The sequence below is a fragment of the Ipomoea nil genome, unplaced genomic scaffold, assembly GCF_001879475.1.
Source record: "Ipomoea nil cultivar Tokyo-kokei standard unplaced genomic scaffold, Asagao_1.1 scaffold1833, whole genome shotgun sequence".
Classification (NCBI taxonomy): Eukaryota; Viridiplantae; Streptophyta; class Magnoliopsida; order Solanales; family Convolvulaceae; genus Ipomoea; species Ipomoea nil.
The window spans coordinates 498746-570834 of NW_017618261.1; the positions used below are offsets into that span (position 1 = coordinate 498746).

The 72089-nt window shown below is 34.6% G+C and overlaps 2 protein-coding genes and 1 long non-coding RNA gene across 6 annotated transcripts; 2 read left to right on the forward strand and 1 right to left on the reverse strand.

Annotated features, from left to right (window-relative positions):
- The first annotated feature begins 12106 nt into the window (after window positions 1-12106).
- Window positions 12107-32123, forward strand: LOC109192729 (DNA-directed RNA polymerase I subunit 1-like). 2 transcript variants are annotated; one of them, XM_019343427.1, is made up of 22 exons: window positions 12107-12342; window positions 12491-12660; window positions 13508-13667; window positions 13748-14092; window positions 15129-15380; window positions 15491-15670; window positions 17389-17551; window positions 18578-18768; window positions 20945-21208; window positions 22627-22715; window positions 22806-22953; window positions 23100-23318; window positions 23405-23680; window positions 23776-23914; window positions 24664-24869; window positions 26189-26391; window positions 26912-27110; window positions 28514-28842; window positions 29232-29372; window positions 29974-30751; window positions 31209-31844; window positions 31913-32123. In XM_019343427.1, exons 1-21 carry the CDS (start codon window positions 12325-12327, stop codon window positions 31827-31829), a joined length of 5091 nt encoding a protein of 1696 aa, XP_019198972.1. In that variant the 5' UTR covers window positions 12107-12324; the 3' UTR covers window positions 31830-31844; window positions 31913-32123. The 2 variants fall into 2 exon arrangements, with proteins under 2 accessions (XP_019198972.1, XP_019198973.1); XM_019343428.1 differs by lacking the exon at window positions 31913-32123 and having other exon boundaries at window positions 29974-30534; window positions 30565-30751; window positions 31209-31905.
- A 5422-nt stretch (window positions 32124-37545) lies between these two features.
- LOC109192733 lies at window positions 37546-56975 on the forward strand. Its single transcript, XR_002056146.1, has 4 exons — window positions 37546-37617; window positions 44722-44727; window positions 50021-50027; window positions 56964-56975. It is a non-coding gene; the product is annotated as an uncharacterized LOC109192733 (long non-coding RNA).
- On the reverse strand, window positions 51401-57665 carry LOC109192731 (CTP synthase-like). Of its 3 annotated transcripts, none has more exons than XM_019343431.1 (22): window positions 57402-57665; window positions 57125-57256; window positions 56168-56247; window positions 55787-55873; window positions 55631-55681; window positions 55426-55543; window positions 55284-55340; window positions 55113-55177; window positions 54952-55035; window positions 54796-54846; window positions 54633-54695; window positions 54496-54542; window positions 54281-54350; window positions 54135-54197; window positions 53829-53918; window positions 53699-53737; window positions 53197-53424; window positions 53014-53099; window positions 52865-52913; window positions 52667-52747; window positions 52473-52566; window positions 51401-52080 (listed from the first exon to the last, which is right to left on the reverse strand). In XM_019343431.1, the coding sequence occupies exons 2-22, from the start codon at window positions 57240-57242 to the stop codon at window positions 51902-51904; spliced, it is 1800 nt and encodes a 599-aa protein (XP_019198976.1). In that variant the 5' UTR covers window positions 57243-57256; window positions 57402-57665; the 3' UTR covers window positions 51401-51901. The 3 variants fall into 3 exon arrangements, with proteins under 3 accessions (XP_019198976.1, XP_019198975.1, XP_019198977.1); XM_019343430.1 differs by having other exon boundaries at window positions 57125-57273; XM_019343432.1 differs by lacking the exon at window positions 57125-57256 and having other exon boundaries at window positions 57402-57664.
- Window positions 57666-72089: the final 14424 nt, after the last annotated feature.

Here is a 72089-nt window from a genome sequence, read left to right on the forward strand (position 1 = left end):
AGTTGTTCTCGTCAGGTACCTTGTTTCTCGGTTTGCTAGTTGCTTGTTGTTTGCTTCGTGTGTTCGTTCTTGTTTGTTAGTTTTGTGGAGTAGTTAGCTTGTGGGTTGTGTTAGGAGTTAGTGGTTTAGATCTTTGGTGTTGGTTAGACGCTTGATGGTTGTTTGGCTTAGAGTTTGTTATGCTCAATGTTCTCCGTTGGTTATTTCTTTCAATCCTTTCAATGATATGGTTTCTTGCTTGTTTTGGTACCCTTTGAATCCTTTAAATTTTGACCAAGATGATATTCTTGACACTCTTGTCACATTGTTGTTTCACTCTACCGTTTTGCTTTGATTCGTCGTACCCAAGCTTTGGGGACGAAACTTCTTTTAAGGGGGAGAGGATGTGACACCCCGCAAATCAAAATTCTATTTAGGGATTAATTAAGTAATTAATCCTAATCTAATTGGTGATTTATTCTTTTAATTTCTGAAATTCAATAGTCGGGGACTAGTAATTGACTAGTCAACCCAAGTCAAGATGTTGTACCTAAAGCTTTGAGAATAGTTCTCTTGTTCCCTTACACTTCTTCATCTTAGTAAGGGTAATGAAGACATTTCACCTCATGATTGTATTCCAAGCTAACCTAGAAGACACCTTTCATTCTTTCCCTTACACTTTCAAAACATAAGCTCTTCCTTCTCTCTAGAAATTTAGCTAGCTTTTCCTCCAAGCTAAGTTGGGACTTTCTAAGATCTTCAAAGTTTGTCTCCAAGATTCCACCTTTCCTACTCTTAAGCATCTAGGAGGGTAAGATCTATGTTCCTTTTGTGTTTTTAGTGCTTTCTAAGGTATCTTTTTCTAAAGATGAAATATTTATGATCTTTTGGTGTGTTCTTGAAGTGGGTGTTGAAGGTGAACCTTGTTAGGGGCTTTGAGAGGTGTTATAAGTGAAGGTTTAGTCTTCAAGAGGTAACCCATGCTTTACAAAATCTATTTTCATTACCTATATGATGATTTCTTGGATTCTACATGTGATTTTGCTATGAAATGTGAGTGTTGATGCATTGTCCTGTGAAAATGCATATCTAGAGCTTGTTATTATGGTTCTTGTATGCCATTGCTTGACTATTCCTTTGATTCAAGTCATATTGTTGTATTTGGTGAGATTTTGGATGTTTTGGACTTGAATTTGAGCTTGGTGTTGAAAATCCCCGAAGGGATTATTTTGTTCAGGGTATTGTACCCGCGAGCGGAATGACGGGTAGGGGTCCACCCGCCGCCCCACCTGCGGGGTACAGGTGTGTTGGACGTTGGTTCTCGCGGGCGGAACCACAGGTGGGGGTCCACCCGTGGCCCCACCCGCTGGTACATATATGGTGATTATTGAGGATTTGTTCCCTGTGATTCTTTTGACTCGGTATTCGATGTTTTGACTTCCCGATGTTCTTTTGTGGAACTATTTGAGTGTCTTTTTGATATTTCGTATGTCTAAAACTATATGGTAGGATTCCATGTAGGTTTTGGTGTCTTGAATCATGCTAAGTGTTCAACCTTGTGATTCGTTGAACCATGATGAGTCTTGGGTGTTCTTCGGAACGATGTTTAGTTTACCCGTTTGATAAGCATGCTAGTTCGGTGTTTAAATGCTAGCGTGTGTGGTTTGTTTTTTCCTATTGTGGATGATGACTTGTGTTGATCATCATTGTTGTCGGATTGTGATCCTTTCCTTGTTGAGTATGGTTTCATATCTTCGTTGTGATCCGTTGATTGATTCCTATGATGGTGTTGTGCGTGTGGCTGTACCTGGATTGTACGATTAATGGAATGGGACATTAGTCACCAAGGTACGGCAGTGGTCCTCGTGGTGGCCAATGGCCATGTCGTGATTATGGAGTTTGTAACCTGTGTGTCGGGTTTACGTATTTCTTGGGAGGCATGTGTTGCCAAAGTGTGTGATTGGTACCCTCGTGTACTATGAATTGGTGGAAATTGTTGACGGTTGTCGGCAGATGGGGACGACGGTCCTCGGAGGGATAAGGTTAGACTTGGCTGTACAGGGGTCCTGGAGGTAATAGTTGGAACTAGCTATAAGGTTGGGGGTAGCCATAAGGTTGGAACCGGGCATAAGGAAGGATTATTGTATTTGTGACATGTGTTGTCACGAAGGCATGTGTTGCTGATGTGTGTTTCCTTATCCGTGACGAGTGATGTCACGAAGGCATGCGTTGCCAATGTGTGTCTTTATTCTCTTGTGTCGAGCATGTCGGGTGATATTCTACTAAGTGATAGTAGAATATACCTTGAGCCTTACTTGTGTTGTCGTTGTTACTTCTTGATGTCTTGAGATGTGTTCCCCTTAATCTTGTTGAGAGTGATATAAAGTATTTGTGGTTGACTTTTATCTTTGGCTTTGAACTTATATATATACAGTATTCCGTTTCGAAAATGATTTTGTATATACTATCTATGTATGATACTTAACATGTATTGGTTGGTTACCAGCATTATTCGCTGACCGAGCGTCGTCCCATTTATTTATGTGCTTTTCAGGTCCCGAGTAGTGGCGAGCGCGATATAGAAAGATGGCTAGTGTAGTTTCCCTCAGACTCTGTTAGTTTTGTTATGGGCCTGTGTGCCTCTTTGGTTAGATACAATAGATTGTTGTTGGTTTGACCTTGTCTCATGTTAGACTTCTAGACTGTGATGTGATGATGTTCTTGCCTGTGCGTTCACCTTAGTGTGGACGTGGCATAACACTCTTCGTTTTCCAGTTTTATATAATTAGACTTCCGCTGTGTTTTGCTTATAATGTGGTTAGATTATCTTGCATAATTAAGTTTAAAATGGCCTGGAAATCGGGGGTGTTACAGTTGTATAGTCAGCCTTAGTGGATTGATGAGTTGTAAGGAAATTTTATTCAATTTTGCCATGTAGACAAGCCACCTCAGCGTAACCGGGAGAATGGATAGGCAATGGGCTGGTAACTTGAGAAAAAGGCTATTAGAACAAATTTGGATGGTTAATGTGGCTAATTAGACTTTATTTTGGTTCGTGGGGGGAATTGAGCACTTCGCGATAGTAGATGAGACCATTTGACACTTCTGCTTAAAATAAATTCCATGCTCTAAACGCGCCCACTGCGTGCACTGCACGCGCCCGACTGGGCGCAAATGTGCAGCCCACGCACACCTTGCTGCTTTCTTCTTTTCTTTGTGGGTCCCACACAAACGGACATAGAACCCTAACCTCCTGCAAGTTTGCGACACCCTCACACACTCTTCCCTCTCTTTCCTCGATCTCACCTAAAATTTCTTAAAATCTAGTCCAAAAACCCTTTGGGATGCTCTTCGACCATCTCAAAGAAAGACGGTTAAACACTAAAATGGTGAAGCATTCGGCGCATTCTTCTAATCTTCTCCCAAGAAGGCACCAAATGCTGCACAATTTTGACATTGATGAACAATGATGCGCCATTGTTCATCAACACCAAAATGGTGAATAATTTTGTTATATTTTGTCATTACTTTTCTTTGTTAATTCATTTTGCATTCTTATTTTGTTTTATGTATTTACATATAGTGTCAAACACTTATATTTAAAAATTATATTATTAAAAATAAATTATACCTTTTGAAATATTTCATTAATATAATTAAAACAAGATTAATATTAAATATAGATTAATTAAAAATTAAATTAAATAAAACATAACTTCAACAAAATTAAATTGAGTATATTATATTTATTATTAAAATAGTTAAAGTAAAAGAAATAAAAATTTTTAATTTATGAGAATGCGTATTATTTTAGTGTATGAATAAAATTTAGTGTAAATGAGTTAGAAATGAGTAAAACAAGGATAAAATATGATTAAAATAAAACTAATATTGAATATAAATTAATTACCAATTAAATTACCTAAAACATAACTTCAACAAAATTAAATTGGATAAATTATATTTGATAAATAAGGGTCAAATTAGCCATCCAACTACACAACAAACTATAATTGGACTATTAAACTAAAAAAAAAACTACAATTAGATTATCGAACAATGCAAAATAATGCAATTGAATCTAAAATGACCTGTTAACCTGTAGTGGCAGTTACTAAATTTAAATTAAATAATTATTTATAATATAAAAAGAAACTGATCCCCACCTTCTCTGATGAGAATGCGAGGTTGCCTTCTCACCATAAAAGGCAACTGGGTTGCCTTCTATAGTGAGAAAGCGAGGTTCCTTCTCACTGGAGATGGTGTTTTTTTTTTTTTTAAATTAATTTTTTTTTAAATTTAATAAAATATTTTTTTTTAAAAAAAATATTTTAAATTTGGTAACTGCCACACCAGCATGCTACTAGGTCAACAAGTCAATTTAGGTTGAATTATATTATTTTGTATCACTAGTATTTGCGCCCGTGCGATGCACGGAATAGATTTGTTGTAATATATTAAGAATATTTGGATCGGTATATAATTATTTAAGTTAGAACATCAAATATTATATAGTTCAATTGAATATATGGGTTGGATCATTTATGTGTTTTTATATTATCATTGTATGAATTTAAGCAAATAATTGCTCAAATTAATAGCTAATGTGTAGATGTATGCATGTAGTGTTATAACTTTGGAGATTTTTTTATCATTGTTTAGTATTTTTTTTTTATAAATTATACAAATGTGTTCGTTTTCTAGCAACTCAGTTATATGAATGAATTGTTATCTTAATTCATTTGTATGGAGGATATTTTTTGTGTCTATACATATAGCAATTTTGTCATTTAAAAAATATAATATCAACGATTTTATTTACACATTGTTGAAACCCCTTTGTAGACGACATTGGTAGTAACAACACAATCTTGTCCATCATCGTCTAGAGCTAACACCTTCAATTGATCAGGATGGGTGACTCGGTGAAAATATATAATGGTATAATATTAGTCAATTAGCGATCCTTTTATATTTTAAATAAATTAGTAATATCATATTCATTTTCAGTCAATTATTTTTTTGTATTTTTAGTCAATTAGAATATTACATGGAGTGATATTTTTACCTAATTTGTGTTCCATTTTTAATTGAGGATGCATAATATTATTATTGAAATATTTCTGTTCCATTTGTAATTTACCTTTACTATTGTTTAAAATATGCATTTACTATTTATGATGTAGAATATTATTATTGAAATATTGGCGTTCAATTTTAGTTTTCCTTCCATTTTAATTAAAATGCAATGATCTAACCATTTATTTTTTTCATATTAGTCAATTATGAATAATTTTTTATTTGCAGTCAATTATTAATATTCATTTCCTTTTAAATTTTCAATCCATTAGTAATATCATATTTATTTTCATCAAATTACTTCTCTTTTATTTTTAGTCAATTAATCAATTAGCAACTAAAATATCAAATGCAATGATATTTTTACCAAATTTTCGTTTCATTTTTAATTGATGATTTAGAATATTATTATTGAAATATTTTCATTTCATTTTTAATTTTCGCTACATTTTTAATTTACCTTTACTATTGTTTAAAATATGTCTTTAGTATTGATAATGTAGAATATTATTATTGAAGTATTTCCTTTTCATTTTTAATTTACCTTTACTTGATAGTGTAGAATATTATTATTGAAATATTTCCATTCTATTGTTTAAAATTGTGTAAAATTTATGACATACTTGTGATTTGATGTATTATACTGTGTAATATTATTGTGAAAAATTAAAATGCAATGATCTGACCATTTTTTTTTCTATTTTAGTCAATTATGAATTTTTTCTTATTTTCAAACAATTGTTAATATTCATTTCCTTTTTCAATTAACCTAATGTTTGTTGCCAAGCACCTTGTGCTCAGATGGCATGTAGTGACCTCTCTTATGTGGGAAGTCATGAGATTGAGCCTTAGTGAAGGTGTTGGTTGAGAAAATATGTTTGAACAGATACTTATTTATTTACCTAATTTTCATTCCATTTTTAATTGATAATATAGAATATTATTGTGAAATATTTTAGTTCTTTTTTTTCATCCTTTTTTTTTTTAATTTACCTTTACTATTTACTATTGTTTGGGCGATAAATCAAGTAAATAGAATTTTGTTTTTAATTATATTATAATTTTTTTTTCTTTTTCTATTGTTTGGGTGTGAAAGTAAGGAAGAAGGATTTTCTTTTTAATAATGGTATAGATTCAGAATCTTTTTATATTTTCCTATTTAACTTATTATTATTAGTATTAATCAGTGACTTTCGTTTCTTTTTCTATTTTTAGTGAATTAAAGATCCTTTTATATTTTTCTATTTTAATGTTAACTTTTAATTTTACTGATTATTATTAGTATTAATTATTCAGTGAATTTCATTTCATTTTCTATTTTTCGTAAATTATGAATCTTTTTTTTTTTCAATTTTTTTTTGTAGGATTGCTTTTACTGTTATTTTTATTATGACCCCTTTTTAAAAAAAATTCTTTCATTTTCATTGAATTAAGAATCCTTTTTTATTTTCAATTTTACTGATTATTATTAGTATTAGTCAGTAAATTTCGTTTATTTTTCCATTTTTAGTGAAGTAAGGATCTTTTTTTTTTCTTCATATTTTACTGCTAATTTTCTGACTGATTATTATTACTATTAATTAATTAGTGAATTCTATTTCCTTTTCTATTTCTCGTGAATTAAGAAACTTTTTCTATTATTCTTATTTTTGGTAGAATTTTCTTTTTTTTACTGTTATTCTTATTATGACCCCTTTTTTTTTTCACACCCTTACGTTTCTTTTTTCCATTTTCATTGAATTAAGACTCATTTTTTATTTTCCTATTTTACCAATTATTATTAGTCATAATCAGTAAATTTTGTTTATATTTTCATTTTTAGTGAATTAAGCATCTTTTTTTACTGATTATTGTTAGTTTTAATTAATTAGTGAATCCCGTTTCCTTTTCTATTTTTTGTGAATTAAGGATCTTTTTTCTATTTTACTACTAACTTTTTTACTAATTATTATTAGTATTATTAATTGGTAATTTTTTTTTTATTGTTTGGGCGGGTAAGTAAGAAATGGGGGTTTTGTTTTTAAGAATAATATAGAATTTTAGTGAGTTAAGGATCCTTTTTATAGAATTCTCTTTCAATATTTAAATACATTAGCATAGTAATTACACGAAAGAAGGAAAGAAAAATTATTAGAATAATAGTGTTTTCACCCGTTCGATGCATAAAATGAATTTGTTGTAATATATTAAGAATATTTGGATCAATATATAATTATTTAAATTAGAACATCAAATATTATATAGTGCAATTGAACATATGGTTTGGATTATCTATGTGTTTTGATGTTATCAATGCTTAAATTTGAGCAAATGATTGCTCAAATTAATAGCTAATGTGTAGATGTACGCATGCGGTGCTGTAATTTTGGAAATTTTATTTATCATTGTTTAGTATTTTTTTTTTATAAATTAGTCAAATGTGCTCATTCTCAAGCAACTCAGTTATAGGAATGAATTACTATCTTAATTCATTTGTATGGAAGATATATATTTTTTTGTCTAGATATATAGCAAATTTGTCATTTTAAAAAAATATCAACGATTGTATGTACAAATTATTGAAACATCTTTCGACATTGGTAGTAGCAACACAATCTTGTCCATCATCGTCTATAGCTAACACCTTCAGCCCATCATGATGGGTGACTCGAGTCAAAATATATAATGGTAGAATATTAGTCAATTAGGGATTTTTTTATATTTTACGTTAGTTTGTAATATCATATTCATTTTCAGCCAATTATTCTTTTTTATTTTTAATCAATTAGTCAATTAGAATATCATATGCAATGATATTTTTACATAATTTTCGTTCGAGTTTTAATTGATTATGTATAATATTATTATTGAAATATTTCCGTTGCATTTTTAATTTAATTTTATTATTGTTTAAAATATGCCTTTATTATCTATGATGTAGAATATTATTGTTGAAATATTTCCGTCAAATTTTAATTTCCATCAATTTTTAATTAAAATGCAATGATCTAACCATTTATTTTTTTTCATATTAGTTAATTATAGATCATTTTTTATTTGCAGTCAACTATTAATATTCATTTTATTTTATATTTTCAGTTAATTAATAATATCATATTCATTTTCAGCCAATTATTATTTTTTATTTTCAGTCAATTGGTCAATTAGAATATCAGATGTAGTGATATTTTACCCAATTTTCGTTCCATTTTTAATTGATGATGTAGAATATTATTATTAAAATATTTCCGTTTCATTTTTAATTTTCATTGCATTTTTAATTTAACTTTATTATTGATTAGAATATGCCTTTATTATTGATGATGTAGAATATTGTTATTTAAATATTTCCTTTTCATTTTTAATTTACGTTTACTTGATGATGTAAAATATTATTATTGAAATATTTCTGTTCCATTTTTAAATTTGTAAAAGATTTATGACATAATTATGGTTTGATGTACTATATTGTGTAATATTATTGTAAAAAATTAAAATGTAATAATTTGACCATTTCCCTTTTCCATTTTAGTCAATTATGGATCATTTTTTATTTTTAGTCAATTATAAATATTTATTTCCTTTTTCAATTAACCTAATTTATGTTCCTTTTTTCATTTTAAATTTTCAGTCAATTATTAATATTAAGTTATTTTTTCAATTTACCTAATTTCCATTCTATTTTTAAAGGATGATGTAGAATATTATTGTGAAATATTTATGTTCTTTTTTTCAATTTTTTTTTAAAAAATTTACCTTTACTATTTACTATTGTTTGGGTGGGAAATCAAGTAAATAGGATTTTGTTTTTAATTATCGTATAGATTGTCTCATTTACGAATTGGTTCAATAAATCATAAATATTACCAATTGTTTGGTCACAAAATAAGCTTTATCTAATTATATCTATATTAAATTATATATATATATATATATATATATATATATATATATATATATATATATATATATTATTTAATAAATTAGAAATTATAAAAATAAAAAATGATTAAATTGTGTAAAGTATATCAGGGAATATTACGGATTATTTGCTTAAGTGGAATTACTTACTGAAAAAAATGTAGTGAATTATTTTATTAAAAGCAGTAAAAAATTGTGTATATAAATTAATAAATTAGTTGTATAAATTAAAAATGAAAAAACAGGAAATACATACTTAAAATTAGATTTCTAACTTATTTAATTTTCAGAATTTCGGAATAAATTTGTAATTTTATATAGTAAGGTAAGAATAATTTTTATGCAATATACGATTTGACAACTCAATTAATATTAAGATTTCGTGCAATGAACATGTATATCATCTTATGTACTCATTTGAACGGTAATTTATTTTTATACAGTAATTATGCATAATAAATTAATATTATGCTAATTAATAACTAATAAAATTTATTATTAATTTGACCATTATAATTAGTCTGGATGATAAAAAACATATATGAATTGGTTCAATAAATCGTAAATATTATCAATTGTTTGGTTAGAAAATAATCATTATCAAATTAAAATTGATTAATTTGACAAATTATACTTAAGATAAATATTACAGATTATTTACTTATATAAAACTTTAATTGAATTATTATTTTATATTTTATAATAAGGAGTGAAAAATTTATATATATATATATATATATATATATATATATATATATATATATATATATATATATATATATATTACCATATTGGTTATTGGTTATATACCATATTATGGATTTACGTACCATATTATGGATTTACGTCCATATGAGAATATGAAAAGAATAAATGTACAACCTAATTAATACTACGTATTACATAATATCATACCTAATATTACTATACATAATACCATACGTAATTATTATTTTTAATACCATGCATACAATTACCACACATACTTGAATTGGTTATCAATATAGATTTCTTAAATTGGTTATAAATCATATTATGGTATTACGTCCATATGAAATAATATTAACATACATAAAATTACCATACATACTTGTTAATATTTAGATTTATTAAATTGGTTACAATTCATATTATGGTAAAATAATTCTTATGCAATATACGATTTGGAAACTCAATGAATATTAAGATTCCGTGCAATGAACATATATTCCATCATGTGTACTCATTTGACAAAAAATATGAAGGTTGGTTCAATAAATCGTAAATATTACTAATTGTTTGGTTAGAGAATAATCTTTATCAATAAAAATTAAAATAATTAAATCTCTATCATATTCATATGCTGTTGCTTTAGGCTTTTGTCAAGGAGCACTACTCATGATCCTCAACACATTGCCATGGCTCCAAATCCTTGTGTTACTCCTATTGGTGTTGGAAGGACTGTCACATCAGGAAAAAAAATATTAATAGTCCAAACTCATTCAATGATGTCCCCTCTCATGCAAATGACCTGCAGATCTAGTTGCTCAGAGTCCACTAATAATCAGATGGTCTGTTTTTTTTTCTATCACTATGAATAGTGCATTATTTAATCTTGCCCAGAGTCCAATAATAAACAACTTTTAATAGATTGAGATAGGGTATTAGAGAAATACCTTTTAATGGGTTGAGCAAACTCGTCCAGATTAATGATGAGGAAGATGATATATATGATCAATATAATCATAGTTTATATAATATATGTAGATAGATTTTAAATTTCACCAATGGTATATATGATTTTCTATTCTTTATTAAAAAAAAAAAAGAGTAGAAAAAGGATACAGAGATTTACCAAATGTGTAGGTGTAGTGCAACAGCTCTTCTGGATACGCAGAGAATATGGGTCTTGTTCCTCCTCTTCTTGAAGGTCCCTGTTCTCTACACCATTGCTATGCAGTTGCAGAGAATATTCCCTTAGGTTCTTCGTAACTTGGTACTGTTTGTATTGAAGAGAATGTGATGTATATATAGGTGTTTAGATATGATTAAGGGTAACATTTATGGTTTTTATTATATTACCAATTACCAATTACCAATTACCATTTACCAATTAAAATTAGAGTTACAATTTTACATTTGCTTACCAAAAAATTATATATAGATACTTAATTTATATTTGAAGAATATATTTACCTAATTTACTTTATATACAGTAATAAGTATGTCTACACATAAATGAATAATATATAATATATAATTTCAATATTTTGATAATTAATTAAATTAGAAAATTAGGATATTATATAAATGCCGCTAAGTTTTGGGAAAAAATTTATATGGTTTTTTATATTATTATTATTATTATTATTATTATTATTATTATTATTATTATTTTATTATGCTTACATTATTTCATAAGATTTTTATTATACTTGAACAATAATATTTTCAATTATATTATAGAATATAATACCATACATAATATTACCAATTATGTAATATAACAATTAATAGATTTTATTTAATTTCCATTTGACATTTACTTACCAAATAAACTTTACTACAAAAGTTTTGGGGGAAAAATTTGTTAGGAGGATTTTACTTTTATATATATATAGATTATAGAATATAATACCATACATAATATTACCAATTATGTAATATAACAATTAATAGATTTTATTTAATTTCCATTTGACATTTACTTACCAAATAAACTTTACTACAAAAGTTTTGGGGGGAAAATTTGTTAGGAGGATTTTACTTTTATATATATATAGATTTGAGAACTTAATTGTAGTTTTTTTTTTTTGAGTTTGATGACCCAATTTGCAATATGTTGTGTAGTTGAATGGCCAATTTAACACCTTATTCTTATATTTTATATTAAAATAGGTAAAGTACTTATTTATTTATTTATTAATTTATGAGAATATAAATTATTTTAGTATATGAATAAAATTTGATATAAATCAACTAGAGATGAATAATATTTAGCGTAAGAATATACTAGCAATATTCATGGTTCAAAATTTGATATTTTGAGTTGAGTTTAGACATAAGATCTTAATTTTGAGTACTAATTAACAATTTTTTTTTAGAAAGTCTAAATCATGAAGAGAAAGCCGTTTGCCACGTCCAAAAGGCCAAAGGGCACTATTGCTCAATGCTCATTAAACCCTAAACCCCTATATCGTGCTCTCGCCTAGTCCATTTTACCTCACAACATTCCCCACATAAAATCGCGTCTCTCTGCCACCGATCCTCCCTGCGGCGGCGTCCGGCGGCCGACCTCTTAATCTCCTACTATATATATATATATATATATATATATATCCGCATAAACGCAGCGTGATACATATCTGTAAGGTCACATTCGGAATCATGCTTCAAGCAGTTGAGGTAAACTATTCTATTTCTCTCCCTCACAAAACTGTGGTTTATTGGTCAAGTATGTTAGAACAGGTGCCTATCTGTTTCAGTTTGTTGCATTGGTTGCGACGTATCTGTATTTTTATTTATTTGTTTGTTTTTGGAATTCTATGATCAGGGTGCGTCTGAGGCCGTTGAGGCCGTTACTTTCAGTTTCATGACGGCCAAAGAGGTACGGCGCCACAGCGTAGTGAAGGTTACCAATCCGAATCTTCTTGATTTAGTGGGGGGTCCAACTCCAGGGGGTTTATACGACCCAGCCTTGGGTCCTTCTAATGAGGGTGCTGAGTAAGTTTACCTAACTTACATCTTCTTTTAAATATACACAGTCTATACCATTTTTGTAGCTCTGTTGGACCGCAACATATTGATTTTTATTATGCTTGATTATGGGGGTAACATAGCTCATAGTGATGCTGTTTGGTTGTACTTCTCATTGCCTTGTAAAGTTTTACCAATCCAAGAACTACATGAATATATGATTGTGGTTTGATTGTGGATGTTTACCTCTGCCATTCCATCTCTTTACTTGTGCCAATTATTCTGTATGACATGGGTAACTGCCCAGAAGAGCTGTTGCTTACTGGCATTGAGATTTGGTTTTCTATATCTTGATCCAAATTACAATATATTTATAGAAGTCAATATAATATAATTTTTATATAAATTTTTAGCTTATGAGGCACCAGTTGAGCATATCTAATTCAAAGAGTGAAAAAACAACAGTTTACAGGTAATACATGAGAGACCTAGGGCCATTTTGTCAGGATTTTGCTTTGTTTGAGCAAAGAGAAAATAAAAAAGAATTAAAAGGAAAAAAAAAAAAAACTGAAAAGGCAAGCCCTTGATGGTGCAAAGTGAGTTATTTCCTCAAAAACTGAGCAAAGCAAGTTTGTTGCAGTAAAACCTTTCTTCTTTCTCCTCTTTCTTCCAAGTCATCAAATTTGTCTCAAAAACTGGTAAAAAACTCCCCAATGGGGATGCTCTAAGAGATAGAAGTCATAGAACTCTAGAACTCTCTCAAATATGAATGCCTGCTTTTATTCATGTGACAAAATGGATCCTAAAGTTGCCCAGTACTATTAAATTGCCTTCATTGTAATTACTTTCACTTTTTAAACCACTATACTTGCAGGTGCAAATCATGTGGTCAGCGTTCATTTAACTGTCCAGGCCACTGTGGTCATATTGATCTTGTTTCTCCCGTCTACAATCCATTGCTGTTTGATATGCTGTATAATCTTTTGCAAAGAACATGCCTATTTTGCTTTCATTTTAAGGCAAGCAGGAGAGAGGTGAGTTTAGTTTATGAATATTGCTTTGGGTTTAGTGCATTTCACCATCACATTCTGCATCCCGTTTATTTTTAATGTAGGTTGAGAACTGTGCCTCCCAATTGAGATTAATAGCAAAAGGTGATATTATAGGGGCCAAACGATTAGGCGAAGCATCTTCAGAATTGGGTGAAGAATTTTCAAATGGCTACATTGATAGTGATCCTGTGGACTGTGAGGGAAGCCATATGTCAGGCCTTACTGATGATTTTGGCTCACAAGATCATTTTGACCATAATAAACAGCAGCCAAATTGGGACAATTTTCAGTTTACTGAAGCTATGGCAGTGTTGAATAAATTTCTAAGGCCAAAGCCCGTTAAGTGCAACAAATGCAAAGCAAAAAATCCCAAGATCAGTAAACCAACTTTTGGATGGCTTCATATGGTATGTGACTCATGGCACCACATTGACTACTTGTAATTTGTATATCCAGAATTTCATTTCTTTAGTTTATTTTTGATATCCCAGATCATTGTTAATTCTGTTGAGGGATGATTGTTTGCTCATTCTGTGAATATCGATTCTTAAAAGGTCAATTCTATTTGTTCGGGTCAGAGGCAACAGCCCACATTGTGGCCATGAGCTCATCTCTTATTCAAAATGTCAACAATTAACCCCATCTTTGGTCTTCCTGAGTTGAAATGTGGTTATGTTAGTAATTTGGCGCCTGGTTCAGTTTTATTATTTTCATTTTAGATGGAAAAATGATATATTTTTCATGAATAAAGGTATCAGTGCACTATTTTTGTAGTCCTCGGATTAAGGAAATGTTACAGAGGACAATCATTTCAGCATGAGATAAAGTCCAGATAATCCATCATATAAAGTAAAGTTGTTTTCTACATGCTGAAATTCCACAAGATTCACACCTATAGAACACCATTGCTTTTGGTTATGACCTTATCGTTTTACTGCGATGAAATGGCTAAGCTAGCTCTTCCCTCACCCTTTGTAATTTATTTTCTTGTGTGCTTTTTAACAAGATTTACAGTATTTATAAACAAGTATATTTGACAGAGTATCCTGCTTTATTGCACTCATGCACTGTAAGGTCATTCTACTTGTGTATTTTATTCTTTGAATACGTACGTAGAGTTATTAGGCTATTAATCCTATTATATTGCAATTGCTGAACATGAAGCATACATCTGAAGCTAATAACAATCATGTCATCTGTACTTCCGTTATGGTTGGTTGACGTTGATTTCTGCTTGAGGAGAGGGTGTATACATTCTTACAGTGTGCACTTGCACATGTGGATGTTGACAGCTGTTCTCAATCTCTCATGTTTGTAGTGTTTTTCTTTAGTAAGACATGCTAATGCTTTGTGATAATGATTATATCACTTAGTTTTTTCTGAAGATTTTGAAATTCCTGCTGCCCTTCTAATATTCTTTTGTCAACTGGATTATTTCTGTAGGATGGCATTGCAAACACAGTCCTTCGAGAAAATATTATTGGAGGTCATAAGTTGGAGGGATGGAGCACAGGTGGAGCCAAAGAAAATATTACTTCTGAGGTTGTGAATGACTTTGAAACTGCTGAAACCAACTCATTCCCGACTACGGATGGAGTAGAAAATTCTATGACACCCGGGAGTCGTGAAGATACCGTGTATCATGAGTTGGAAAAGCAGAAACGTATTCTTTCAGGACCTCTTTTACCTTCTCAGGTATAACATATTGGTGTAATTTGTAGGCATTATAATGCATTCTCCTGGATATGAATTCCTTGCTATTCTCTTTGGAGCACTCAAACATCTTTATTTGTTTCTACTTATAGGTCAGAGATATTATAAAGCTCTTGTGGGAAAATGAAGCTTCTATCTGCTCTTTTATCTGTGACATTCAAAGCCAGAGTCTTAATAAACCTGACAAGGTAGCAGGGCACTCTATGTTCTTCTTGGAGGCTGTTCTTGTCCCGCCTATCAAATTCCGTCCACCTGCGAAAGGGGGAGATTCTGTAAGTATTAAAATTCGTGTATCTAAATGATTTCCTAGCATTGATGCTGTTTCTGTGACTTTCACTTTCTCGAGGGATTGTTGAACTTAAGATTTATGAATTTGTAACCAATGGATTTAAAATTCTTAAGACAACAGCCATGACTATATCATATTAGAAATCTTTTTTGAATGAGTTCTGAGCTTTAATGTGAGCATAGAAAGGTGGGCCTTGGTGGTGACCAAAAGCTCCTCTACTGACCAAGAGATATGGTTTCATGCACAAAAAAACCATCTCCCTGAAAAGCAGACTTGCGGTTCTTTACTCTTCCCTCTCCAAACTCCACCTGATTTTGGAGCCTTGAGTATTCGGTTTGTTGTTTTGACTGCTATACCATTTTTCTATGTTATGTGATGAAAATGTCCATTTGTATATGTTTCTATTTTCAGGGTTAAATAACATAAGTTTTTTTTTTTTTTTTTTTTTTTTTTTTTTTTTTTTTCCTTAAGCTCAAATGTGAGAAAAAGAAAAGAAAGAAAAAGATACCTTAAAGCTTGTGATACCTGAAAGTAAAATTACACACCAATGTGTTTAATATGACTCGTGGGAGTCGTGGCGGTGTTATTTTTGTTTTTACACTTGTGAATTTTCAATTGGAGCCTTACTCTCCCCTTTTAAATATGGTATTGTCTTATATTAGCCCTTTTTCTCGTGACTACTTGTGAGCTTAGACACTCATATCGTGTTTGGTTCACAAAATAGGTTAGGAATGAAATAACATTGTCGGGAATAGGTCTATTTCATTGTTTGGTTTGACTTTCTATTCGTGGGAATGAGTTACTCCCTACAAGGGGAATAACCATTCCAAGGGGAATAACATGTATTAGCTATTTTGAGTTCTTAGGATTAGTGTCCAAAAATGTACTTTGATAGTTTTTTGCACACAATCATATAACATATAATACACACACATATGTACCTATAAATACATACATATAACATATAATACACACACGTGTACATATAAATACATACATTTGTATGTGTGCATAAATTTCATGTATCTCTATTTGTTTATTTATTTATATAAATATCTTTGTATATATGTACATAAGTATTTATGATTAAATTAAATAAATATATACATATAACAAATAGATAAATTGTATGCATTTATATATTAATAATTAATATTAATATTAATATATAATAATAATACGTACATACATACATAGATACATACATACATACACTCACTTTTGTGTGTGTCTATACATATATATTGGAAATGTGTATTGTTGTAATTTGAATATTTATTCATTTCCCAATCCTTTATAAACCAAACACTAGAATGAGATTCCTTTAGAGTTTAGTCATCATATATCTTTTTCCTTTGCCAACCAAATAATGGAGTATAATTCCTATTATGAGGTCTTGTTCTATATGAGAATTTGGAGGTCTCGTTCTGTGAACCAAACGTGCCTAGGAAGTTCTGTGATCATCATACTATCCATGTTTTATGTGGTTGCCCATCCTCCATAGTCTATCCTTAACTGCTATAAGGAAACAGCTGAGGTCTTATTCTATATCACATTTTAAGGAGTTCTAAAGTACAGATATAGAAGACGTTACCAGTAATTCACAGTGATGCAATGCCTTTTTGACTGGGGTTGTATATATGGTGCTTCGTTAATCAATAGGGATTATACTTACATTATATATGTGTTTGCACTTTTCAGGTAATGGAGCATCCACATACTGTTATGTTAAACAAGGTCCTTCAGTCCAATATAGCCTTGGGGAATGCTCATGTTAACACTACTGAACGTTCTAAGATCATCAACCGATGGATGGAACTTCAACAATCTGTAAATGTTTTATTTGATAGCAAAACTGCAATGGGTAAGTAAACTGATTTTTGATTTGTTATCAATGGTGCTGTTTTTTGACCATTACGATCTTGATTCCCATAACATCCTTTAGGGGGCGTTTGGTTCGGATTATTTAAGATAACAAAGGTTATATTTGGTTAGTTATATAACATTCCTATGTTTGGTTTGAGTTATGTAACTTTCCAATGGAATAAAATTTAAGGTCCACATCAGCTTTTTCCCTATTTTGGAGGGGATGTGATACCCTTGGCATCCTTTTAGGTATTATGAGATTCCCTTTTTGGCTTTTTACTAACTTAGCCCTTCACTTTCCATCATGTTGCTCTGTTTTTGACCGAAAAGTTAAAACATGGAAATTAACCATTCGTTCAAAGCAAGCAAGTTTACTTTGCTTAACATGAAAAATCAACTTTGCGGAAGCCACATTTGAATTTGTGGAAATGAAAGAATCCGCAGCACAAATCAACTTTTAAGATGAAGGAACATTGACTTTTCGGATGCCTGCATGGAAATGACTTTGCGGATGCATGCATGCAAATTTTATTTATATATATATATATATATATATATATCAAATTTTGCATGGTTAAATGCATTGGAATATTGAAATGCATGAAAAAATATTGAGGGTATTAAAGTAAAATAACCATTATAACGCAAAGAACAACCCTTCAGCCAAACAACTTTATATTACATATCTCAATTTTAACGAAACCCAGTAATCCAACATTCTCAACATCCAACATTCCCCAAGGTAATATGACATTCCGTTAATCAAACGACCGCTAAATGGCTTCCCTCCCATTTACCACTTCTGCTTGGCTGATTTATTGTTGAGGAATATTCTTCGTCTATGTAATACTTTATTCAGTAATCAGCACGTACTATCTAGTGGTTTTAATTGTCTTGTTCATTTGATGATTGAGTTCTATTTGGTTTTGCTTTATTTGGTGGCTTCGATTGAAAAGTGAAAATTAACATGCTCTGTACTATTAGGCCAATTCTTTTAATTAGGATCTTGCTAATATGATGGCAGCTCAAGGTCAAAAAGATGTTGGTACTGGCATATGCCAATTGCTGGAAAAGAAAGAGGGTATCTTCCGCCAGAAAATGATGGGGAAGAGGGTCAATTTTGCATGCCGATCTGTTATATCTCCAGATCCTTATTTGGCTGTCAATGAAATTGGTATCCCACCTTATTTTGCTCTCCGGCTAACTTATCCAGAGGTAAGATGCATTTTCTTGTTATGCTTGTTTACTATCGCTTCTTTGCCGAATAAAATTCCTTTTGTGCTTGAGATTTTTGCCAGATTTGTGTTGGATGCTAAGGAAAATTTCTTTTACAACTTTTTTTTAGTTTACTTAGAAACTGCATGGGCAGTGTGATACATTACAGATCCTGCTGCCCAACTAGTTCACACTACCTAAAGATCAAATTAGTTATATTGTTTCCTTTACTAGTTTAGTTATATTTCCTTCATATTTAGTTTAACAGTTTTAGAATATTATTTCCTTATATCTTTGGTTGTAACTCCTATATATATGGGAGAATATTAATTTGTCAAGTTAAGTTGGAAATTGAATAAAATCAAAAGGAAGTTTCTTCCTCCAACTTCTCCTCTCTTATTCTATATCCAGCCACCATAGGTAGACCACCTGCTTCCTCCGTTAACCATAGACCTGTGAAGCGTAGTCTATCCACTGAAACATATCATTTGGTTCCCGTTGCCGGCGTCATGGGTACTGATTTGAACATTGAATCAGCCATCAAAGCTTTGCAGAAATCTGTCAAAGCTTTGGAATTACAGCATGACAAAATTGAAAATTTGACAACTACTGTCGCCTCTTTAACCGCATCCTCTCACACCCAGGCAGCTTCTCTTGCCAGATTGGAGAATCTGGTCCAACAGCTACTCACCAGCCATGGTAAACAACCTGTCCAGGAGGAGAACTCTGTTTCTGCCCTTCAAAACGAAGGGACATCTACTGTGGCAGACATAGGGGATCACTCCTACCGTTTTTCCCGGTATCCCAAGGTCGAATTCCCTTTGTTTTCAGGCGAGGAAGACCCTATGGTTTGGCTACTTCGTTGTGAGTCTTCGTTTCGCCATGCTGACACACCAGGCCATGAACGTGTTCCTCTGGCAGCACACCACATGATTGGTGCGGCCCAATTGTGGTACCATTCTGAAACTGCAGTGTCACCATTTGCTTCCTGGGCATCGTTTAAGGAAGAGTGTTGTTTGAGTTTTGGGCCACCTCGAAGCATTAATCCACTAGGCGAACTAAAGCTGCTCTTTCAGACCGGCAGGCACGTTGATGATTATGTCAAGGACTTTCGAGCTCACCTTGCACGTGCAGGCACAGTACTCCCAGCCCAACGAGTTGATCTTTTTACCGGTGGTCTAGACGAGGTACTTCGGATTGATGTAGAAAGGACCAAGCCTAGTTCTCTAAACGAAGCCATTAATACAGCCCGTGACTTCTACCGGAAATGTCACATCTTAGGCCTTCTACCTGCCAAAACGGTAAACAATGACCCACACCCTGCCGCACCCCTTCCCTCTGCCCGTGTCTCACTACCCCCACAACAACCAACCAACCACACCAAATCACCTCGACCTCCGTATAAATTCCTATCCCCAGCGGAAAAGGCCGAGAGGGATGCCAAAAAATTGTGTTATAATTGCGATGAGCGATTTTTTCCGGGTCATAATTGTCGTCACCTTTTTATGTTGTGGACATTAGAGGATGGTGAAGAACCCCCTGCTTGGCTTGCATCCACGGAGTTGAACGCACGCGATGGAATCACCTGAATTCAACTTGAACGTTGTCACCTGCTTCAAGCTTGAGGACAAGCTTGATCTCCAGGAGGGGTGTAATGATACATTACAGATCCTGCTGCCCAACTAGTTCACACTACCTAAAGATCAAATTAGTTATATTGTTTCCTTTACTAGTTTAGTTATATTTCCTTCATATTTAGTTGAACAGTTTTAGAATATTATTTCCTTATATCTTTGGTTGTAACTCCTATATATATGGGAGAATATTAATTTGTCAAGTTAAGTTGGAAATTGAATAAAATCAAAAGGAAGTTTCTTCCTCCAACTTCTCCTCTCTCTTACTATCTTCAGCCCCCATAGGTAAACCATCTTCTTCTTCTTCTATTAGCCATAGACCCGTGACGTGTAGTCAAACTACTAAAACATAACACAGTGATGGTATATTTCATAACCTTTCTTTTTCTTTTTCTCGTTGTTTGGAAGGGGCAGTGAGGGGGGGGGGGGGGGGGTGGAGTGGGGGTGGATTAGAGACAAGATGGGAAAAGTAATAACAGTATAAGGAAGAAGCAAGTTTTTCTTTTAAATCTTCTATTTCTGATTTCAAAATATTCTTCCAGAGAGTGACTCCATGGAATGTTGCCAAATTGAGGGATGCTATTATCAATGGCCCTGAGATCCATCCTGGAGCTATGTCATATTCTGATAGAGTATCCACATTTAAGCTGCCACCACATAGAAAGATGCGTGTAGCAGTATCTCGAAAATTGCCTTCTTCTAGTGGCGTGGTAACACAATCAGGGAAGAACAGTGAGTATGAATTTGAGGGAAAAGTTGTATACCGGCACTTGCAGGATGGGGATATTGTGCTTGTCAATAGGCAGGTATGGCATTATTCCTCATATAATTTTCTTCTTTGTCCTTTCAATGTTGTTACTGCATTCCACTCACTTTGTGTCTTACCCAAATGTCATTTGTTCTCTACTTACAGTGCAAAGAGAAGTGCATGCTTTTTTAATTGAAGCTCATTACTCATTAGTATGTATGTATGTATGGCTGTATGCATGTATATGTGCACACATATTATGGTATAAAATATATAATTAAACCTGTTAATATGCATAAAATGAACCAACAAAAAGTGATGAATCTAGTACAATTTTTGTAGAGAAGTATGTGTCAAAAAAGCAGTGTGCATTTTAGTCACCAGGCACTATCTGTTCAATTAAGAGCAAAATCGTGATTGCTTTGATAGGAGTAAGTGGGAAGTAGTAACCACCCTTGCTGATGGCACCTTGCTCTGTTTTCTTACTGGCCCCTCTAACACTGTCTGTAACTTTTATTGCATATAAAATGATGTATTTGTATAGCAATGAAGTGCTGAAAGAGGCTGCAACAAATTAATCACTGGAAAACCACCAACCTTAAATCACAATGTAATGCTTAAGAAAATTACCAATGTCAGACAATGCTTAACAACACACCGTCACCTGAAATCACCATCTGAGACTGCAAAAAATTATCAAAAGGAAGGAATAAAAAATTTCAACTAATTTAGAAGTGTATTATCTTATGAATGGTCCATGAGAAGTTTAACTTTATTGCCACATGTGCAGCCTGGGCGACTTAGTCTTAAGTGGTCTAGGAGGCATTAAAATGACTTGGATGATCACTACTAAATACCAGGTGGTGATCTATATATGAATTTTTCCATAAACACGTTGTTTTGTTCTTCTATGTAAAGGGCGAATACATAATTTACAAGGCTTTGAGAGGAGGATCACTGTGAACTTCCATATCTTCGGCCAAACTTTGTGTTTTTTTTTTATCCCATGTGCATATCATTCTGGTACACTGAGATTTGGCATCCTCATTTGGAGTTATTCTATGCTGATCAATGATCATGATTGCCTTGGTTGATAAGAGGTCATGCCTACCTGTGGCACTTTCTAATAATTCTTGGTGTTTATGCATTTAGTGCATATAAATTTGTGAACTTTTTTTCATCATATGCTTCTGTGAACAAGCTTCTGAGCTAGGGCATTTTGCACTTATTCTACGTGCTGAGTGGTGAAGAAGTATAAAATCATGATAGAACTGAAATATTAAATGCTATTTACTTGCTTTGTGTTTGTCAGGAAACTAATGAATATTTGTATTGCACAGAGGGATGTGGTTTGCTTTCTTTAAATGTTTGAGACACTAAATTGAAATACTTGTTCAGAATATGTGAATTCATTTTGCTTTCACACTTAGATTATTTGAAAGTGCTGTTTAGTGTAACTGAGAAATTTATTCGCAGCCAACACTTCACAAACCCAGCATAATGGCACACGTAGTTCGTGTTTTGAAGGGGGAGAAAACGCTTCGCATGCATTATGCTAATTGCAGGTTGGTCTACCTGCTATTCTGTTTCTAAAGAGTTTCTTATACCTAGTAGAAATGTATTAATTGACTAATTAAGTCTGGATTTACTTTTAGCTCTTACAATGCCGATTTTGATGGTGATGAGATGAATGTCCATTTTCCTCAAGATGAAGTTTCTCGTGCTGAAGCCTATAACATTGTAAATGCTAATGAACAATACATCGTTCCAACAAAGGGAGATACTGTTAGAGGCCTGATTCAGGTTTCCTCATCTTCATTTATGTTTTTCCCAACTTCTCAACTGTTTTTCTGAACTTATTGTCATTACTGATTTATGATCCTTTACTGCAGTAAATGTTGTGATGCATCAATGGTACTAATGTGAATGTTCTTTGGCAATTGCTTTAGGATCATATTGTAAGTGCTGTCATTCTTACAATGAAGAATACATTTTTAACTCTTGATGAGTTCAACCAACTTCTCTATGGGTCTGGTGTGTTCATGGCGGGCCATGGTTCGTTTTCTGGAGATCGTTCTCGGAAAGTTTCAACGGTAGACTCTGAGAGTTTTCTGCAGCCTGTATTGCCTGCAGTATGGAAACCAAAGCCTCTTTGGACTGGGAAGCAGGTTTGATAAGAGATTGCCAAGTTTGTGCTGAATAACCTTGATTTATGAACATATCTCTTTAATTGTTTTTAACTTTACAATTCTAGGTCATTACTGCAATTTTAAACCATCTGACAAGAGGTTTCGCACCTTGTACCATCAGAAACAAAGGGAAAGTTCCGGAGAAATACTTCTCCAAAGATAAAGATAATACTGCTGATAATAAGTTTATCATTTGGAAAAATGAGTTTGTACGTGGTGTACTTGACAAGGCGCAGTTTGGGAAATTTGGTTTGGTCCACACTGTTCAGGAGCTGTATGGGTCAAACATTGCGGGAGTGTTGCTCTCTGCTTTTAGTCGATTATTCACCATTTTCTTGCAGGTGGTTGTCTTACCTTTTTTCTTTTCAAAGTTTAATTCTTTATATCAAGCCTTGTTGGATCATACTTTTTTGCTGGTTTCACTTCCATCATTCAGACTCATGGCTTCACATGTGGATTGGATGACCTTATAATATTGCCTGACTATGACTCCAGAAGGAAAGAGCATCTTGAAGGGAATGATGTTGGTGAAGAAGTTCATGCTAATTTTGTTAAGTTCAAACCTGGAGAAATAGGTATCATAATCTATTGCATATGCATATAATGAAAGGAATTCTCAGACACTGTAGCTGTGCTTGGCATTTTGTAATATTTTGTTCTAATTACCCGGTATTCCCGCTAAATTCTCAGACACTTGCTGTAGCCATGCCTGTCACTTATTTTTTTAATCTTTTCTCTCTGTGTATTGTTTTAATTACCTTTATAATTCTGAATCACCTTAGGTTTTTGATGAAATTCCTGACATTATGAAAAATAAATGCTTTGAGTGAGTTAACAAGGGCATAAACTATTTGACTTATCAATGCATAAAAAATTTTGGTTGCTCTTATTTACTGCAATCCTATAGGAAAGGCTTCACTTTCCACCTCTGTTCATGCTGTATATCATTGTTCTTTTTCATCAATTTATATTAGCAGAACCCCATGCTTTTCATCAATTCAACAAAAAAAAGATACTTATACTATAATATGAATTTAATGCATTCTCAATATACATGTACTCATGCACTGCAAATAATTTTCTACCTTGAAATGGTCCATGTATCAAGATCTTGCAAATAAGGAAAAATATTTTCAAACAAATCTCATGAATTTGCTACCCTAATGAATAATCTGATAGAATCACGAGCAGAGTTGAAATTTTGATTAAAAACACTGCAAACTTTCGATAACTATCTTTTGATTGTTTTATACCTCTATTAATTTATTTTCTTATCTATATGTATAGATATTTTTCCTGATGTATTTTGTTTGGTTTGTTGTAGGTCCTGTAGAACTCCAGCTGGAAATTGAAAAAGTTATTAGTACAGATAAAGAAAATGCTGTAGCTTTCTTGGACATGAAGATGAAAAATAAACTGAACCAAAAAGCAGAAAACATGGACAAAGATTTGCTTCTCAAAGGATTATTGAGACCATTCCCCAAGAATTGCATCTCTCTTATGACAGTCACTGGGGCTAAGGGTAGTACGGTAAGTTGATTATATATATTTTTTCAGGCTCACAGATGATTTGTTCTAGGCCTTCTAATTTTTTGTTCTGGATCATAAAGAGTCACATCCACACGGACTTGCCATTTGCAACTGGTAGATGGCAAGAATTATTCTTAGTGTCATGGGTTTTAGACCTGCCTGGCTTCTAAACCTTGCATCTTCAAACGCAGTTTGCTTTTGCTATAATTTTATTGTCATTCCAAGAGGTTTATATTTCTTTATGTCTAGCATTATTCTATTTTTAATGATGGTAAATTGTGAAGCAATGGTTTTCTAGTTTATATTTGAATGATGCTTTATATCATTTTGTTAGTAAATGAAGGTATGATGTCCAAAGCAATGGGTTTCTTCCACAACATAGTTTTGGATAGATTGTGATTGAGATTGGAGTGCTTGGTTCGCTCTATGTAGATTACTTCTTCACATATGTGATCATATTTTCTCCTGTATTTACTTTTGCTTTCATGAAGTTTTTGTTTTATCCCAGGAGGAACAAGTAAAAATATTAAAATCATCAACAGCTGATTATCTCAAGATAGTTATTTTGTTACCTATTTGCCTGAACTCTTTGCTCTTATCTTTTTTTGTTATAATTTTTCTAGAATTATTTTATTTTATTAAATATTAATATATTTCTGTATAATATTACTTGCTGACTTGCTGTTAAGAAAGTGAATGGGGTGATTGAAGTAGTAAAATATAGTTTGTCAATTGTCACACGTTAGCTGCAAAAGGAAATAAATTGTAGCACCTTGTGAGAAATAAAATAAACAAGTTTAGTGGTTCCCAATATCCCTAATATTTAGAAAGTGATCCAAGGAATGGGACCTTGTTCCTCATTGGTTGGTTTGGAATGAAGGGGATTGACAGTGTTTGAAGGCCATCAATCCTCTATGGATTAATTCAAGGAATTTTAATTGATATGCTCTTTTTTGGGCTCAAGGAGAGACCCCTGTTGCTGCTTTTTCCTTGATTGTTTTTGGATAGGCTTGATTTGTTTGTATTATGTTTGCTGTACACTCTTTGTAATACGATTGGTATCACTTGGTGCCTTTCAATTCTATTTCTTTACTTACAAAAATAAATACAATAGGCATTAGCATTATAAAAGTTTGATGTATCCTCTGGTGCTCCGCAATTTAAACTTAGAAATTCATTCTCTCCAAATTATTGGTTTAAACTGTCAAAGTGTCAAGTTAGTTATCAATTCAAATATGCATTGGTTGTTTAATATATTGTCATTGATATTCTCTTTTTCAATTCTCATCATGTTTAGTACTTGTGAATGCTTCCTGTAGGTTAATTTTCAACAAATATCATCATATCTTGGCCAACAAGAGTTGGAAGGAAAGCGAGTGCCTCGGATGGTTTCTGGGAAGACTTTGCCATGCTTTCCCCCCTGGGATTTCACTGCCAGGGCAGGAGGCTTTATCACTGACCGTTTTCTTACTGGTCTCCGTCCTCAGGAATATTACTTTCACTGCATGGCTGGTCGTGAAGGGTATATCCAAAATTTTCTTTGTTCTTCCCATTTTCTTCAACCTTTTACTTCAAATTTGTGATCATTGCGTACTTACAATTTATAAATAATTAGAATATTGGACAATGCAAAATTCTCTTGTGGAAATAAAGAACAAGTATTGTTAGAAAAGCTCAATACAATATTAGGTACATAAACACACGAAAAGAAAGTACATGGAAGGTTACTTCTTAAACAAAGGGTGCTTGAAAAGTCAAGAGTCACCTAAAGATATGGTGAAATCACCTAAAATTGCATGTCTGTACATTCAACACTTAAATATAATCAACATTTAATATCTATGTGGCTGCATTGGAGAAGGCTAAAAAGAAGGAAACTTTATGTGAGGATTTATATAATCCAAAATGGGTTAGGCTGGAAATTGATTCGTATTGTTATCGGGTTGAATTGAAGCCTTATTTTTATCTAATTTTTCTAATGGAGTACTGCCACTTCTGGTTTTGTTATCTTGGCTCCTTACTCGTCTGACTTGTATATACAGATTAGTAGATACTGCTGTTAAGACCTCTCGCAGTGGATATCTTCAGAGGTGCTTGATAAAAAATCTTGAGAGCCTCAAAGTTTGTTATGATTATACTGTCCGTGATGCAGATGGCTCGATCATCCAATTTTACTATGGTGAAGATGGTATTGATGTGCATCGAACTAGCTTTCTCAAAAACTTCAAGGCACTTCAAAAGGTATGCCTTTTCTGTATAATCCTGCCCAAGGTTATCAAGGCGGACTTTCTAGGCGAGATGCCACCGACTGCCTAGTCGACTAGGCGACCGCCTAGGCGATGAGTATTAAATAAATAAAAAGTATATATATATATTGAAAATATCTTCTCTTAGGCAGCCTTTTTGCTGGCATATTTACTTCAAGTAGATGAATGGTTTTTCCTAAAATAGTGAAAAGTCTAGTATTTATTGTATATTGAAAATATCTTGTCTTGGGCAGCCTTTTCACAACCCTATTTACTTCAAGTTGTCTTGAAAAGATGAATAGTTTTTCCTAGGGTGGTGAGAAGCAAGGTTATCAAGGCGGACTTTCTAGGCGAGATGCCACCGACTGCCTAGTCGACTAGTCGACTAGGCGACCGCCTAGGCGATGACTAGGCGATGAGTATTAAATAAATAAAAAGTATATATATATTGAAAATATCTTGTCTTGGGCAGCCTTTTTGCTGGCATATTTACTTCAAGTAGATGAATAGTTTTTCCTAGAATAATGAAAAGTCTAGTATTTATTGTATATTGAAAATATCTTGTCTTGGGCAGCCTTTTCACAACCCTATTTACTTAAAGTTGTCTTGAGAAGATGAATAGTTTTTCCTAAGGTGGTGAGAAGTCTAGTATATATTGATAACATGCCAGAGTGAGGGAGTAGGTTTTGCTCGGAACAGGAGGACGACGCCGGAGCTTGAACCGCGCCGCCATCAGAGCCACCACGCGCCTCCACGCGCCGCCGCTGTGCCGCTGCTCCGACACCACGCGCCGGCGCGTGAGGCAGATTCCGGCGACCTCTCCGGCTGAAAATTACACCGGTCAACTCGCCTTAGTGTGTAGGTTATGCCCATGTATGTTTTGTGGAGTTTTGAGTTGTATTCTACACTTAGGCGAGGCGAGCATATCAGGCGTTCGGTCTTCACCGACCGGACGCCTAGGCGTCGCCTAGATAACCCTGGTGAGAAGTCTAGTATATATTCATAACATGCCAGAGTGAGGGAGTGGGTTTTGCTCGGAACAGGAGGGCGACGCCGGAGCTTGAACCGCGCCGCCATCAGAGCCACCACGCGCAGCCGCTGTGCCGCTGCTCCGACACCACGCGCCGGCGCGTGAGGCAGATTCTGGCAACTTCTCCGGCTAAAAATTACACTGGTCAACTCGCCTTAGTGTGTAGGTTCTGCCCATGTATGTTTTGTGGAGTTTTGGGTTGTATTCTACACTTAGGCGAGGCGAGCACATTAGGCGTACGGTCTTGACCGACAGGACGCCTAGGCGTCGCCTTGATAACCCTGATCCTGCCTGATAATGCTGTCTCATTTTTTTTCATTGGGAAAGAATGTCCGGTGATTTCTCCATTCCTCTTTATTGATGCTTAGAATGAAGAAACCATTCGTCAAAAGTTTCATCCTGCACGCCAATTCAATTCTTATATTGAAAAATTGCCTAATGGACTTGAAGAAAGGGTGAAGAAGTTCTGGATGGAGAGGAAGGCAAAGTTAGATAAAAACTCAAAGAAGTCATTAGCAAAGCATGTGCAAGAGGAACGTCTTGAGAATCAAGTGGAGCAGCTAACTGCAGATAAAAAGAAGCTAGCATCCTTTCTCAAATTAGTAGAACAGAAGTATTTGTTTAGTCTGGTGCAAGCTGGGGAACCTGTAGGTGTAATAGCTGGTCAGTCCGTAGGTGAACCATCAACTCAGATGACGTAAGATACATCCTTCCTTATCTTTGTTGTCTTGCATGCCTTAGCTTTGAATGGAAAATATTGAATTTGCTGCTTGCTTGGTCCCATTGTGGGTTTCAATATCGCGTCCATTACTTAACTTTAAAATTGTTTCCTGGAAAGATTTGTTGAATATTCAGCAATTTGCATTATTAACCTCTAGATAGTTGAATCCTCGTTTGTTGGTATAAAGAGAGATTTTTAGTAGGATTGTTGGAAATTACCTTCTGAAATATGTTTCAATGGTTTTAAGGTATAACTTTTTGCTTCATTTCTTTGAATTGAATACTTTCAAATCAGTCTCTTAAATATTTTCTCTATTTCAACAAATATATTATATTGCTGTTTTAACAACTTTTTTTGGTTCCCAGACTTAACACTTTCCATCTTGCTGGCCGTGGGGAAATGAATGTCACACTTGGTATTCCACGTCTTCAGGAGATTTTGATGACAGCTTCTGATGTGATTAAGACTCCTTTTTTGTCCTGTCCCTTCCTTGGGTGGACATCAAGGTAAATTTCTGGCTTTTATTACTTGCAGTGCATTGGCATCCCTACTAGTATTGGTGAATGTGAGTGGCGTGTAGTCTGCTCATACAGTTTGATTCACTAATTGGACTTCCAGTGCCAATATTCATGTACATATGTACCAAATAGAAAAAAAAAAAAACTAAAATTAAATTAAAGTGTGTAGTTTTTTTATTGCTAATAAACTCTAAACAAAATAAAGTCCATATCTTGTGGTTTGCTACAAGATATATAGGGACTCCTTTAATGTGATTTCTCCATTTATTTCATTCTCTATCCTTATCTGGGTTAGTCAATGGTGTTTTCCCCTTATGTTTATTTCCGTCTCTTCAAGGTCCCTGGGTTTGGTTGAGAGATGATTAAATAAATGTGACAAAAACAGGTGTCAGGGTGTTTTGTTCATATTTATGATAGACATATCTGTATATTGGCATTCAGATTAGAGACAATAGCCAATACTTTGTTCTGGGTTTAGCATGTTGGGTTTTTAATGATTATTTTTTGGTCTCTGGCACACATTTGTGCCCAAGAAATTTTTTGCTACACTAAATATGCCTAGATTAAAGACTTCTCTTTTTGTCTTCAGGGATGATGCCCAGTCCCTTCTAGCAAAAGTGAATAAGATCACTGTCGCAGACATGATTGAGAGCATGGAAGTCCATCTATTGCCGATATCAATTCACAACAATAACATTTCTCAAGTTTACGAACTTATTGTGAAGCTCAAAAAACATGATTCTGTCTCGTTGAAAGATTGCAAGTATACCCTCACATCTGCCTTTTTGAGGGAGTTGGAGGATGCAATTGAAAATCATTTGTCCTTGCTTTCTAAAATTAGTGGCATAAAAAATTTCAAATCCAGTGCTCAGTCAGTTGCATCGAATGAAACAGATGAAAATGCTTCCGGTGCCAAATCTCAAGAAGATATGGCTGATGATGATGATGGTGATGAGGAGGATGATAGAACTGAGGATCTTGGTTCTGATGCACAAAAAAGAAAACAGCAAGCTACAGATGAGATGGATTATGACGATGGATCTGACAATGAGCTTGCTGAACATGATTCATCGTCTGAAATGAAAAATGATGAGACTGATGATGTCAATAGTAGGGAGGAGGAAGCTGGAGATGATGATGATGATGATGATGATGATGATGATGATGATGATGATGAAACTGAACTGAGAGAATCATCAAAGCCTAAATCAAGTGAGGAAAAGACCGAGTCATCAACTAAAGTAAAGCAAAAAAAGGAAATCTTTGTGAAAAAGGAATCTGACAGGGCTATTTTTGTGGGAACAAAAGGGTCATGCTTTATGGTCCATTTCAGATTTACAAATGAACCTCATATTTTACTAGCACAGGTATCTGCTAATCCTTTTGTTGGATGACTTCCTAGATGCTTCCTATTTCCTATTCTCTTCACCGGGAATTAGTATCTTACAATTTTGACTTGTTCTGGCTTGCTTCACCAGAATATATTCAAGAAATTAGTAGACAAGTACATATTGCGGAAGTTAGTGACAATTCCTAGTGAGTAGTGATAGCTTTAAAATTTTTAATGTCTATTGATACCTTTAGAGAAGTCACAAATGAGTTTTAAGTCATAAATGAATGTTGTGAACATTTGACGAATGGGGGTGGCCATGTTACGAATGTCAAATTGCATTTATCAGAGACTTGAAAACCAGAATGAGTTTAGGATGAAATATATGCTTGTAGTATAGGGGAAGAGAATCTCTCTCTCTCTCTCTCTCTCCCTCTTGTCTTTTTTTGTTTGCGGTTCATTGTATTGATTCAAAAGAGTTGATATAAATGCAGGTGGCTCAGAAGACTGCAAAGAAAGTTTACATAAAGAGTTCTGGGAAGATCCATCAGTGCAGAATGGTTAAATTTGATGTGGATGAAAATACGGTACTTTGGGATGGGGAGAAAACGGAGAAAGCCAAGAAGCTTCCGAACAATGAAAGCAAAAATGCTCCCTTTTATTGGGCACTGAAAGCTGCTGGAGTGGATTTTGGTGCATTTTGGGAATTGCAGGATGAACTTGATGTGAATCGAATATACAGCAATAATATCCATGCCATGCTGCAAACATTTGGGGTCGAAGCTGCCAGGGCAAGTCTCATCAGAGAGGTGAAGACTGTGTTTGGTATTTATGGTGTTGAGATTGATTTTCGGCACTTAAGCCTGATTGCAGATTACATGACCCACAATGGTGGCTACCAACCAATGAGCAGACATGGAAGAATAGCTGATTCATTGTCACCCTTTTTGAAGATGTCTTTTGAAACGGCGTCGAAATTTATAGTAGAAGCAGCATCTCATGGTATGACCGACAACTTGGATGCACCATCTTCCAGAATATGCCTTGGCTTACCCGTCAAAATGGGTACTGGTTCTTTTGACTTGATGCAAAAGTTGGAAATTGATGCACAATAAGAACCCGCCACTGTTGTGCACTTTTCTAATGCAATTTTTTATTTTAATCATTTAAAAAAAATTTGTTTAGCAACTTGTACACAGACAGTCAGAAATTTTGATGAAGCCATTTGGTCATTGAACATAAGATTTTTGCTTTATTCTGTTGTGTATTTAAACAATTAGGAAGAAAAAATGGCTGAGGCCTTCAGCCATTGGGAACGGAATGATTTCGTTTTATGGAACGTAAATCTCGTTTACGTTTTACGTTGCCAACACAAGTTGAAAAGAATAGTAAGTTGATTTGATGCATTACTTCCTGCTTCTGCATTACCATATAACTTAAAACAAAGTATTTTTCACTAAACATACCCTTGAGCGGATAACGTAGTTAGCCTTTTCTAACTATCTAGAAGAGGGTTAAATTCTGGGATTGTGCGGACAATTGTTATATCGTGTGTGCGCATTGGTTTAAAACAACATTGTTTTATATCTTTTAATTATTGGTGTTTGTTTTTTTGGAAATTTTGTTTTCCGTTTTTGTCGATACATAATATACACAAACTCTTAACATAATAAACATAAATTCTTAACATAATACATAAACAAAAGAAATTGTAACGGGATTGGACGGAAAGGTGTCTCGCGTCAACTCCTCACCAACTTATAAAAATGCCGTCGTTTTGGGCTAAGTTATATTTGCCTTGTGCTGAAACAATCATTATTCCATGGACCATGATTCAGATAGCTGTGTGGACTATAAATAAAAAGTGCATTTTTAAATCAATGTATTTGATAGGTTTGAAATCAACTTTACTCCACAATCTCTTGTGGAGCCGATGTAGGATCATATCACTATATGATGGTAATATATGAACATTTTGGTTTCAAATGAGAGCATCCTTTGTAACACTTCTAAATCAGTAATAGATAGACATTGGCTTTGTTTAATTTAGTTGAAAAAGGTATTTGAAAGTTGGTAAATTAAAAATTAGAAGTATTTGGTAAATAAATTGCTGAAAATAAAAAGAATAATCTATTGATGAAACGGTATGTAATATAGCTTTTGGGAAAAAAGTTAATTAATAGATTTATTTTTTAAGTTGTACTCCGTAATAATATTCAATTAATAATTTGTAATTCTAAAATAAATAGTATTATCCTTTCAGAAAAAATAAATAAATAGTATTATATGATTTTAATTTCCTATATAAATATATAAATATATAATAATAATAATAATAATATGATTTAAATACATTTTACATTTTTTTTTCTATAAAAGATAGTAATGATCATTAATTTCGACCCTTTAACTATCAACATTTATCGATTTTTATCATCAATTTTCAATTTGATTATAATTGATTCATTGACTACTGATTTTGTCATTTGCTTAAATATTTGTTATTAAATTTAAGGGTAAGAATGTAAAATTAGCTAGTAGAATCGTCTCTCTAGATTTGCATATTTAAGGTCTTTAAACAAACGATATAATCGCCTCAAATTTGGGGCATAAACTTATCATTAGATTTATCAAAATTGACTTATGCATCAAATTGTTCTTCACATTCATACTAATGATGAATTTAGTGTATGAATTTTATGAGCTAAATTTGGTCATCTTAATAACAAGTCAATTTTTAGATTTTACCCTTAAATTTAAGTTTTACTAAAGAAAATTAACCAGAGGACTAAATATAAAACAAAATCAATAGTCAATGTACTACTTATGATCCTATTGAAAGTGGAGGATAAAAATTGATAAATGTTAATATATAGTCAATAGATAATTATCATAATTAACTCAATCTTCTCCTTTTTTTTTTTTTTTTGGTAGAAGAAGATCCGTGAAAAGGGGGATAAAGAAAAAACTACTTGTGTGGACTAAAGCACCACGAACATGAGCAAAGAGCAGATTCTCCAAATCCTTAGGTGGTTGATCGAGAACAGTCGTACCCCAAATTTGGCAGCCGATTAGCACTTTTAATTTGTTACCTTCACGTAACGTGTGGGAGAAGTTGATCCGCTGCTACACCCAGATTTTCTAAAATCAGCTTATTGGGATGAATCAGCGGAAGGAAAAAGCTATTAACCAAACACTCATTCCAGCTGATTGACTAAGTCAAACAGCTGAAAATGGTCAAATCAGTCAAAAATTAGCTGATCAGCCACTAACCAAACACCCCCTGAAAGTTTTGGCTTCAGGAAACTTCGCAAATTATGCCGTGCATACGGATGCAAACGACGTCGTTTTGGGGTAATGTTGCAGCAGCCAGTCTGTTAAAAAAAAAAAAAAATTCCGTTAATGGCGTTTTTCTCCTTTAGCTATACAAGTTTCCTTTCGCTATTCAAGTTTCCATATCCGTTTTTGACAGTTAGGCATTGTGAAATTCGCATTCAAATTATTTGCAATCGTAATCGCATTCACAGTTGCGTATATTGAATGTTAGATGGAGGAGGCAACAGATCAGACAGATTCAGCGGTTGATGGTGTGCATTCGATTCCAGGTGATTTGTATTTTGCGATTGTTTTTCCATTTGTTCCTCTGCGACTTTTATGGTTTTGAGATATATTGCGATAAATTTGATGTTAGCAGTATGTTTGATTGATTTGTGTGTTTAGAATCTGCAATTTAGTTTGATTGTAGGGCACAATGAATACGAGTTTGGTGGTTTTGTAACTATTTATACATAATTGCATAACTATATATCCATAATTGTATTTTCAAAAAAAAAATATATATATATATCCATAATTGTATAACCATGAATCCAGAATTGCGTAACTAAAAATTCATAATTTTATATCTACACATCCAGAATTGCATAACTACACATCCATAATTTTATAACTACATATCGAGAATTGCATAACTATATATTCAGAATTCGTGGGTACTCTGTTTTGACAATTATTTGCATATCTACACATCCAGAATTGCATAACTACACATCCATAATTACATAACTACATATCCAGAATTGCATAACTATATATTCAGAATTCGTTGGTACTCTGTTTTGACAATTCTTTGCATATGCGTATCCAGAATATCATAACTATATATCCAGAATAGTATAGCTATATATCCAGAATTGCATAACAGTATATTCAGAATTTGTAGGTACTATGTTTTTGCTATGTTTGATGAACTGTATGAAATAATATTCACAACATTTATGTAATGCAGTTAGTGAAGGTGTTGTGGATGTTTCGTTAAGTTCAGACCAAGCAGATTTAGACATTGATGGATCTTCTTCAATTCCAGGTTTATTTCTAGTTTTTCACATTTATTTAGTAAATTCTGGTTAGGAATTATATCTTAGTGGAAATGGTTATTATTTTGGTATATTTGCAATTGATTAAGATTTGGTTGGTACTGTAGTAAGTAATGTTGATGAAGCTTTTGAGTTGTATAACAATTATGCATATAAAGTTGGTGTTAGTGTGAGGAAGGGTCATCAACGTTACAAGGGATCTACTAACACAATTCAAATGAAGAAGTTTTCTTGTTCTAAGGCTGGTTATAAGGCAAAGAGTGGAGTTAAGGCTTATTCAAAAATTGACACAAGGACATGGTGTGGTGCATTTTTGTTCAGTTTGATGTGGGTGATGATGGGTTGTGGACAGTTATAAAACATGAGAAAGTGCACAATCATGAGTTATGTGTGTTCAACAAGAGTCATCTACTTCGTTCACATAGAAGTGTGGGAGATAATCAACTCTTATATTTACAAGGTTTGAAGGACAATGGGGTTGCACTTGCGGATGGTATTAGGTTCACGAAACATCAAGCAGGGGGGTCTCCATTAGTTGGTTTCACCAATAGAGATGCTTATAATTTATTGGCTGCTGATACATTTAAGCGATTGGATGGAACTGATTCTAACTCTTTAATTGAAATATTTAGGGGGATGCAGTCTACGGAGTCTGATTTTTTCTTTGATTTTGAACTTGATTCGGATGCAAGATTGTGTAATTTTTTTGGAGGGATGGTCAAATGAGACGAGATTATGAGGTGTTTGTGGATTTGTTAGTGCATGATACGACATATCGCACCAACAAATATGATATGATTTGTGGTGCTTTCATAGGGATGAATCACCATTGCATGAACGTAATATTTGGATGCGGGTTTTTGACAAACGAGAGGATAGAATCATTTATGTTGTTGTTTAGAGCGTTTTTAAGATCTATGGGTGACAAGTGTCCATAATCTATCATGATAAATCAATGTGCAGCCATGACTGCTGCTATTTCTCAAGTGTTTCCAACATCATGTCATCGTCTTTGCACATGGCATATTGGTGAGAATTCAAAGAAGCATATCAAGACGTTAAGGAATAATAAAGATTTCTCGGATATGTTTAACTATGTGTTGAAATACACATAGACTGAAGCTGAGTTTGAATTTTATTGGACAAGGTATATTAGTAATTAATGATTTTTACTGGATTACATTGCATATTTATTGCATATATATATATATATATATATATATATATATATATATATATATATATATATATATATATATATATATATATATGCTTTCTGATGATATAGTATATGAATTATGGATGTATAGTCTACCAATTATGGTTGTATAGCATTGGAACTTGCTGTTGGGACCTGAACATGTAGTATATGAATTATGGATGTATAGTCTATCAATTATGGATGTATAGTATAACAATTATGGATATATAACAGTAGATTTCTGAACATGTAGTATATGAATTATGGATGTATAGTCTATCAATTATGGATGTATTGTATAACAATTATGGATATATAGCAATATAGTTCTGAACATGTGTTAGAGATGTGGTGATCTTGTTTTTATTCTGTTTCATAAACATCAGTTCTTGTGTCTTATCATTTTCAGGTTGGTGACTGACTATAAGTGTCACAAGAATACTTGGTTAGAAAAGCTTAATGATTGTAGGGAGAAGTGGTGTCCAGCATTTAACAATGATTATTTTTCTGGGGGCATTTTATCGTTGCAAAAGAGTGAAACTACAAATCATTCGATTTCTAGAATGCTGTCTAAGATTGCTGGTCTTTATGATTTCTATTCATCGTTTGTAAGTGTAATTTCTGAATGGAGAAGTAAAGAGAATGGTGAAGATTTTCGTTGTGCTCAAGGGGTACCCGCTATGATGATGGAGCATGTGAAACTTCTTTCACATGCTAGAGAGGTATATACTATTGAGGTATATTTTTTTTTTGAGGAACAATTTATGAAAGACACTGCTTGTTATCAAGAAATGGTGTTGAATGATGGTTGTCAGCACAAGTATCACGTGTGGTGGCCAGATATAGACATTATAAGGCATGAAGTTACTTTCAACCCAGCCAACCTGGACATTTCTTGCAGTTGCAAGTTGATGTCTGAGTTAGGAATTCTATGCTGTCATTGTCTACGTATTCTTAATGTGCATTGTGTTTCTAGTATCCCTGACAAATATATCCTGAAAAAGATGGAATAAAAAGGTTATTGATGGTAGGAATGTGGGCATTGCTTCTATGGTTTATAATGTTGGTGCCCCTCCTTCAATTTGGGTTTTTGATATTAGTAGGAAATTTTAAAGATTGATTGTTTCTAGTCAAGATAGGTAGCGTAGCTAGGAAATTTTGCGATGAAGTTGTTGAGGATGCAAAGAAAAAGGTTGAAGCTGAGATTGGGTATGTGCATATTGAAGAGGGCGGTGTTTCATCTTCAAGTGTTGGTGTACAAAATCTCTCAAGCCGGAGATTGAAAGGTGAGCGTAATAAAAGGAGGAGTAGTGTTATTGAAAAGAAGTACAGTCTTGCAAGGGGGAGGAGGAGTGCCACAAATAAAGTTGCTTTGAGTACGAAGGGTGTCGTTCAATCTTTGGTTTTGGAAGGCATATCCAAGCTTGCTGGGGATGGATACCTCGTACATCCAAGTTCTTCGAGTTCAGAGTTTGTTCAGTTTAGCAAGGGTTTAGATGACAATGTAGGTGTAGATTGAGAGTGTGTTAATACAAGTTGTTATCATTGAACTTATGCAATTTGGATTTATAGTTCTGTAATTCTGGATGTGTAGTTTTGCAATTATGGATTTATAGTTATGCAATTATGGATGTGTAGTTTTTCAATTATGGATGTGTAGTCTAGCAATTATGGAATTGTAGTTATGCAATTACGGATTTATAGTTATGCAATTATGGATGTTTAGTTTTGCAATTCTGGATTTATAGTTATGCAATTATGGATTTATAGTTATGCAATTATGGATATGTAGTTATGCAACTCTGGATGTGTAGTTTTCATAGTGATGGATTTGTAGTTACGAAATTCTAGATGTATAGTTATATAGTTATGGATTTGTAGTTATGCAATTATGGATGTACAGTTATTAACTTATGGATCTGTAGTTATGCAATTATGGATATATAGTTATGAAGTTATGAATGTGTAGTCATGCAATTCTGGACTTGATAATTGATATGTGCAAAAAAATAGAATTGCATAGATCAGAAGTGCAAAAATTGGTATTCACTTTTAGTGTCATGCATTCACAGATATCAAGTCACATTGTTAATATAGAACACACAAAGTTTCACATTCACAGAATACAGTCAACATGTCAAAGATCTCTGTTCATTCATTTCTTCCTGGAGACACCCTTGGCCTATTTTAGAACCTGCCCTCTAACCGTGTTCATCCTCCACCTGATGAGATTGACAGCATATTTCGCTCTCAATTCATATATGAAGCTTGCCTGTAAATAAAGAACATTAAATAATTAGCTTTCTGCATTTTTTAAATGTATTTTGAAAGTAATATATTTATTTTACTCTTACATTCATGCGCATGTTCTTTTTGAATCCTGGCTGCCAATTGTTTAGAGTCCATTGGTATGTCTCCATATGTCTGAGTACATATATGCCACAATCGGTGACATTTTCAGTGTTTCCTCAGTCCAACTTAAGGAACTCTATTTCAACATTTTGCAAACTCACATATAAGGAGTAACATTCCGCTTTAAGGTAATCTTTTAATGCTGCAATCTGAACAAAAAATTAGTTTAGTGTTGATAATGCTTTAAAGTCAATATATAGAAAATGCTAAGAAGTTCAAGTTTTTTTTTTCTCTATTTACCAACAAGTGTGGACAATCGTCATATTTATCACTGACAGTAAATATGTTACCGGATAATATTATTTTGTGTAAATGAGTAACAATAGTTGTATAAGTGAACTGAGATAATTGTATTGCTAAGTGTTCAGTCTTTTCAGTACAGAATATTGTGTCTCCCTTGCTAGCTGAGGGGAGTTCTATTTATGCTAGGTCCTAACGGTAACAACATTTTGAACAACAGAACAAACCAGTATATTAATAAGGTAAACAATCCAAACCAGCATTACATGAAATGAAAATAGGGATGCATTCAGTATAAACAATTCTGCCCAGCAAAGGGTATTCTAATGCGTTTCTAGCAATCACATGCGCCAAAGCATTTGCATCCCTCTTAACAAACTGAAGTGTAACCATGCATAGCTGGTTTAACAGCAATCTAATGTCATCCACAATCAACCCAAAGGGAGCAGCAATCAAGCCTCCTTCCACAGCTGTTGTTACCAACTTAGCGTCTGTTTCGATAACCACATGAGACCACCCCTTCTGCTTAACCCAGCTCAACACCTCTCGCACCCCTACAGCCTCGGCTTCCCGCACCGTGTGAAGGCCCTCAACCTTATTCCATCCTACGCTTACCACCCGACCACCCTCATCTCTTACTGCTCATCCAATTCCCATTTTTTGTCTCTCAAAATCCATGGCAGCGTCTACATTTAACTTCAAGAAACCGAGGAGGCTGCCATCTCGGTGGGGCTTGCATCACATTCGTTTGGGTTGGGAGTAACTACCGCTTAGCTTGCACTCGGAGCCAGTCGTTGACATAAAGCAGAGAATGAGCAACCATATTCTTTGGATCTATACATTGCTCCTGAAAAACCATTTTGTTTCGATTTTCCCATAGCGCCCAACACACCGTGATGACTTCAGCTAATTTCTCCTTGTCCAACTCATTCCACATAATGGCTATCCAATCTGCTAGTGAATCCACATGCTCCAGCCGCCATGAGCTATTCACCTCCCCCCAACAGGCATGAACAAAAGGACAATTTGCGAAGAGGTGTAGCGTAGATTCTGGCCCCATACCGCACATAGGACAGAGGGGATCACAAGCAACCTGCTTCATTACCAACTTGTCTTTAGTAGGCAATCTATTGGTACACATAGCCCAGAAAAAAAACTTGATTTTTGGATGTACATCCATACTCCACATTCCCCCCCAACTCACTGCTCCCTCACCACCCCATTCCCTTGTTAACATTCTATAGGCACTTTTTACTGAGTACATTCCATGCATTTTCCCCTCCAATACCACGAGTTCCCCCCCCCCCCCCCCCCCCCAAGGATTTGAAGAAATTGGCAAGCTCAAAATAAGCCTTGCATCTCTTGGCAGGAAGATATCTTATACCAACTCTACATCCCACCCCTCGGTATCAATGGTGAAAAGAGACTGTACCCTAGGGTTTCCCAAATAATCTGGTTTCAAGGTTTGAATATACGGGTTTTGCTCATCCGGAAGCCAAGGATCCCCCCATACATTGATTAGGGAGCCCTCACCCACCCTCATTCTCGCCCCCGCCCGTAAGACATCCTGAGATGCCCGAATACTTGCCCAAACAAATGAGGGATTGGACCCCAAGCTAGCATCCAAAAAAGAACAAGTAGGGAAATATTTAGCCTTAAAAATCCTAGATACCAAAGCATTTGGATAAGCTAAAAACTTCCACCCTTGTTTCCCCAGCATGGCCATATTCACTTCACGGACTAACCTAAAACCCAAACCCCCAAACCGTTTTGGCTTACAAAGATCCCCCCATGTACTCCATCGAATACCCGAGCTCCCTCGCCTCTCACACCCCCACCAATAAGAGTTCATTAGCCTCTCAATCTCAACACAAAGGGTTTTTGGTAATAAAAAGACGTTCATTGCATAATTGGGAACACTTTGTAGAACGATTTTTAGTAGCACTTCCCGTCCCGCCCTAGAGAGATACCGGTTGCCCCAATGCATAATTTTTCCCCTTATCTTCTCACGGATAAAACCCAAAATCTCCCTCTTCCTACGCCCCACGAGCTCAGGCAAACCCAAATATCTCCCATGACCTTGCTGTTCGTGAACCCCCAACACTTCACAAACAGCCTCCTTATCCTCCCTCTACACCTGTCTCCCAAAAATAATAGAGGTTTTCTCCAAGTTCACGAGCTAACCACTCGCTTGACCATTGATGTTATCACATCTGTGCTTGTTTTTATGGTTATTTTGAATCATCACAGTAATTAAGCTCTTTAATTTTGCTTATTTAATACATGTTTTCCTTGCTATTATCATTTAATTATGGTTCGCACTTGTTTTGAATATTTTACGATGTTTGTTAGTGTTTTTGAACCATTTTAGGTCAAAGATATGATCAAGGGGAGTTCAAGGATGAGTTTGGAGCAATTTTGGATGAGTTCGGGGCCCAGTGGACTCGACGCGTCGAGCCAAGGGCTCGACACGTCGAAATTTTCCAGTAGCTAATTAATTCGCGCACAGGAAGTCTCGATGCGTGGAGAAAATTCTCGACGCGTCGAATATGCGTCTGTTTCTGGGATAAAAACAGACGCCTAAAGTGGCGCAGCTGGGCAAAATTCAATACAAGCGCGAGATCTCTTTTCCTAATATCAATTGCGCGGATTTCAAGGATCATATCTCCATATTAAAAGTTAGCAATTCAAGGAATCTTCCAAATTTTAAATATCATTAAAGACGACAATTTCTTTATTTAAATATAGGAATTAGAATTTGAGTCCAATTTGGTACAAGATTCCTATTTAATCTCAACTTTGTACCCACTATAAAATCCCTCCTTCCTCAACCCTAATGGGAAACCGGGGACCGAGAGAATTCAGAGATTCTTGGAGACAAGAAGGAGAGAAATCAAGAGCCACAAGTTGTCTTGGAAAGCAAGAAGAAGACTAGGGAGATTTGGGAAAATCGTCTGGTTAATTCTTGTACTCTTTTGATGATTTGTAATTCTTTATTTATATTTGCTATGTATAATTTAGTCATGCTTGGCTAAATTCTTTAGAGATTCTTGGGTAAAAGTGTTTATGAACCTATGTGCCTGAGCTCTCAGTTTCTTTAATATATTATTATTTGGGTTTAATACTTGTGTTGCAATCGTGATAATAATTGTTTGATGCTTGTAATTAATGGCCATAGTTACTAGCTTCATAGCCATGTTTGTGTCACCAATGGGAGTTGGGGCATAAATTAGGGCACACACGATTGCACCTAATGGTTGGTCCTTGGGAAATGGGAACTTATTAGGGGAAGTTTATTCTAGATTGTTGCCAATCGGGAGATGGTAGTAATTAGGAATAATTGAATGCTGATCTTTGATCTTATTGGGTGTTTAAGCCATGGGAGTGGAAATTCACTAGAAATAGAGATTACGGGAGTAATTCGATTCCACTTTGCATTCCCACACAAATCTTAATTCCAAACTAAATATTGCAAACGATAATTGGCACTAGGTGATTAAATACTTGAATCCCATGAATCTCAACTTCTCTCTAATTGTTTTCAAAATCCTGAACCTCTGTTTTATTTTATTTATTTTATGCCAATCAATCATCTAAGTAATTGTTAGGATTAGCTCTAGTGAATAAGTTAGTAACTAGTGCTTGATACAACCACTTCCCTGTGGATCGATAACTCGTACTCCGAGAATTATTTGTTTGCAAATATACTACGCATCAACCATAAACACCCAAAATCCATTTTATGTGTTCGGCCTCAAAGCTGTTTGCCCGAAAGAAAAATAGACAGTCGTCAGCAAAAAATAAGTGAGAAATTGGGGGAGCATTTCTCGACACACGGACCCCATGTAACGCATTGTCCACCTCTCGGGCTCGTAACATAGCACTCAAACTTTCAGCAACTATTATAAAGAGACACGGAGATAAGGGATCACCCTGACGCAACACCCTAGCAGGAATAATAGGACCCCATTCCTTCCCATTCACCAACACAGAATAAGAGACAGTGGAGACACAATTGTGCATTAAATTTACCCAAGTCGAACTGAAACCCAATTTATCAAGGACTGCCCCCAAAAACCCCCATTCAACTCTATCATATGCCTTACTCATGTCCACTTTTAGAGCCGCACAACCCCCCCCCCCCCCCCCCCCCCCCCCCATTTCCCTGACTCCTATTCAAAGCATGGGCAGACTCATAAGCAAGTAACACATTATCTATGATGGACCTACCCCGGAATAAACGCACTTTGGGCACAAGAGATAATGGAATCAAGTAGAGGCCTAAACCGGTTAGCTAAAAATTTCCCCAGGATACGATACAACACATTACATAAAGAAATTGGGCGGAAATCGGACATCAACTCAGCATGTTTTTTCTTAGGTATTAACACAATATGAGTGCTATTAACAAACTGAGGTAAGTGACCATTGTGTAAAAAGGACTGACAGAAAGAGACTACCTCTTCGCCCACAATATCCCAGTGAATCTGAAAGAAAGCCGGAGAAAGACCGTCGGGTCCCAGGGACTTGTCGGGGTGCATAGCGAACAAAGCTGCTCGGACCTCGCCATAGGAAATTGGCTCCAGCAACTTATCATTCTGGATATCCGTAACTCTCCTCTCCACAAACTCCAGTGCTGGTCTCATCTCAACCCCCCCCCCCCTGCCCTAAATAAAGAGCCAAAATATGCCACTGCTATTTCCCCCATACCCCTTTCGCGAGTAACTAACCCGCCTTCATCCCTCAACCCCGAAATAAAATTCCTCCGCCTACGATTATTAACAGAGTTATGGAAATAACGGCTCTTAATATCGCCACCTGTATACCAATTCTCCTTCGCACGTTGGCGCCATCTATCGCTCTGGTTTGCAATTAACGTTAGATAGCGCTGCTGCACCCTACTAAATTCCCAAGCATCCTCCCTGTTCCAACTCAACCGCAGCCTACCCATCTGCTGCTTGCAACGCCTAATCTCCCTCTCATCCTCGCTCAGGCTCCCTCTCCCCCACCGCCACACAGCAGCGCAACATCCCGCCAGCCTACCAACTCTATCACTCTCCCTCAACCTCTCCCAGGTAGATGACACAACCTGTCTACACTCAGGATCACTCCCCCAAGCATTTTCATACATCTGCCTCCGACGATAGCCTCTCTCCCTTTGCCTATTCAGTTGCAATAGCAAAGGCATGTGATCGCTGCAACTACCCTCCAATGACCAGGCTCTAGCATTCCCAAACACATCTCTCCACACCCCCGAGACCAGAATACGGTCCAGCTTCTCCTGAACCCAGCGGTCAGTGCCCCTCCCCCTCTCCCGCGTAAGCTGGCAACCCTGAAAGTTGAAATCAGTCAGCCCACTCTCTCTCACCGCCTCGCTAAACCCCTTCATCAACCAAACAGGTTGAGGAATCGCCCCCACCTTTTCACTCGCGCACATGATATCGTGAAAGTCCCCCATAATCACCCATGGAAGAGTGTTAATAGAGGAAAGGTACCTAAGAAGATCCCAAGAACCCCGCCTCCTGTGTCTCTTAGGGCTTCCATAATACCCAGTGAAGCGCCAGTTTGGAGTTGAATTCCCAGACTTCACGACTGTATCTATGTAGTGATTTGAATAGCCCACAACTTCCACGTCAAGACCTCCATTCCACAGTAGGGCAAGGCCCCCACTTCGGCCCTGAGCCCCCATCGCGAAACAAGAGTCGAACTTTAATTTTACTCGTACCTTTTCCATCCTCTCCACACTACTCAACGTCTCTGAAAGAAATACAATGTTAGGTTTGTGTTGGGTAACAAAACCTAACAATACGTGAACTGCCAATGGGTTTCCAAGCCCACGGCAGTTCCAACTTAGGTAACTCATTGGGCCCGGTGGGCCTGGATTCCAAGACCCACCTCATCAGTTGCAGTAACAAACTGACCCTCAATATGCATTGGTATGGACGTATCACCTTCAACCCTTCGTCTCTTTTGCTCTACCACTACTACACCCTCATTCTCACTGTCGTCATTTATATCGTGCATTAAAGTCCCCCCATTATTCCTTGCTGATTTATCTCTCTCATTAGTCTCAGTCGTAACCCCATTATCCTTCCTTAAAGGCACATTAAGTGACTTATCATGCTGGACCGTTACAGAGGAGTCCACCGGAGGGTCCGACTTCAAGCCTCCGGTCGATGGGTCCATTACCAGCCACTTGTTTTCCGGCAGTGGTGGTGCCACCTTCTTGCCACCTGCCCTTATAACCACACTCCAAAAGGTTTCTCTCTCCCCACCTCAGCCTTCTCAAATGCCTTTGGGCAGAACCTATCCCCGTGGCCAATAATTCCACAATGGAAACAGAAAGACGGCAGCCTCTCATACCGGAGATCAACCCAGAACCACTCCCCGCCTGGTTTCTTCATCTTCATCCTCGGTTTCAAAGGCTTCTTGATCTGGAGTTTCACTCGCACTCTCATAAAACTTTTCCTCCCACCATCGAAATTCCTAGGATCCGCCGCTTCAAAAGCACCAACCGAATCCCCTACAACTCTCGCCACCCGCTCAGACATGAATCCCGTAGGTAAATTATGGACCTGAATCCAAAACAACGATTCATCCAGCTCCACCGTTGCTGGATCATCACCAGGCACAAGCCTTCGCATGACGACCAAATTCTTATCGAAGGTTCAAGGACCATCTGTCATAACCCGATCAATGTCCCCTTCATGGAAAAAGGTAAACAGAAACCTCCCAGAGCCCAGTTCCGTGATGTGGACTCCCTTCACTGGCTTCCAAGCTTTTGCCACTACATCCCGGAAGACCACAAACTTTATGGTGCGGTCAGTTACTACCCGTCCAACCACCGCAAAACGGTAGTCAGGAGGAGGCGGTGCCTCAACCTCCACATCTTCGACCTCCACTATGACGCCCTCTTCATCATCTGCCAGAGTCAAGGCCTCATACGCCTTTGCCAGACCACTTGAACTTCCCGTTTCCATTGTTGCTTGTGAGAAAACAACCAGGAAATCCTGTCCAGACATAAGAAAACCCTAGGTAGGGAATAGAAAAGACACTGAGAGACACTCAGAGAGAAAACTCCACAAAGAAAAAAAATAACGGTAACAACATGAAGAGTCATAATTGGGGAGCTGAGGCTAACGGCAATAACATGAAGAGTCATGAATGAGGCGTTGAGGCTTTAATTCTCTCCCTTCAATGTAATGAATGACCATAATGTTTCCACCCGTTGGTGTTCTGCCCGTTGGAGTTCTGCCTGATGGAATTCCACTAGGTGTCAAGTTAGATGTCTGTTGGTGATCCGGGTCGGGTGCTAGCACCATTACTCTGAATGACGGTAAATATGTTACCTGGAATATTGTTATGAGACTAATAAGTGACAATAGTATTTGCTTTGTGTTTCCGTACAGTATCTTGAACGTCCCCTCCCAAGCTGAGGGGAGCATCTACTTATACAAGGGTGCTAACGGTAACAACATGGGACATAAATGGGGAGCTAAGCCTTTAATTCTCTCTTATCAATGGTGGCTTCAATGGCAATAAAGGTGACACCTGTTGGAATTCTGTCCGTTGGAGTTCTGTCCGTTGGGTTTCCATGTGGTGCCGGGTCAAGTATGGCACCGGGTTAGATGCCCACTTATGATCCGAGTCGGGTGCCAGCCCTATTATCCTGTCACCAGTCCCCCCTACTCCTGAGTCTACAGATGTGTTTGAGTTGACTTGGGAGTAAAGCTGAATCTATCTTGATACTGCGCAAAATCCTGAGTGATTTAGGATATGTGATTTTGTTTTCCAAATCCCATGAATTACCTCTGAATTAATTCCTTCAACCAATAGGATCTTTGCACTTCATCTCCAATTGAATCCCATGAATTAATTCTGATCTCAATCTTGTAAGGAAATCTCAGCCCAAGGAATCTAGACTTTCAATCTCAGAAACTTAAGCCCTTTGACTGATCTTCTTTGACCTGCAAACTTCAGCCCATGCTTTACAATCTCATCTGATTGCAAAAATTAAGCCCTCTGACTGATCTTCTTTGACTTGCAAACTTCAGCCCATGTTTTGCAATCTCATCACATTGCAAACTTCATCCCATTGCAATCTAATCTCATGCAACTTCATCCCAAACTCAAACTTCATCTCATTATTTCAAATTTCTTCCCTTAATTAATTCTTGAACTTCCGCCCAAACTTCATTGACTTGCAAACTTCAGCACATGCTTTGCAATCTCATCTCATGCAACTTCATCCCAAACTCAAACTTCATCTCATTATTTCGAATTTCCTCTCTTAATTAATTCTTGAACTTCCGCCCAAACTTCATTGACTTGCAAACTTCAGTCCACGCTTTGCAATCTCATCTCATGCAACTTCATCCCAAACTCAAACTTCATCTCATTATTTCAAATTTCTTCCCTTAATTAATTCTTGAACTTCCGCCCAAACTTCATTGACTTGCAAACTTCAGCACATGCTTTGCAATCTCATCTCATGCAACTTCATCCCAGACTCAAACTTCATCTCATTATTTCGAATTTCTTCTCTTAATTAATTCTTGAACTTCCGCCCAAACTTCATTGACTTGCAAACTTCAGCCCATGCTTTGCAATCTCATCTCATGCAACTTCATCCCAAACTCAAACTTCATCTCATTATTTCAAATTTCTTCCCTTAATTAATTCTTGAACTTTCGCCCAAACTTCATCTCATAGAATCAATTTGGCCTCCTTTAAAATTTAAATTGTAAAACTATAAAGAGTGAGCTTTGAACCCAAGTCCTTATAATAATTAAATATCAAGCTTTTAACCATTCTATCCGTACGAATTATTGGTTACTATTCCAATCTTCTTGATGTACTCCTCTTCTTCATCAAATTCTTGATCTTCAAGAAATCTTCATGCAATGCCATCACCTCCTCCAATTTTATGTCTCGATTTTTCTTTCTCCAAATTTTGGCGTGAGATTGAGGTCATGAGATTATCCATATCGTATGCATACATCTTTTTCTATTTTCCATATGCATACATCTTCCTCTATTTTTCTTTTTCGAATTATTCCTTAATTTTTCTTTATGGGAGAAAATTTCAATTTTGATCATATGACTATAGGGGCTTTGTTAATTTCAGCACATGACTTTCAAAAGTGTCAATTTAATTAGTACCTTGACTATGTAATTTTTATCAATTTTGGTCACTCCGTTCAAATTGCCGGCGAAATTTTGCCGGAAAATTTTAACAGTTAAAATAATGAGGATATTTTAGTCATTTCACATCTCTTTCGTTCTTCTCCGACGAATTCATCTTTTTCGACGAATCCGAGGATGAGGTGCGCTGCGATGCTTTCAACATTATCCAAAAAGAGAAGTATTTATTCAACATCAATTTTAGCATAATGTTGATATAGAGAAGTTTTAGAATAAATAGGCACCAGCATCACTTTTAGCATTTCGCTTTATTCTTCCATCAAGCCTTTTTTTGGCCGGAAAAGCTTTCAACCGGAATTTTGAGAGGAACTGCGCTGGACGAGCACAAAAAGAAGTGCAATTCGAAGATTTCTAGGTCCGCCGATATCTCAAGCACCCCTTACACAAACGGTCAGATGTTTTAAACCGGAATTTTGGTCATCTGAACACTAATAAATCGCAAGTGACGGCTTGGACGAATGACTATAAGTATACTTTGGAAGGTGTGCTGTTGCGACGGATTTGCCGGAAAAAATAAATTCGCCAGAGAAGAAGGAAGAGATGTGAAATGACTAAAATACCCTCATTATTTTAACTGTTAAAATTTTCCAGTGAAATTTGGCAGGCAATTTGAACGGAATGACCAAAATTGATAAAAATTGCATAGTCAAGGTACTAAATTGACACTTTTGAAAGTCGGGTGCTGAAATTAACAAAGCCCCTATAGTCATATGACCAAAATTAAAATTTTCTCTTCTTTATGGTCTACGACACAACTAAAAACTTACAAATAAAATAGGAATATTTTTGTAAGTTTTGATGAGCCAAATGTACGATAGATCCCCTTAGTTTTTAGGTCTCTAGTATAAGCATCATAAATCAGAATATCGAGTAAAAGGAAATCTACCACATGAAGAACAAAATTAATTTGGGAAATTAATTTTGGTCCTACAAGTATTCATCCGAGAAAGAAGCATAAAGGAATGGCGTTGCAAGAAATGACTAGATGAGCTTAACGATGAAATGGTAGAAGTCCTTATTCAAAATGATCATACCTGAGATTGATTCCCCCCAAGGATTTAATTTTTACAAGTCAAGAATTCAGACAAGCACAATGTTCTTAAAGGAGCAGGATGCGGACAAGCACAATGTTCTTAAAGGAGCACGATGCGGACAAGCACAATGTTCCAAAGGAGCACGATGTGAACAAGCACGATGTATCCAAAGGAGCACAATGTGACCAAATCAGAAGCACAATGTTCAAGTCAAACAAGCAAGAAGTGGCTAAGTCAAAGGAGCACAATGTGGCAAAGAAGCAAGATGATCTGAAAATAGATAAATCCGAAGGAATTTATTTTGAATCAGCCCACATGCCACAAGAATCCAAAATTGCCTGAAGATATTGATCAGAACGGAAAAAATATTTATGAAGACATGAATATAAAAACTTATCCTAGAAATAAATTCTTCTGTCAAAGATTCGTTGGAAATTCAAATTGACAACAAAAATAATATTTTAAGAAACAACTTGAAAATCAAGTTGAGATAAAATATTATTTTGTCAGGCAAGTTGACAATCAAATCAAAATTGAAGATCTACTATTGTCAACAATATCAGGCTATGAAGATTCAAATTTCAAATATCAAATTATCCCACTCCAACGGATATATTTGATTGCCTATAAAAAGTCATGAAGACTTGAAGACAAAGAGAAAAAAGAGGTGAATACAAAAATACGAACAAGTGAATACACACGAGATAAGAAGTGCAAGTGCTCAAATATTCTTAGAGACTTTGTCTGAATAGTCTCAAAACTAGTTGGAGAGAGATACAATTACCTTTGTATTTGTAATTGTTAGAAGAGTATAACTATGTGTAAAATACTCTTGTGAGTGTAGCTGTGTGCAAAACACTCGTAGTTGCTAAGTGTAGCTGTGTGCAAGACACTTAGTTGGCGTTGAGTATAGCTGTGTGCGAAATACTCGGAGTTGACTGTAGCTGTGTGCGAGACACTCGGAGTTGGGTGTAGCTGTGTGCAAGACATTCGGAAGAAGTGCTTGTGTAGCGCTTATTCACTATTGTAACTGTGTGTGGAAAATAGTGAATTACTCCTAGAAGTGAATGGAGTAAAGTGGACTAGGAAGATTACGCCACTTCCGAACCACTATAAATTGCCTCTCTCATTTACATACCGCACTTACATAATTTGCTCTATCTATCTATCTTATCCAACTAACCCGTTTACTATTCACAGTCAATCTTAATCATTCGGGTTTAGTGTGTTTTTACGTATGCCTGTGACTCAAACTTCTTGAGCTTAAATATTGAATTATTCTAAGCAAGTTTGACGTGTTGCATGTAACGTTCGTTACACGGTCGACATGACACGACATTTATTTACAATCTTGAATATTATTGTTAAATAGTGAGTGAACCATCTCCTTTATTTATTCAAGATATCTCTGTCACTTTACATATCATCTATACCCATCTTACATGCACATTTAAATTATTGGTTGGACATAACTCTTTACATACTATTATTCCGCTATGCAGTTCAAACTTACTCTATTTACTTGTTACTTAGAGTTGAAGTTACCAAAGAGTTATTTATTTATTTATTTTGAAAAAGCTTGAAAGTCTATTCACCCCCCCCCTCTAGACTTTCACCACCCTATCGGGACCAACAGATGTGATTGCATCATAATGTCAAAGGCCATGGTAAGCTAGTGGTCCATGCTGCTCAAAGACTCCAGCTACACATCACACATGTACCCCACCCGTCGTCAATTTTTTCTCGCAAAGCCTCCAAGTTGCCACATCACGAACCAAGGCCGTAGTACCTACGAATCGACAAGGCTTGGTTGAGTCCCGCTATGGCCTAATTGACGCTACTATAGTCCGTTAGACATCGACGAACTACCCAACCAGCGGGCAACCGCCAATGTTAGCCCACTGCAATTTGCGTCAGTCGGTGCCCTTACTAGCAAGCAGGGACCAAACCGCCAACACCACCCCCTCCACCCCTCGCTTATTATTATTATTACTATTATTATTATTATTATTATTATTATTATTCCTGTACATTTTTTTGCTTGCCATCAAGTAAATACACATTTGTATTATCCACATGTATTATAGTGCGTTACTTCATTGGAATACACACTTCTTTTCAACTCAAAAGTTATAAGTTTATAACATAGTTGAGGGATTATTTTACATATTATCTCTACAATAAATCAACTTTAAGATAAATATGTTTGTGACTGAAGATTAAAAACAAAACAAAAATAGATGTAGAAAGAAATTAACTGGGTTCATACACAACAAAACAGTCAAAGGCACCATCTTGCTAAAGGACTTCATCCAATTACATGTATTGGTTTTTTAGCAGCATTACCTTGTAGTAATGTAATGTAATACAGACATCACTGGGCTATGAGGACGCAATCCTTTTTTTTTTTTTTTTTTGGTTTCCTAATCACAATCCCAAGCTATATAAATTGTAAATCAGATTAGATGTAATCATCTAAATCCCCTTCTTCATCAGGCCTGCACTAATCTTCAATCTTCCAAAAGAGGCCTGTTCCGTACAAAAAGACCGGAATCCAGCTCTACACTGCTACCCTATGAGTTAAACAAGGCAACCAATCTGCTGCAGAATATCTCTCACTCTACCATAATTATACATACAAATTCAATACCAAAATCCATACAAAACAGCCTATAGAAAATGGTAGCGCTGCTGCAGAATATCTATATCTCACTCGACCTTTAGACGTGGATCCCATTCCCGTTGCAGTATACTTCAAAAGATGCATTTGCAAGGATGGGTCCATTTGTGTATTTGTGCTTTATTAAGGTCTTACCATTGCTGCTGCTTATGCTATGCACCTTTTGCACATCCTTCTTTAGGAGAATGTCCAGTTGCCCACATGCTGCTGCTATAAGCCCTGCATCCCATAACAACACAAATAGTTCAGAATCTGGGAAACGAGAATCCAGAATATAGATTCAAGCTGTTTGGAGGGTCATAAAGGTGGTGTTGGGCGTAGGCCAGTAAAGGGCATCAATCTAGCTATAGCTTTTGGCGTAATAGTAAACGCTTGATCCTAACAAGTGGTATCAGAGACATGTCAGGTTCGAGTCTCAACAAGAGCATTTTGGGATGTGGATTGTTGGGCGGAGGCTGGTAAAGAACTAAGTCCAGCACCCTGGCTCTCGAAAATATGTGGTGTGACGGTATAAGAAAATAAAATTGCGTCTTTGCTATTAGCTTTAGCTTTTGGTGTTGTGGTAAGTACTTGATCCTAACAGGTGGGATCAAGTTTAGATGATTGCCTACCTAAGAAGAGTGCAGAAGGTTTTCCGGGTCTTGATTGGAACTCGGGGTGAAATTGAGCACCAACGAAGTAAGGATGAGTAGGAAGCTCGATAATCTGCAAACCAAGATCAGGGTATCGAATAAAAACCAGAACTAGGTAGAGTGGGGCATGGCAAAGAGGTAAGTTTTTGTGATTGTATATGAAAGAAATATACCTCCATGCGACTACCGCTTTCATCTTTGCCTGTAAAACGGAGACCAGCATCTTCAAGCTGCTCTATCATCTCAGGGTTCACCTAAGGTAACACGAGAATGATTTATTTAGCCAATAAACTCAGACCGAAAGCATTAGATGAGTTGCCAGCCCTATAATTAGCAATGATTGTGCATAACTAAACTGAATGATGGCACACCTCATATCTATGGCGATGTCTTTCATCAATGAAGTTCTTATTGCCATATCTGCAAAAAAAAAAAAAGATTTATCATTGAGGTCAACATGCAAACTGCCTACCTACGGACTACGGTTAAGCTGTTAAGAATATAAAAATTCTAGACTTACAATTTTGCAGATACGCAGTCCAAATCCTGAAAATATGTCCTCCTTGATCCAAGCCGCATAGTCCCTCCCATATGGGTTTTTGAACCCTGCAAATATGGTATGCAGATGAGAAAGTTTACCACCAGGCTACCAAATCATATCATCAGTTACCATCTATAACAGAATTTTAAAAAAAACCCTAACCTCTGGCATAAAAATAACACATGGATTAGGGGTATTTGGATCAAATTCTGTGCTGTTTGCATCTTTCAAACCAAGAACCGATCGAGCAAACTCAATTACAGCAATTTGCATTCCTAGACATATTCCGAGGTAAGGAATCCGGTTTCGACGAGCATACTTAGCAGCAAGTATTTTTCCCTCCACTCCCCTGTCGCCAAATCCTCCAGGAACAAGTACAGCATCTGCACCCTGTATGACAAGGTACTTGTTAAGTTACTGTAAGTCAAGCATGCTTAACCACAGAGTTCTTTGGTTATCTGTTTGCCATATCCTTCTTAAAACCAAGTAGGTGGGCATTAACTATTTAACCACATCCCTCCTGGTAAGCCACAACGCCATGCCTCGAATCAAGCAGGGCTGAACTCGGCCGACACCCAACAGTGGGGACCATAAGCCATTTTTTTTTCAATACCGTAAGCCATTTAGATAAGTGGAAGATGTAGGCAACATCTTTCAGACAAACCTTTAATAGCTTCCAAGCTCTCTCATAATTGTCAGGATTCTGCAAAAAATAACTGGTGGTAAATTATTCTGTATTTAAAAAAAAAGAAAATAAAATTGAACACAAAAAAAGAAGTGGAATCTGAAAATACCTCTTCTGCAGTGATGTCTTCAAGGTCTCCAGCTGGAACCCAATCTACACAAAGTTTCCTGTGACAAGCAACAGAAGCATGCAAAAGAGCCTGCAAAATATTTGTGAATTTTAAACTTTTAAGATAGCTAATAAAAGAGGAAAGTTAAAGAAACAGTGAGCATCATAGAATTGCATATATAAAAATACTGGTTCCACAAAAACTAATTTGAAAAGTGGAAACCAGTATTTTTATATTCATAGAATTGCATATATATGAAGGGTGAGAAATGAGAAAAGAGAACAAAGGACAATCAAGCAAGTTCACCTTCAGAACAGAGAGGTAAGAATCTGAAAGTCCCGTGTATTTTCCAACCATGGCAACTCTAACCTGGTACTCAAATGACAGGATTCAGAAAAACTAAAGCCAAACAAAGGTGGAATTTTTACAAGAATTAAGGTGAAGGAACCTACTGGGTCATGTAACTTGTCACAAAGTTCAGCCCTCCGTATCCATTCTCCAAAGACAGGTTCTTTAACAACTCTGCAGAACGTAAATAACAAAATTAAGTGTAAAGATACATAACAAATGATTATGAAAATTTTAATTTCATGGAGTCTTGGAAGATGACAAACCATAAAAGAAAAGGGAAAAATCAAGATAAAAAGAACTGAGATATTAGACAGACCCTTTAAGATTCAGCACTCTCAAAATTGCTTCGTGTGCCTTCTGGTCCTAAACAATGAAAAACAGCTACCCTTATAATTGTTGCAACAAAAAGCGAATATGCATCACAAAAGAATGAAATTGACCGGAACTACTTACTCTCAAAAGCAAAGGAACATGCCAGATGTTTGAAACATCATAAAGAGTAACGACATTTTCTACCTGTGATTGAAATGAATTGAAACCTTAGAGAATAATGTCCCATAAAGTTAACTGTGCATAAAACAAAATTCCAAGATATCACATTTCACAAACATCATACCGGAACATGGCAAAATCTGGAAATTTTATCCTTGACGTCCTCAGCAAGTTTCTGAAAGTAGGAAATCAATTTCAGTAGGCGGTCCTAAATATAGGTGAAATATAAGCACAAATATATCACTTGCATTTGGGATGGGTAGGGGAAGGAGAGAGAGACCTTTGTGCTCCGGCATGCTAAAATATTTGGTGTTAATCCCAGGCTTCTCAACCCCCTGACACTGTGCTGGGTTGGCTTTGTTTTCTGAAATTTTGAATGTAATATAATGCTCACCACCCATTTCACTTGATATAAATAAATAAATTAAGTTTGATATTTACCTGCTCACCAACCACATTCAAAACTGGCACAAGACTGACATGTACCAAACAAAAGTTCCCAGCACCTAAAACCGCAAGAAGCGAAATATTTTCAGTACTGATGCAAGTTACAATTCAAATCAAATCTAGAAACCTTCTTCACTGAGTTCCAATTTGGACACATTATCTTACCAACGCGATATGAGAATTGTCCTAAGGCTTCAATAAATGGCATTGATTCAATATCCCCTGCACAAAGGCAAACAAAAGTTTAGACCAATCAATAAAGAGATATAACCATGATATCCCATGTGAAGAATAAGTGTAAGCATACCTATAGTGCCACCCAATTCTATGACACAAACATCAGCTGGACCGTCTTTTCCATCAACTGGGATGGCTGCAACACGTTCAATCCATTCTTGAATGGCATCTGTAATGTGAGGGACAACCTGAGCAAGGGGCAAAGAACACAAAGATGAGGAATACTAAAGATGGCTATGGCACAAAAGCATATGCTCCAAAAATTAAAGACAAACCTGAACAGTTTTTCCCAAATAATCTCCTCTTCTCTCCTTATCAATCACAGACTGTAAAACAGATAGTTTCTAATCATTTATCTGGCGAGAAATATAGGAAATTAAAGAAGCATTGGCAGAACATTAATAGATAAACTAAACATCAAGTATACATACTTGGTAAATTTTCCCAGTGGTAATATTGTTGTCCCGTGTCAACTTAATATCAAGGAATCGCTCATAGTTTCCAAGATCAAGGTCAACCTTCAAAACCAACACCAATGTTAATTCAGGTCACTAGATACCAAAACACATCTAGCAAGCATAGGTTTTTAGTCAATCCGCGAGCTCTTTCAGTGTTAACCCATGACATAATTAAGAAGATAAATGAATGCAAAATATTGTATGATTTTGAAAGAGTAATTAAATATCATGATTTTTTTAAGACTGCTGTGTCAATAACCAATTTGGATGTGGATATTAATTTTCTTTGCACCATCCCAAGTAACATCTTAAGATTACATAAATAATACTATGTGCAAAAGATGCTCTTCTGACCTCTCCACCATCATCCAAGACAAATACTTCACCATGCTCAAAGGGAGACATTGTTCCCGCATCGGTATTCAAATATGGATCTGTAAAAAGGGGAATGCCAAGATATTAAAGTTTGTAAAGCAATGCAAATCATTGTATTATGCTTAAGCAATAGCTTTAAGTTTGAGCAAGTAGAAATGAAACCCCTTTTAGAGGAAAAGAAAGATGTGAGTGAGTACAAATAAGAGGTTATAGATTCATTCCATATTTTGCATAACATCTGGTATCCCACTACTCCAAGTTTAACTGCTGAGAAAAATGAGGCACATGTATAATTACAGTGCAGGAACGATTTGTAAAATAATAAAAGGAGGAATGGACCCAATTACAACTTACTATTATATAGAATAACTTTGTTTAATAAATAAAAAAATCATCATGATTTTTCTTGATGAGAAAAAGCAACAACAGGGAAAAGAATAAATTTAAAACAAAACAAAAAAGTGATTTAAAGTTTGGAAAATTCATAAATCTTAACAAGTTGCTTGAAGTCAAAAAAGAGATTTTACAAAGATGACAAACAAAAGAAAGCAGCGACCTTAAAAGATATGAATGGAGGCTGTGAACAGGGAGAGGAAGAAGAAAAAGATACTCCATAAAATCTTTTCCCCCTTTTTTTTATTTTATTTTTTGAAGGCTAAATCCATTTTAATCTAGTAAATGACAATTTAAAAAACAAAAAAAAAAAAAAAAATTATCCGTATATAATACCGACAAATAAAACATTAAAGTTAGCTCCTTTCCTTGTATGAAACAGAGGGGGCTGAAATTTACAAAGATAAAGAAACAGATAAAGGAGGCGGCAAGAAATAATAGGATGAAACATTCTTAATCATTGTTTCTTTGTTCTAGAGTCATTTTTAGGTAGTAGTGGTGTCCGGCGAAGGAAAGAAACACGAGAAAGGGCGAGAGAGAGACCAATCTTGATGGAAGTGACGCGGAGTCCACAGGCCTGAAGGAGGAGGCCGATACTGCTAGCTGTGACTCCTTTTCCCAGCCCGCTCACCACTCCCCCGGTAACCAACACGTATTTCATCTCTACTTTTTCCGCTCCGATTATCTGAACCCTAAACAGACAAACAGTAATGTCGATGAAATCCATTCCTCCATAGCACGACCAGGAATACGACAAATAGTAATATGCAAACAGTAGTAACAAACAAAACGAAGAAACAGAGGTTTTGATGCATTTTACCTCCTCCTTCTCTTCCTCCCGAGCCGATAAAAGTGGCGGCTGCGCACAACTACTTACAACTCCGGTGACTGGACTTCAACCTTATCCGCTAAACTGAACAGGAGTAGCGCACAGAGCATATATCATATATTACATATACAACAAGTATAGAAACGGATTACCTTGTGTATATATTGAAAGAGAGAGAGAGAGAAGGGAAGAAGAGAAAAGAGGACGGAAATGTAAGTTGAAGAAGGGAAATTGGGGACTATGAGAAGTTGAGGCTTGAGATGAAGAGATGGCGGCTTTTTATACAAGGAAGAAAAAAAAATAACTGCATATTGGTGGTTACAACCTACAACTTACAAGCAAGGGGAGGGGAGGGCGAAATTGAGAATTGAGAATAGCCAACGAGTCAACGACAAACACAATTTCCCAACCAGACCCCACACCCTCTACTCGCGCTCCTTTCAAAATTATAGTACGAAAGTGTTGCTATTTACACCCCTCTTTGACTAAAATGAGATATAAAGTACATTGAAAATATAAAAATGTGATAATTTATAATAAATATATATAGGTGGTGTAAATAGCCTAATTGGTAGTCAAAATGCTATTTATACCACCTTAATAAATCTGCATTTATTAAATTTAAGTAATAATTAACTAATTCAGAATTTAATTCATTAAAATTTAAAAAAAAAAAAAAAAAAAAAAAAAACCCTCGCCTTCTCCGGTGAGAAGGCGATGGACATGCCTTCTCATCGGAGAAGGCAACTGGATTGCCTTCTCCGGCGAGAAGGCAACCCAGGGGGTCGCCTTCTCTCCGGTGAGAAGGCAGTCTCTCGCCTTCTCACCAGAGAAGGCGAGGGGTTTAACTTTTTTCTTTTCTTTTTTTTTTTAATAATTTGATTGTAATATATATATATATATATATATATATATATATATATATATATATATATATATATATATATATATATATATATATATATATATAAATAATAAATATTAGTCTTTGACTACATTAAATAATGTTGGTGCAAATAGCACTTTTTAATTAGCACAACCTATAAAGTGGTTTGACCTATTAAATAGGTGGTGCAAATAGTAAAATAGGTGGTGTGAATAGAATTTTTCTTATAGTACATGTACTCCCAAATTCTACTCTACTCTGACATAAATATGAGATATTTTCATCATGTGAGTCCCAAGAAATATGTCTACATCAAGAATGTGTGAGAGGGAGTACATGTAGTATTTTCCTTCAAAATCTCCCCCTAACCGGCTCAAATTATATCGTGATTCAACCCTTAGGGTCCAAATCTAAATCTAAAAATCTAATAAGTGTGAATGAAGGTTGGTACCCTTCATTTATGTCCGTTTTTCTATTATCTTTTTTGATACATTAAGCTATAAATGTTGTACTAGGACAACAATATTCATATTGTTATAACTTCCGTTATCTATTTTCATTACTATTATCATTCATTTACATCCACCATATGTTTTCATACATTCTTTAATTGTAATAATATATGTAGATATTGGGCATGTTTAATTATTAGCGAATCCGCTAACTTTGGCGTTTTGGCCATGGTCAAAACGCTAAAATCACTGTTTGGTTAACAACGAATTGCTCCAAACCGTTGAAATTCAACACGTTACATTTAGCAGCTTGTTGGGTTGGCGTTTTAGGAAAGAAAAGTTTCTTTCCCAAAACACCCTCCAACTTATTTTTTTAAAAAATTACAATGTAATATAAGAAGCCTCATGCTTCTCTATTCTTGCCCATGCCATGTATGAGTGGCATCGGATGGGCAAGAGGTGAACATTACAATTAAAGGGGCGTTGAGCTCCCTTTTATAAAAGGGAGCCGACGCCCCTTTTTTATTTAACTAATGATGTGGGTAATCCTACATCTTTTTTTGTTATTATTATTATTATTATTATTATTATTATTATTATTATTATTATTATTATTATTATTATTATATGTATACCCTTTTGGTCATTTTACATGTTAACCGCTAATTTTACCAAATATTTTTTTACAATCTGCTGGTCAAACCTGCTAACACAATCCACTATTCGTTAACCGCTAAAACAATTCGCTACCGCTGATTGCCAAACAAACTCATTATATTAGAATATGTAATAAATAAATTATTAATCATACCATAATTTAAATATACTTTTTAATATATAATATGAATTCTACAACTATAAATTTTATGAATTTTTTAAAAAATTATAAAATTTTATTTTTTTAAAAATTATAACTATGATTTTAACATTGAATATTAATGTTGGGCGCTTAGTTTTGCGCATCGCGCATGAAAAAGACTAGTTACATGATAAACTCCAACGAGAGCTCTCAAACACATTTATATACTCCGTAGTATATATAGACCAATATTCAAAGACTAACCAATTCTAACATGCGAACCTGCAAATTATTAAAGGATCGGAATACATCACAATTAATACACGAAGACATTGTAATGGCTCCCAAACATGCATAGGGACGCATAGATACCTTGCAATGCATTAGTGCCCATTATTGTGCATTCATGTACTAATTGCAGTGAATTCATTCATTAGATTACATGTGCACATGTTAAGACTAGTTTACACCGAGCGCAACACTATATATATATATATATATATATATATATATATATATATATATATATATATCTACAATCTACATCTACCATCTACATCTACATCTACAATCTACATCTACATCTACAATACAATACAATTCTAATAAGAGCCAATAATGTTAGGCCCTTAACTGGAATAAAAAAAATGTCGGTACTACTTTTTTTCTTAAAATGAATGGTTCACAGTATTTTGATTTTAGTATTTTTAATGATTTTCCTTATTTACTCTTTATTATATTATTTTCTTTCCTTAAATGACCTTAAATTCCGTTAGTATAAACTTTATTAACGGAATATTTCGTTAACTATTTATTATTCTTAACTTACTCATTAATTTCTATAAGAAAGGTCTTAGGTCCGAACCTCATTCCAATTAAATCTACATCTACAATTCTAATAAGAGCCAATAATGTTAGGCCCTTAACTGGAATAAAAAAAATGTCGGTACTACTTTGTTTCTTAAAATGAATGGTTCATAGTATTTTGATTTTAGTATTTTTAATGATTTTCCTTATTTATCCTTTATTATATTATTTTCTTTCCTTAAATGACCTTAAATTCCGTTAGTATAAACTTTATTAACGGAATATTCCATTAACTATTTATTATTCTTAACTTACTCATTAATTTCTATAAGAAAGGTCTTAGGTCCGAACCTCATTCCAATTAAAGTTAGCATAATTGTTAAACATATACTATGAATATGTTAAAATGTATTAAAAATAAAATATAAAATTTAACATAAACTTTGGTCAAATCCGACTATATACATAGCATTCAATAATTATAAACCAGGAACTTTGATAATCATTTGATTTTTTTTCATTAAAAAAATAATAAATTTAAGTTCAATTTTTTTTTTCTTCGTTTAATTAATCTTCTTTTTATTATTGAAAACAAAACTTAATATTTCAATTATGCTTTTATCAATGCGTGAAAACTTCTAAAGAAATTTGTAAGTTAATTTTTACTATATTATTATAATAATATCTATTGTAACCTTATATTTTGAATTATTTATTATCATCATCTATTGACAGCAATTGTCATTGACAAACTCTCAAAACAATTTGTCTCAACAACGAATGGAAATTTAAAAAAAAAAAAATCAATGATTTCATTATTGTGGACGAAAAGTATGTACGCCACTTTATTCAATCGTTATGCTGTGGAATTGTGTCCACCTTGCAATGTGAACACAGTTCTATGCTCATAATTACTGAACTATATGTTCATAATTATAAAGCTATATATTCATAATTTTTGAACTTCATATTCATAATTATTGAACTCTACATTTACAATTACAGAACTCTATGTTCATAATTACTAAACTATATGTTCATAATTATAAAGCTATATATTCATAATTTTTTAACTTTACATTCACAATTATTGAATCTCTATATTCATAATTATGTTCACAACTCTATGTTCATAATTATAGAACTATATGTTCATAATTTTTGAACTATATATTCATAATTATGAACAGTTTTGGAACCGTGTCCACCTTGCAAGGTGGACACGGTTCCACATCATAATTTTCCCACTTTATTGCTCTTATTACTTAAACTAGCATTTTGTACGCGCGATGCGCGAAAACTTATGCCCAATATTAAAATATTTGTAAGTAACAAAATTTAAAAAATTAGTTAAAATTATGTTTTGCAATTTCTTAAAGTGATGATACTTTTGAATTATCATATTTTTGAATAATATAGTAATCAAAACAAAAATAATAATAATAAAAAATTATATTTTTATATAATAATAATTTACAAATAATACTAAGCTAAGACTCACATATATGATATATTGATATGGATACACAAATTATATATATATATATATATATATATATATATATATATATATATATATATATGATACACATATATAATTTAGCATTCATATAAATATTTAATTAAAATATAATTTATAATTAAATTAATTGTTATATGATAATTTTAATAAAATGATAATTAAAAATAGGAAAAAGATATGATAGATGTAGGTGTATGGTAAGATTGGTAGATATATTAAAAACTAACGGTGTTATAACGGTGTAAGGGTGATTTTGTCCAATGCAAATGAATGTACAACAATTAAAGCAAAATGTATATATTTATTAGCATATAAAAAGGGGACAAGAATCAAGGACATAACTTGTATTGACACTTATTAAGTTTTTAGATTAAAAATAAATTAGTTGTTACAACAAAAAATAATATATATGCATTTAATTAATTTAGAATTAGATGTCTCACAACACATGAAACATGTATGGAAAACTACCACTACCAAATATCAACATGTGCTTGTAAGATAAAGAGTTCATAGCACAACTAAGATCTCAGTCGTATACACAAGACAAATCTAAAACTTCATACACCATAATCTCATTGCATGATGAATCCCTCTATAATACTACCAATAAACCAATTGCACATGGCACACCACCAATAACAAAAAAAAAAAAAAAAAAAAAAAAAAAAAAAAAAAAAAGAAGAAGAAGAAGAAGAAGAAGAAGAAGAAGACATATATTGAAGATGAAAACAATAACAATGCTACCTAAAAGAGAATTAGAAAAATTTAAATCAAAAAATAGTATTTATTTAGACTATCACTTTTAGACTTAGTACTTAGATTAAAGTTATTACAAAGTTGCAAACATTTATTTTTGTGACAGTTATATATAATCAATCTCTCATATATTATCTTGCATTTATATACTTTAAATTACCGATTTAAATAAACAAATTCAATATTTATTTACCTATGCATGAACATCTTCTATATAATATTGCATTGATATACTTTGAAATACTTATTTAAAAATAAGTATTGGGCATTATTCTATTCGCGCAAAGCGCGTATAAAAACTAGTATATATATATAAGCGATCAAATGTAGTAATAGGTTTAGGTAAAAGATGAGATTTAATTTCATCCATTGATCTAATTAAAATCTACAGTCCAGATTGAACACAGATTTTTAAAAAAACGCAGTGTCAATTTGGTCTTTTTGCGTTTAGGTCAAACTTAACGTGCGTGATTTTTCTTCTTAAGATGTGTGGTTTTCCTTCTTAACGTGCGTGGTTTATGTGCTTAAGGTACGTATGTTCTTCAATTGAAAACTTAAGGTGCGATTTTTGTTGAAACTTATAAAGTGCGTCGATCTAAAGTTTTAGGTGCGTGGTCTATGTGCTTAAGATGCGTCAGTTGTTGAAACGATGCGTCGGCCTAAAGCTTTAGGTGTGGGGTTTTCATTCTTAAGGTACGTTGTTTTCCTTCTTAAGGTACGTTCTTTTCATTCTTAAGGTGTGTCAGTCTAAAGCTTTAGGTGTCTGGTTTTCCTTCTTAAGGTGCATTGTTTTCTTTCTTAGGATGCACCATTTTTTATAGTTTGCTTCTATACTTGAGGACGCACCTTTTTTTTTTTTTTTTTTTAATTTTCATTGATTTGAACTGTTGATCTAGATTTGACCAACGGCTTAGATCTAACCCTATCTTTCACCTAGGAGCATCTCCGCACTTGAATCGCGTAATATATATATATATATATATATATATATATATATATATATATATATATATATATATATATATATATATATATAGGGTCGTGCTCTCATGAAAACGACCCTTAATGTGAGAACATGAAGACTAATCTCGATTATAAAATCAGGATGATGCACGACTAAGATTAAAAAGAACAAATCCAAGGAGTAATGAAATAAATCCTTTTAAAATATTTAAAAATATACGGTTATGGGTAAATCAGTCTTATACTCTTATTATAAGTTGTGCATTCCTATACAGAATATCATGCATTTCTATACTGAATGTCGTGCATTTCTATACTGAATGTCGTGCATTTTTATACTGAATGCCATGCATTTTTTATACAGAACTTCGTGCATTTTTATACCGAATGTCATACATTTCTATACCGAATTTCATGTACCGATAACTTTCTAGTTGTGCATTCAAACACCGCCGAAAAATTCTACGATAGACATACCAATTTCCTACTATGCACCGCACTAAGTGCACTAATACACATCTCACCGCTTATGGTACACACCTCACAACACTAGGTTGCACAAATAACACATCCGAATGCACAATCATATTATACAAAGATGTGTACATATACACTAACATCCAAATATATGCAATATTATACTCAAAAGAACGAGCCAAAAAAAAAAAAAAGTACTGATCGCTTTTCATTAACGAACACTTGATCGATGATGAAGAAATCGCAACTCCAAATCGCAACGATGATGATCCAAGAAAATACGAAACAAATTTGGCCAATGATTACCCATGCGTTCAAACTTAAAAAAAAAAAAAAAAAAAAAAAAAAAAAAAAAGACACTACTACCCCACTTTAACAAAAAAAGATTAATCTTTGTCATTCTAGACAAATCAAATCTGGGTCATCCAAAAAAAAAAAATGCACAAGATTAGTCCTCACGTTCTCACATTAAGTGTGTTTATCATTTGAACGATATTGTAAGTATATAAAAATGCTACTAACAATAGTGAATCTATATGCTTACAATAGTAGTTTTTTTAGAGAAAATTTCACTTTTGGTTTCCTAACTATTATACATAAATCAAATTTTGTTTCTTGACTATTAAAACTTTCTAATTAGATGCGTGACTATATAATTTGTTTCATATTTGGTAATGCCGTTCAATTTCTCGACCAACTATTGCTACAAGTTCTCCTTCTGGAATGAGCACTGCAGTTGCTTCTTCCGGAATGAGCAATTCTGGAAGAGCACTACATTTGCTTCTTCGGGAAGGAGCACTTCCGGCAATAGTTGACTACATAATTAGACGGCATGACTAAATGTGATACAAATTATGAAATCATACACCTAATTAAAAAATTTTAATAGTCAATAAAAAAAAATCACTTTTTGATCCCCTTGGCTTTGTAAATATATAAATTAGTATTATTGTTGTTGTTGTTGCCCATCTTGGTTTTTTTTTAAACTTTTAACATGTATTCTCTTCATAAAACATAACACAATATTTTAAAAACATAATATTTTAACCAATCATTATTATGTGGACCATACTTTGTATACTGTAAAATAATGTACACTCAATACAAAAATAATGTACTTTTAATATATTAAAAATGTAAATTGTATTGACGGAATGTATATTATTTATGTACTGAGTGTACATTATATTCTATAATGTACATTCAGTACACAAATAATGTATATTTAATATATTAAAAATATACTTTTTTGTTATGATGTTCCATACAATAATTTGCCTATTTTAAGAGTAAATTACCAATTTGGTCCCTCGACTATGTCGATTTCAACAATTCAGTCCTAGTCTTTTTGATTTCTTTAATCAAATCCTCCGACTATCAAAATTTTAACCAATGTAGTCCTCCGGTGACTTGGATGGCCAACTTCCGGCGATGGTAAGGGTAGTTTTGTAACTTCGCATTTATTCCCGCTGAAGCCTAATATTTGGCGCTTTAATTAACCAGCTTTGTTGTCTTTAGTCAAAATCCCCAAACTTTGTCAACATAAACCCTAGGGTAGTAGAAGGCGAAGTGGAAGTCGAAGTAGAAGGCGAAGTAGAAGGCGAAGCTTGTCTGAAGTTCGAAGAAACAAAGTAATGGCAACTGATGGTGGAAGCGGACCAGGTATTTATACTTTGCACATCTTGCTTTATTGTAATGCGGAAAGAAAGAGACTTGGTTTATTGTAGTATATTCTCAGTGGGGACCATATACATATGAATTTTCGTAGTTGGTAATGATGGGGACCAGTGTGTGAGTCAATAGGGACCAATATTAATGGGGACCATTGTGTTGTCTGTGCATAAAAGGGGAGCAGTGTGTTGAGTAAATGGGGAGCAGTTTGTGAGAAAATGGGGACCAGTGTGTGAGTGAATGGGGACCAAAGTACTTTGTTGTAGTCAGATTTTTTTTTGAAGTCATATGGGAACCATGTGCTTTTACTTTTATTTGTTAATTTTGTTGTCAGGCAGCATGTTAAAGTGGTTTTACTTGCTTTGTTTAAACTACTTTTTTTATTGTTATTGTTTTCTGTGTTATTATATTATATACAGGTTGTTATAGTTTCCCATTAAACCTAAGTCATGGGGATGAGGATTATGATGATGATGATGGGGGTGAGGAGTATGTTGATGATGGTAGTGAGGAGAATGATGATGATGTGGATGAGGAATATCATGATGATGGTAGTGAGAAGTATGTTGATGATGGCAGTAATGTAGAAGATGATATAGAGTTTGATAAATGCATTGATGAAAATGTGGAATTTGGAGGGGTTGGAAGAAATAATGAAGAAACTGAACATAGGAGAGAAGAAACTATTTTAGGTGAAAATGTGGACTTATCTGATGATAGGGAAATTCTGGAAAGTGATGAAGAAGTCCAAGAGGATGTGTAGCAGGCAGGTAGGCCTACAGGTCAAGGTAATGCTCCAGTATTATGGATTGGGAGGACATTCACAACTAAAAAAGATTTTAAAGAAGCAGTTTTAGAGTATGGAATTAGAAATGGGAAAGAGTTGAACTACATCAAGAATGACAAGGTCAGAGTTGTAGCCATTTGTACCCATGAGTGTTGCAATTGGAAGATCACATTGAGAAGAGTGCCAGGTGAGGTGTGCTGGAGGGTACTAAGTTTCAATCATAAGCATGAAGGTTGCACATGGAGTGAGAAGAATAGACTGCTGACTTCTTCAAAAGTAGCTAAGAGGTGGAAGAAAGAACTTAAAAATAACTCCAAGATGACAATGCATGAATTCAGGAAAAAGATTTGGACTTCTGAGCATTTCAGTTTGAGTTCTAGACAAGCCTATAAGGCAATGACCTTTGCTAAGAGAGATATTAAAGGAGAAGCTGAAGATAGTATACGTGATGATGGAGGCAGATTTTTAATTAAGTTAACTGATGATGGAGGCAAGGAAAGGCTTAAGAGAGTATACGTGTGTTGGGAAGCTTGTAGGGAAGGTTTCAAGTATCGTAGGCCATTAATTGGTGTTGATGGTTGTCATCTTAAGGGTAAGGCAGGTATGCTACTGACTGCAGTTTCAATAGATGGGAATGAAGGGATTTTTCCACTGGCATATGCTTTTGTTGAAGGAGAGAATAAAGACAGTTGGTGTTGGTTTCTAAAGCTATTGCAGAGGGACCTCGAGGACATTGAAATCAATGAAAATAACCTAACATTTATGTCCGACAAGCAAAAGGGTTTGATACCAGCTTTTCATGAGGTTTTTCCTAGGTCAAGTCATAGATTCTGTGTCAGGCATTTACATGGCAATATGAGAGTGGCAGGTTTTATTGGACAACCAATAAAAGATGCATTGTGGAAGGCTGCAAGGGCAACAACAGTGAATACCTTTACAACTGCTTTTAGAGAGTTAGAGGATCTTGATGTGAAGGCATTTGAGTGGTTGGCAGATAAGCATCCAGCAGAATGGTCAAGGTCACACTTCAACAGAAGGGCTCAATCTGATATGCTGGTTAATAATATCTGTGAAAGTTTCAACTCCATGATCCTAGATGCAAGAGAGAATCATTTGATCAGTTGCTTAGAGATTTTAAGAAAACAACTTATGGTGAGGTTTTATGAGTGTAAGACTAAGGCTTCTAAATGGTCTGGACCCATATGTCCAAATATTGTTAAAAAACTAGATGTTGTTGAGCAACAAGCTGGGTCCTTTTGGTGTTATTAAAGCAGTGAGACTTTGTTTGAAGTAATAGGGCCAGTGGATCAGCATCAAGTGGATTTGGGAAGACATATTTGCTCTTGTAGAAAGTGGGAACTAACAAGGATCCCTTGTAAACATGCAGTTTCTGCAATTTGGAAAAAATATGGCAAAGGACATGTTTATGATTATGTTCATCCATGTTATTCAGTCGAGACTTATAAGCAAAGTTATGAAGGTTGTATTCATCCAATTGCTGGACCTGATGAATGGCCTGTCATTGAAAGGGAGCCACCATTGCCACCATTATACAAAACACAAGTTGGAAGGCCTAAGAAATTGAGAATGAGATCTGCTGGAGAGTTGCCAAATGAAAAGAGAACATATAAAAGGAAGAAAAAAGCTGAGAAAGAACCTGTAAAGCTAACTAAAGATGGTGTTCATGTATCAAGGAGTTTTGTGAGGCTTCATTGCACACATTGCAAGCAACCAGGCCATAACAGCAGGACTTGTCCTTTGACAAAAAACAAGAAGGTATACATTCTGTTAATTGCTTCTTTTCCTTAACTTCAAAACTAATTGCTACTCTATGTTTCACAGAAAGCAAGTAACCCCAGACGACACCTTGGTGAAAGTAGTGCTACAATTGAGAATCCAGTGAACCAGAATCATACTCCAGCTAATGAAGTCAATCTGAATGATTTTTAGGTAATTAATTGTTTGTATTTCTAAACTGAATGAAGTAAATCATAATGAGTTGTCAATTAATTTTTTTTTTTTTTTTTTTTTTACCTTGTAGTTGACATAGACATTACTAAGGGATGTGAGAATGAGACTGATGTGAATGGAGTTGATCCATTGTTGGATGAAGTGGATGGAACTGCTGTGAATGAGGCTGAAGTCAATGATCTGAATGATTTAGGTAATTAATTGTTTGTATTTCTAAACTGAATGAAGTCAATCAGAATGAGTTGTCAATTAATTGTGTTTTTTTACCTTGTAGTTGACATAGAGATTACTAATTGATGTGAGAATGAGACTGATGTGAATGGAGCTGATCCATTGTTGGATGAAGTGAATGGAACTGCTGTGAATGGAGATGAAGTGAATCAGAATGATGTGGATGGAACTGCTTTCAATGGAGCTGAAGTGAATGGAACTGATGTCGATGGAACTGATTTGAATAGAGCTGAAGTTAATGTAGATGATCCATTGTTGGACCAATTGGATGCAATTCAAATCCCATGGGAGGTTTTTGATAACACACAAGAACCACCATGTGATGACACAGAATTAGAGGAAGCAACATCAGAAGCCTATGCTAGAGGACCCCCTAAGGCTATGTCTAAGAAGGGAGGAAAACAGAAGAAAGCATTGGGATTAACCAGGAAATACAAGACTAGATCTAAATCTATGTTCAAGAGCAAGTTCCATGGGAACTCTAAGGAGCCAATAGAAATTGAGTAGGAGTATAACATTATGAAGTTTCTTCTTTTTTTGGTGGTCATAACATTGCCAAACTGTGGCTTTTTGGGTGGTTGTTAAGTGTTTTGGCAGTGAACAACCCTTTGCTACTAAATCTATGTAAACTGTTTTGGCATTCAACAACACTTTGCTATTAAATCTATGTTTGACTCTTCTTGTTAGTTGTCAATTAAACCATACTTCTATTTTGGCAGTGAACCACACCAAACTTCTTGAGTCAATAGCTCTCTGCTAAGTACCATTCAAATAGACCAATTTAACATTATAAACCACACCAATAATTTACTCTCTGCTCAGTATCATTCAACACCAATAAACAACATACAAAGTTAACATTATAAACAACATCAAGTTAACATTATAAGGTTCAGGAACATAGCAACCATTTCATTGATTCAACAAATAGTTAACATGTTACAACATAATATCAAGCCAACATTTTAAGCCTCTTTTCCCTAACTTCAACACTAGATACAGATGACAAAAAATACAACATTGCCAACACTAAGATTACAGTCCAAATGAACAATAGTTTAAGAGTAAACTTCCAATTCACACTTGATTTGTCATTCATTCTAGTATTGCCAGCTACCCTAATTTTCCTTCTCAATGCATCATTTTCTTCTTCGTGGCGATTTATTCTTCGCAATAATCCTGGAATTATTTTCTTCGACCTTGAGCACATGGGAGGATCGAACCATTTAATAAACCCACATCCAAACACATTGCCCTGTACAAAAACAAATCCCAAATTCTCACATTCGAACTTCAACAAAAACATGGTGATCAAAATTCCCAACTAGGATTACAAAAAAAAATAAAAAAACTTACATTTGAACGAGAGCATTCCCAATATCTTCTCCCAGGATTATCATTTGTCCACGAAGTTTTCAGATTCAACAAATGCCCACAATTACAATTGGGAACTGATACGAACTCACCGTAATGATGAACCCTCTGATCTGATTGGCAGGAAGAAGAGGACCTTTCGCCCATGTTGGAGACGAAGAAGCAGTGTTGTTGGTTGGAGAAGTGAAGAGAGTCGCAGACGGAGACGAAGAAGCAGTGTGGCTTCGTTTCTGTTCGTTGTTCATCGATTAGGTTTCTGTTGGTGAACAACGAACATATAGCCGGTGAACGGAGAGCATAGTGAACTTCCCATAATATCCCTCAAAATATGCCATCCAAGTCACCGGAGGACTACATTGGTTAAAATTTTGATAGTCGGAGGATTTGATTAAAGAAATCAAAAAGACTAGGACTGAATTGTTGAAATCGACATAGTCGAGGGACCAAATTGGTAATTTACTCCCTATTTTAACTATAACACATACAAAATCTATATATATATATATATATATATATATATATATATATATATATATATATATATATATATATATATATATAAAAGTAAAATCCTCCTATTTCATTTTCCCGCTCAAACTTTTGTAGTCAAATTAATTAAATATTTTATATTTTATTGGTCAAATACTTAATAAAGCTTATTTGGTAAGAAAATGAAAAATGGAAATTTAGTAATATCAATATTATGAATTAATTAGGAATAAGATTAATTAGGAATATTAATATAATGAATTGATTAAGAATATCAATATAATAATAAATTGATTAGGGCAATACCTTAAATAAATAAATACACTTTCTTTTTGAAAAAATTTACAAATTATAATTCTCATATTTTTCACATATAAATACAATGAGTTGAAGACTACAAAAATTATAAGTCTTCATTTTATATTGCATCCTTTTTTTTCCCACTAGGTCTTCAGCCTTGATCATTCAGTTCAGCCGCGTTTCGAAATTAACGGTAGGTTTTGCATCCAAGTAGTTTGATTTGATTAGATACAATACGTTTTTCATGGTTGTATTGTCCAAATTTAATACTTTTTCCAGCAAAAAGCTATTCATATCATATGCTTAGATTATGATTTATTCTGAATATTTCTATGGTTACTCCAAGTCCATTTCATATATTGATTTTTTGCTTATATTGAAGTTTCATTATCATTGATGAAAGGCAGCCTCATGTGAATCTCGCTTTGAGTGGTGCCTACTCCTGCCCGTTTAAAGTGCCACACAATAAAATGTGTGACTCATGGATGGTTGGAGAATGGGGAGTGGTTAAGTGTTTCTGACTTTCTGTTGTAATATACACGACAAGATATAGCAGGAATTGCCTTTAATACACCAATTGACTATTATTATATTCTTCTTAGTTCTTTGCATTGATTATTGAAGTAATCGGACTTCTGAAGTTCTGATTTGTTAAGTTGTTTTATTCGCATGGTGCCGATTTTGACAGTTATGAAGTCCATGCTCAATTCCTCATTGTATAGGTCAAAAGTATATTTATTTTTTTGCGTAATTATGGGATCGCCATAATAATAATAATAATAATAATAATAATAATAATAATAATAATAATAATAATAATAATAATAATAATAATAACTATTATTATTATTATTGGTAATATTATTGTTCAGTATAATATTAAAAAAAAACCTAATTTTAATTGGTAATCCATATTCTATATTAATCTATATTTATATTCTATATTAATTAATAAAAATAAATCCTCCTTTACAAGTTCTCGCCTAAACAATTAATAATAATATGAAAAAATGAAAAATAATGGAAGGAAGCCGTACGCCCAAATAATTAATAATAATATTAGGAATAAAATTAATAATAATATGGAAATATGGAAAATAATGGAAGGAAATATTAGCCATGTAAATGTTTTCTACACTTTGAAAAATGGAAAAGAATCAATAAGCAGTATAAGGAAAATAATCATTAAGA

Bases quoted from the DNA above. Each gene is read 5' to 3' on its own strand.
- LOC109192731 (XM_019343431.1), bottom strand. From the start codon at position 57,242: ATGAAATACGTGTTGGTTACCGGGGGAGTGGTGAGCGGGCTGGGAAAA. The intron at 53,738-53,828 runs GTATTTTCAGAT...TATTTTTTGCAG, and splicing joins AAGACATCACTGCAGAAGAG to AATCCTGACAATTATGAGAG. The intron at 52,567-52,666 runs GTATATTTCTTT...CTTGGTTTGCAG, and splicing joins AAAGCGGTAGTCGCATGGAG to ATTATCGAGCTTCCTACTCA.
- LOC109192729 (XM_019343427.1), top strand. The intron at 24,870-26,188 runs GTAAGTTGATTA...TGCTTCCTGTAG, and splicing joins CTGGGGCTAAGGGTAGTACG to GTTAATTTTCAACAAATATC. The intron at 27,111-28,513 runs GTATGCCTTTTC...ATTGATGCTTAG, and splicing joins ACTTCAAGGCACTTCAAAAG to AATGAAGAAACCATTCGTCA.